The 72,089-nt window shown below is 45.1% G+C and overlaps 1 protein-coding gene across 1 annotated transcript; it reads left to right on the top strand.

Moving 5' to 3' along the window:
- Positions 1-29,117: 29,117 nt before the first annotated feature.
- LOC137564174 (guanylyl cyclase inhibitory protein-like) lies at positions 29,118-71,604 on the top strand. Its single transcript, XM_068277651.1, has 5 exons — positions 29,118-29,204; positions 40,683-40,815; positions 43,206-43,355; positions 59,427-59,532; positions 70,572-71,604. Exons 1-5 carry the CDS (start codon positions 29,137-29,139, stop codon positions 70,733-70,735), a joined length of 621 nt encoding a protein of 206 aa, XP_068133752.1. The 5' UTR covers positions 29,118-29,136; the 3' UTR covers positions 70,736-71,604.
- Positions 71,605-72,089: the final 485 nt, after the last annotated feature.

Below are 72,089 nucleotides of genomic sequence, written 5' to 3'. Positions count from 1 at the left end.
ATGAGTAATTTATTAGATGAATAAATTGCAATTTTGCTATTTCTAGTGTAGTTTGTCTCGATGTAGCCCTGATTATATTGTATGTATTGTTGATTTTTCCATTATGTCATCCTTATATCCCCTAAAAAAAAAAGTCACGTGTCCAGTTTTGGTGCCAATTCTCTGCAGTGGTCGTACATTAAATGATCTGCCTGAATAATTAATAGATCACATTTCCACTAATCGAATGCATAGCACAAGACCTCTCCATCACACACCTGAATTATATTTGTCCTGTTGCCATGCCGGATGATAGCACTAATAATTAAGCAAGACCCCTGGTATCCAGCACAGGTGCTTGCTGGTTGCTTGCCTTGAGCCGGCATTAAAAGCACTACGCCTATCCACCAACCGCACCCCACCCCCCAGCTTCAGGAACTAGTACTCACTGATTATCCAGGCATCGTCTTCTACGTATCCTGCAACTCCCATCGGCTTTCCGGGGATGTCGTGTCTCTGATTCTGCTGCTTGTAAATTTGGCTGCCCCACATGCGCAGTAGGAGCCTGTGCTACGACATTTCCTATTTAATTATGCTGCCGTTGGTAAAACACTAAATATCTCTGCTTCCACACCACCTACACTCCCCAAATTTTCAGAGTAGGGACCCCCGAACTATCACTGTGCCAAATTGCAGCTCCCGAGCCCTGCTGGTTCCCAATATAGGTATCTGTAACCTATCTCTGGAACCAGCGGGGCTTGGGGGCTGCAATTTGGCATAGAGGTAGTTTGGGGGTTCAGCTTCCTACTCTGAAAATTTGGGGATTGTAGGAGGTGTGGAAGAGGAGATATTTAGTGTTTTACCACCGGCAACATAATTAACTTCCAAGTGAGCATGCATGAAAGGCAGTGTGGTAGAGAGCTTCCAGCAGCTTGATCAGACATAACACCGGCATCCTCAGTGTACATCTCCCAGCGTGTCACCTGAACCCATCGGGTCACAGGACATGCCGGGGGCTGTGCATGGGCACCAGAAAGTCACTGGGAGGTGCAGGATGCCTTGAAGAAGGCGGCCGGATGATTGTTGAGTAGTTCCTTTCTTTCAACCCCCCCCCCCCCAAACCCCCTTAAGCTCAGCCCTGTTATCCCTCTCAGGCATGCCAGTTAGATGAGACTTCTGGTTGCTTGAGTTCCAGATAACGGAGACTTTGCCGTAACAATAATAATATTAGTCATAGTAATAATAATAAAAACAATAAACAGTGCTTTTTCACCGATTTTGCTTAATTTTGTAATTTAATTTGCCTATTAGTGCCTAGAACAGGGGTGTCAAACTCAAATAAAAAGTGGGCCGAAATTGTACACTGTGACCTAGTCGCGGGCCAAATTGTACACTGGGACCTAGTCGCGGGCCAATCTCAATGTCTACTGGCCACCTTCCTCCCTTAGTGGTCCTCCCTCCCCTATAACGTTCCCTGGTTTCTAGAGACTCCCACCCTCCCCTATACACTTCCCTAGTGTTTAGTGCTTTTCCTCTACCTCCCCCATATGGCTTCCCTGGTGATCTAGGGCTTCACCTCCAATATAGCTTTCCTGATGGTCTAGAGGGCCAAACACAATGCAAAGTGGGGAAACCACTTGAGGGTAAAAACTAATGGCTCTGAAGGCCAAATTTGGCCTGCGGGCTGAAGTTTATAATAATAATCTGAACATTTGTATAGCGCTTTTCTCCTGCTGGACTCAAAATGCTCAAGAGCTGCAGCCACTGGGGCGTGCTCAGGAGGCCACCCTGCAGTGTTAGGGAGTCTTGCCTTGAACTCCTTACAGAATAGGTACTGACCCTAGCCAGGATTCGAACCCTGGTCTCCCATGTCAAAGGCAGTGCCCTTAACCAGTACTCTATTCAGCCACTGTTTGACATGTATGGCCTAGAACAAGGTAGTATTTAGACAATTTTTATAATACATCAATGTGAAATGTACAGCATACATCTTCAACATGACAAGTCTTCATTAGGTTTTGTTTGTTGTTCTAAATCGTTCCACTCAATGACAAAGCTTGCTGATGTGTTTCATGCTTATAATCAGTCCTTATTCACAGCTGTGACTAAAAAGTGGAATAATGATGTAACACATCAACCTGGCTAGCTTTGTCGTGATGTTTATACAGGGGGGGGGGTAAGAAAACCATTGCCGGCTTCAAAATATTCACGTGTTATTGCTTAGCAAACATGTAATAGCAACAGCTTTTTTTTTTAATATTTCCTTTTCAATTTAAGAATTACTATCATTTTTTAGATTGATTGGAACATTTGGAAAATCTGACCAATGTTGTCCAGTTTCTCTCAAATTATTAATAAATCAAGAAATTGACAATCTAGCCTACACCATTTTTCTGGAAAACTGATCAGAAATATCTACCACTCCCAAACAACTTATGTTGGAAAAGAAACAAAACAACAGAAATCCAATCAGATTTTGTTGCCCGAATAAGAGAAAAAAAAACTTTTATTTTTTCAGAACAACCAGGAGTCATGCCAATGGGACATGTGAGAATTCATATCACGCTGCACATGAGAACCCGGAGGGGGGGGGGCTTTTACACTTGGGGACAACTGCCGGGGGTCCGTCGCATATATCGGTCATCGCAATATTGCATGTCTTTGCTGTTACATACCCTATCGACCAAGTCAGATCAAGATTTTCCAGTATGTTTGATTGATGCATGCATACAACCAATTTTGGATGGAAATCAATTGAATTAGCAGCACTCGGGCAGACATTCACTGATTTTCATCTGACTCAATAAAATTATCAAAATGGATTGTCAATCGCGCTGCAAAATTGCTAGATGTATGGCCATCTTTATAGAGAACCTGAGGTGGGTTTGAAGAATATTATCTGCATACAGAGGCTGGATCTGCCTATACAGCCCAGCCTCTGTTGCTATCCCAAACCCCCCTAAGGTCCCCCTGCACTCTGCAATCCCTCATAAATCACAGCCACGCTGCTGACAAACAGCTTGTCAGAGCTGGCTGTGTTTATCTCTATAGTGTCAGTCTGCTGCTCTCCCCGCCTCCTGCAGAACTCCAGTCCCCGCCTGCATCCCTTCCCTCCCTGCTGATTGGAGGGAAGGGACGGGGGCAGGGACCGGAGCTATGCAGGAGGCGGGGGAGCAGCTGAGACTGACACTACAGATGTAAACACAGCCTCACAGCATGGCTGTGATTTATGAGGGATTGCAGAGTGCAGGGGGACCTTAGTGGGGTTTGGGATAGCAACAGAGGCTGGGCTGTATAGGCAGATCCAGCCTCTGTATGCAGATAACATTCTTTAAACACACCTCGGGTTCTCTTTAAGCTAGGTACACATATCATGTTTTTTTATGTTGTGTGCGTATTTTGTGTGTTTTTTGGTGCGTTTTACTGCGTTTTTGGTGCGTTTGCATTAGCGATTTTTTAACCGCAGATGAGTTTTTCTAGAGTTTTACGTGCATTTTAATGGTTTGTGGTTTGCACATACAAAACACACATGCGTTTTGTATGCGTTATTCATGCGTTTCTTTTTGCGCTTTATGCAAGTCACTAGGAAAACAACAGGAAGCAGAAAATACATCACACATTTTTTTTTCTTACCAAAAACGCATAGAAAAACGCATGTAAAACCACTGCGTTTCCATTGACTTTCATTACATGCGTTTGTTGCGTTTTCGAAAATAACGCAACAAAACCAGCGTTTTTGAAAATGCACGCGTCAAAAACGCATATGCGTTTTTGATATGCGTTTTTTTTCTGCGGCCCATAGACTTCCATTAGCGGCAAAATGCAGCGTTTTCCACAACGCTTGTATTTCTGCTAAATGTACGCCTAACCTAACCGTTCAAAGCCCCCTCCCCACCACCGCACAAAAACCCTTATAAACTTAACAACTTTACCACCAGCGGTGCATATATCTATGTTCCTTTTAACACCCTTTCCCCACCAGGAGCGTAGATATACGCAACCCCGCCGCTGTCTACACTCCCGCTCGCTCGTGCGCGTGCTCCCGCGCTCGTGCACGCCGCCGCCCGCTCGCCCGGAGATCAATGAGCGGGAAAAACCATTCCCGTTCGTTGATCTAAGCCCCCCAGCAATGATCGGCTGTGAGATCATTGTGAAAAAAAAAGTTTCCCAGCCTCATTGTGCTTCCTGTAAGCGCACTTGCGATGCTTACAGGACGCATTCACAAAAATTTACTGTGGCCATCTTGTGGCCAAATAGAAAAATACATCCAAAAACATTTTTCATATATAAATACCTTGTTTTACATTATAAATTAACTCATTACCTCCCACACTCCCCAATTTTTTTTTTTTTGGTAATAAAAAGAAAAAAAATTACAATAAAAAAAAATACATAAATAGTTACCTTAGGGACTGAACTCTTTAAATATTTATGTCAAGAGGGTATAACACAGTTACTTTATAAACTGTGGGCTTGTAATTAGGGATGGACGCAAAACTGAAAAAAATGCACCTTTATTTCCAAATAAAATATTGGCGCCAAACATTGTGATAGGGACAAAATTTAAATGGTGTAATAACCGGGACAGATGGGCAAATAAATGTCATGGATTTTAATTGCAGTAGCATGCATTATTTAAAAACTATAATGGCCGAAAACTGAAAAATAATGATTTTTTTCCCACATTTTTTCCTATTTTACCATTAAAACACATTTAGAATAAAATAATTCTTGGCATAATGTCCCACCTAAAGAAAGCCTAATTGGTAGCAAAAAAAAACAAGATATAGTTCATTTCATTGCGATAAGTAATGATAAAGTTATAGACGAATAAATGGAAGGAGCGCTGAAAGGTGAAAATTGCTGTGGTGCTCAAGGGGTAAAACCCCTCAGTTGTGAATTGGTTAAAATTTGTACATACAAACAAGAAAAAAAAATGATAACAAAATAATATTACAAAAACCATACAAGTTTCAAAATGATAACAAATTTCAAAAACTTTAATGTTCTAATGCTGAAAATTATATTTATTGGGCGCCCACATTTCTGCTTTGGCCCCTGTATTAATTATATTTACTTTAGCGCCATTGGGGCGCAAAAATCGTCCATTAGCCGCAGGCAGCCAAATTTCCTGCTACCTATTTTTTCACCTACTTTTTGATTATTATAAAGCGAAGGTGAAAAACTATCTAGGAGAAAACACAGGAGAAAATGTTAATTGCATATGTGTCTGAATGTCTTTAATATAATCTTAAAATAAATGTCATGTTTGTTGAGAGAAATAGCAATGCATTTTACGTGGATCTATAACATTATTTATATAGAGTCAAATAAAGTGATTCAAAAGCGTACCTAACAGCCAAATGCCCTACAGGGTTGCTGATTACGGCAGGTGTAAAGCTGCAATACTTCCAGCTACACTTGGTGGGATAGAGAAGAAGGTCAATTTAGACCTCTTTAGTCAAAAATACAAAAAGCTTTATTGGAGGCTTTAACATAAACACACAAGGTCACACACTAGTGACTTTGTGTGTTTATGTGAAAGCCTCCAATAAAGCTTTTTGTATTTTTGGCTAAAGAGGTCTACATTTACCTTCTTCTCTATCCCACCAATACTAGTTCATTAACTAAGCTGTAGACCCTGCATTATTAATGCGCTGGTGAAGTATGGTGTAATTCTACTTACCTTGCGCTACATGTGTATACACGCAATAACGAATTGCCAAAAGTGAGGACCATTTTTTACTAATTTTTAGAATACTTCCAGCTACATGCACCTCATTACTCATGCCGGAAGAGGGGTGTTAGCGTGCAGTTCATTGTTTAGAGTGCACTGAGTGAATTGCTGGGGGGAAAAAAAGCTGCTATTTTTGTTTGCAGACAACTTTAGACATAAATAGCTGGCCATGACTTAAAACGGAAAGGTTATTTTGAGTTGCATTTAATTACAAATTGGCTTGTGTGGCACTGATCTACGTCAACAATTTTAAGAAGTGGAATTTCACTTTAATACGGTTTTGCCTACAGACATGAACGTTTTCCCTGCGTAATTTGATACTTTTATTGACCCCCCCAAAAAGAGCTGTTTGTGTTTACTGGCGATCCGTGCTAAAAATAGCAGGCGTTCCAACGTTGTAGAGGATAGATTAACTAAATTCTGCTAAAGAGGATCAATGCAGATTCGCAGTGGCCTGGTAAGGGTGAAGCAGAAGTTTTTTGGCTGAACCTCAAATCACTTACATCATGGAAAATTCTCTACGTCAGCGGCTACGGCAATGGCTGATTCGTGACGCAGCAGCTTACAGCTGCCAGAACGGCCGTAATTGTTTAAGCCTCCCCTTTTAAGGAAGGAATCCTACTGAAAAAGATTGACTCACGTTGCTTTTGAAACCATTCATGAGTTCCCCACGTTGTTGCTGTAGGAGTGAGGAAATAGCTCGGCCCAATTTAAACCATCGTGCTATTAAAGCCAACTCCAACCACACACAGTTCAGAATATACCAGCTGGGCCCTTTCCTGAGTTATTTCCAAGTGGATATTTTTATAATAAATTGCCTTTTAAGCCACCAGCAAGCAAGAAAATACTCAAAGTAACTTTGATAGTACTGTTTCACCTACTTGTTGATACCTTTTCAATTGCAAAGTGCTGAAAAGTTATTTTAAAGAGAACCTGTACTCTGAAATTCTTTCAATAAAAAGCATACCATTCTATTCATTATGTTCTCCAGGGCCCCTCTGTGGTGTTTCTGCCACTCTCTGCTGCAATCCTGGCTTGTAATTGCCAGTTTTAGGCAGTGTTTACAAACAAAAGACATGGCTGCTAAAAGCTTGTGATAGGCTCTGAGAAGCTCTGTCTGTGACTCACACAGAGCCTGCAGGGGGCATGGAGCGGGTGTGTATAACTTCTATCCTATCACAGCAGAGAAGCAGATTCCTGCCTGAGCGCCTGAGCCCGACAAAGCCATCAGAGGAAAGAAGATTAGATTACGGTATATAACAGAGATAATACAGCCACTGTGCAGCTAGGGAATCGCTGCAGTAAGACACACCTTAAAACTAGAGATGTCACGAACCTCCGATTTTCGGTTCGCAAACCTTTGCGGAAGGTTCGGTTCGTGGAAAAGTTTGTGAACCGCAATAGACTTCAATGGGGATGCGAACTTTGAAAAATAGTAAAAATTATGCTGGCCACAAAAGTGATGGAAAAGATGTTTCAAGGGGTCTAACACCTGGAGGGGGACATGGCGGAGTGGGATACATGGCCAAAGTCCCGGGGAAAAATCTGGATGTGACACAAAGCAGCGTTTTAAGGGCAGAAATCACATTGAATGCTAAATTGCAGGCCTAAAGTGCTTTCAAACATCTTGCATGTGTATACATCAATCAGGGAGTGTAATTAGAGTTCTGCTTTACACTGACACACCAAACACACTGTGTAACGCACCGCAAACAGGTGTTTGTGTAGTGACGGCCGTGCTGGACTGGTGCGCACAGTGGCCAGAGTGTAGGCCGTGGCGGTTTTCAAGCCCATATAGTCGCCGGGCTGTGGTAGCTCAATGATAGAACAACAGTGACTGTCCAGCTGATCAAATTTGGTCTGTCCACAATGAAGCAACGACCTTATTATCTTCTCGTATGTAGGTAGGCATAGGTAGGAGGCCCAGTATAGGTAGGTAGGCATAGGTAGGTGCCTCAGTAGTTAGCTAGGCATAGGTAGGAGACCCAGTATAGGTAGGTAGGCATAGGTAAGTGTCCCAGTAGTTAGCTAGGCATAGGTAGGAGACCCAGTGTAGGTAGGTAGGCATAGGTAGGTGTCCCAGTAGTTAGCTAGGCACAGGTAGGAGACCCAGTATAGGTAGGTAGGCATAGGTAGGTGTCCCAGTAGTTAGCTAGGCATAGGTAGGAGACCCAGTATAGGTAGGTAGGCTCCCTAGTATAGGTAGGTGTCCCCGTATAGTTAAGTAGGTGCCCCAGTAGTTAGGTAGGCATAGGTAGGTGTCCCAGTATAGATAGTTAGGCAGGGCCTGGCTGGCACAGTAATAACAATTACCAAGGTCCAGCTGCAACAGATAGGGCTGTATAATGTCAGTGTCAGTGAGCAACACACACATAAAAAAGCACATCAGGAAAACATTAGCTCTCAAAAGAGCTGTTGCGGGGTGCTATTTTAGCAATAACAATCAGCCAGGAGCAAGCCAAGAGCCTAACTAATCTTTCCCTAGGAGAAAAAATCTGCAGCAGCTCTCCCTAGTCTGTCTATTTGCAGCAAGCACACGAGTGAGTGTCATGGCCAGCAAGCCTGCCTTATATAAAGGGGGGGGGGGGGGCTCCAGGGCTTAGTGTAGTCTGAATGGCTACAATGTGCCTGCTGACTGTTATGCAGAGGGTCAAAGTTGACCCTCATAGTGCATTATGGTGAATCGAACTTCCGCAAAAGTTTGCTTGGTCCAGGCGAACGCGAACCCCCAAAGTTCGCCTGGAACCGTTCGCCGGCGAACCGTTCGCTACATCTCTACTTAGAACAGGTATAGGAACTTATAGGATAGAAGAAAAAAGGCTGAAAATTTTGTTACACAGTCTCTTTAAAGAGAAGATGATAAATGATCTCCAAGGAGAAAACTCACAAGAAAAAGTTAATTACAGTGGCTTGCAAAAGTATTCACCCCCCTTGAAGTTTTCCACATTTTGTCATGTTAATGCCACAAACATGAATCAATTTTATTGGAATTCCACGTGAAAGACCAAAACAAAGTTGTGTACACGTGAGAAGTGGAACGAAAATCATACATGATTCCAAACATTTTTTACAAGTAAATAAAGTGGGGTGTCCGTAATTATTCAGCCCCCTTTGGCCTGAGTGCAGTCAGTTGCCCAAAGACATTGCCTGATGAGTGTTAATGACCAAATAGAGTGCACCTGTGTGTAATCTAATGTCAGTACAAATACAGCTGCTCTGTGACGACCTCAGAGGTTGTCTAAGAGAATATTGGGAGCAACAACACCATGAAGTCCAAAGAACACACCAGACAGGTCAGGGATCAAGTTATTGAGAAATTTAAAGCAGGCTTAGGCTACAAAAAGATTTCCAAAGCCTTTAACACCCCACGGAGCACTGTTCAAGCGATCATTGAGAAATAGAAGGAGTATGGCACAACTGTAAACCTACCAAGACAAGGCCAACCACCTAAACTCAAAGGCCGAACAAGGAGAGCGCTGATCAGAAATGCAGTCAAGAGGCCCATGGTGACTCTGGACGAACTGCAGAGATCTACAGCTCAGGTGGGGGAATCTGTCCATAGGACAACTATTAGTCATGCACTGCACAAAATTGGCCTTTATGGAAGAGTGGCAAGAAGAAAGCCATCGTTAACAGAAAAGCATAAGAAGTCCTGTTTGCAGTTTGCCACAAGCCGTGTGGGGGACACAGCAAACGTGGAAGAAGGTGCTCTGGTCAGAGGAGACCAAAACTGAACTTTTTGGCCAAAATGCAAAACGCTATGTGTAGTGGAAAACTAACACTGCACATCACTCTGAACACACCATCCCCACTGTCAAATATGGTGGTGGCAGCATCATGCTCTGGGGGTGCTTCTCTTCAGCAGGGACAGGGAAGCTGGTCAGAGTCTGCAAAAGACTTGAGACTGGGGCGGAGGTTCACCTTCCAGCAGGACAACAACCCTAAACGTAAAGCCAGGGCAACAGTGGAATGGGTTAAAAAAAAACATATACATGTGTTAGAATGGCCCAGTCAAAGTCCAGATCTAAATCCAATCGAGAATCTGTGGCAAGATCTGAAAACTGCTGTTCACAAATGCTGACCATCTAATCTGACTGAGCTGGAGCTGTTTTGCAAAGAAGAATGGGCAAGGATTTCAGTCTCTAGATGTACAAAGCTGGTAGAGACATACCCTAAAAGACTGGCAGCTGTAATTGCAGCAAAAAGAGGTTCTACAAAGTATTGACTCAGGGGGGCTGAATAATTATGCACACCCCACTTTGCGGTTATTTATTTGTAAAAAATGTTTCGAATCATGTATGATTTTCGATCCACTTCTCACGTGTACACCACTTTGTATTGGTCTTTCAAGTGGAATTCCAATAAAATTGATTCATATTTGTGGCAGTAATGTGACAAAATTTGGAAAACTTCAAGGGAGCTTAATACTTTTGCAACCCACTGTAAATGAGGGCCATGGTGCCTTATTAACGGTCCCCAGATGTAGCCATTTCGGTTGACAAAAAAATTTGTTTTTTAAAGCCTACCTCCACCTACATTTTTATTCCTCCCCCTCCTTACAACAAGTAAATTAAAACAATAGAACACATGAAAAAGTGTTAAAGAGTTTGAATCCAGTAAAAATTACCTCTTTTTATTTCCAAGTCCTCTTCAGCATTAACATCAAAGATGATTCGCCGCGTCCCCGCAGCAGAACAATGTATTTAAACCCCCCCCCCCCAAAAAAAAAAAAAAAAAAATCTCCATGGCAAAATTCTCTGTTACTTCTTGGAAAAGGCAGAGCTGAGCACAGTAGATCTGCCTCCAGTGCAGTCAATCTCCGCCGATCGCCGCCTCTCCCCGCCCCTCTCAGTCTTTTTTCACTGAGAGGTGCAGGGAGAGGTGGAGATCGGCGGAGTTTACCTGCACTGGAGGCAGAGCTACTGCGCTCAGCTCTGCCTCCCCGGGCAGCTAAATCAGCGACTTGGAAAGTGGTAGAATTTTTCCCCAGGATTTCGGGAAGGGGGGTGTCAAATACATTGTCCTGCTGCGGGGATGCAGCAAATCATCTTTGATGTAAATGCTGAAGAAGACTTGGAAATAAAAAGAAGTAATTTTACTGGCTTCAGGCTCACTTTAAATAGCATCAATTTATTGCTCGACTGGGTAGTCATATGAACCACACTTCTGCTTTGATATGAGTGGGGCATGGGCCCAGTATAGCCTCACCCTGCCATTTTTAATGCCCCCTCCTAATCCTGTGACTGCAAGTTGCTTCTACTTAAAGTGAATAAGAGGTCAGCCTCGAGTCAAAAAATGCACAAAATACTTACCTAAGAAGCAGGAAGCATCTGCATCCTGCAGGCATGGCTGTGCAGCTCATGAATGTGCAATACAGCCTCGCTCATGCCTGAAGAGAAGTGCGGCCCAGGTCTTTAATCCAACAAGCTCTTGTCCCATTTCTTTGAAAGGTCCACCGCGAGCTGCAATGGAGGTCCCGAGGACAGTGTGGGAAGCCTCTACAGGATCCAGAGGCTTCCCGACTAGTCTTTGGTAAGTATGTGAGGTTCTCCTCAGGTACACTTTAACCACTTAATCCTATCTGGACAGATATTTCCGTTCAGATAAGCTACACTACTGCCGCTGACAGGTGCGCGCAATCACGCTCCCGGGCACGCTCCCACCATCTTTCGTCTTTAACAAAGCCCCTACTGTCACGTCCACGCATTACTTCCGTTTTGTGTACTAATACTACGCATACACAAGTGAGCAGTGAGGACATCTTGTGGCCAAATAGTAAAATTACATCTGGAAATAAAAATTTCCAGATAATTACATTTTTTTACTGTTAAAATTAGCCTCTTACCTCCCACATTCCCCAATAGCTACACAATTTATTTATTTTTGGGGAAAAAAAAAAAAATAATGCAATAAAAAAATACATAAATTGTTACCTTAGGGACTGAACTTTTTTTTTTAATATGTATGTAGTAAGGTATATTACTGTTATTTTTAAAATTATGGGCTTGTAATAAGTGATGGCCACAAAACTGAAAAAATGCTCCTTTATTTCCAAATAAAATATTGGCTCTATACATTGTGATAGGGACATAATTTAAACTGTGTAATAACTGGGACAAATGGGCAAATAAAATACATGTGTTTTAATTACGGCAGCATGTATTATTATTTTTTTTCTTAATCTTCCTGTTAAAATGGATTTATAATAAAATAATCCTTAGCAAAATGTACCACGCAAAGAAAGCCTAAATGGTGGCGGAAAAAAACAAGATATAGATCATTCCATTGTGATAAGTAGTGATAAAGTTATTGGCGAATTAATGGGACATGAAAGTTGCTCGCATGCATAAGGTGAAACAACACTGAAGGCTGACGTGGTTACATCAAACAGTAGAGCTGAGAGAGGCCATGCAGGATGTATGCATACTTCCCAATGTCTTGAGATAAAAAAGAGGTACACCCTTAAGACACACTCCTGCCATACCTATAATCACATCCCTCACACACTTCTAGTCACGCATACCACAAGGAGAAAATGATGAAATGAAAAAGATTTAGTGTTATAATATAAGGCTGTAGCATTTGAGCCTTTGACCAGGGTTCAAATCCCAGCTCAATCCAGTACTTAAACCAGTAAGGAGTCTTTGGGCAATGCTCCTTATTGATCCCTAGTGGCCAGTGGAGCAGCCCTTTGTTTCTTTAGTCCACCGGGAGAAAAGCACAATATAAATGTCAGGTGTCTTGTCTTTCTATCACCATTAGTCTTTCATCAATCTTCATTATAACAGTTGAAAATAATATATCAGTGTAAAGAAAGGAAATGCAGTTAAGTGTCCATTAATTGAAAAAAAAAAATGAAAAAGAAGACCAGGTGTGAGAAAACGCGGAAAAGCCGCCGCGAGTACTCAGAGTAAGGCGGCTAATTCCGCGTCCAACATGGCATCCACTAGCCTGACGGAGCGCAGAGAAACCGCCGCATGCCCAGTGAACAAGGCGGCGGATTCCGCGTCCGACACAGCGGTTTGCACGCATGGGCCTACCACTAGCAGTATGGCTGAACGCGGGGAAACTGCCGGCTGGCCCCGCGTTCAAACTAGCAGATACATTACAACACATGTCTGGTGTGGCTGGGACTGATAGTCCACACAGGTTCAGAAGGACGCGCGCGCGCTTTGAGAGGCAGAGCCTTTATGACAGTCAGAAGGGTGTCAGCTGATCCAGCCGATCAGCTGACAATTCTATCAGGTTTCATTGGTCCAGCACTTAGGGGAGGCGCCGGAGAGCGCTTGTGTATATATACTGGGTGCTGGTCATTTCTCTGATGTCTGGCATTGCGATCACTACGTGGTAGCACTCAGACCTTGTCAGTATCTGTGATATTTTCTGTGTTATTACTTCAGACTAGTTCCAGGGTGTTGATGATCAAGGAACTCACACCCAAGACTAGGGAACTGTATTATCACTCTGTTATATATCAGACTAGTTCCAGGGTGTTGATGATCACGGAGCTCACACCTAAGATTAGGCATTGTTATTATCTGTTATGACTTTCTGCTTTCCTGACCACTCTCTTGATCTCTGATTTGGTACTTTGCTATATCTGATACTCTGTTGCTGAACCCTGCTTGTCTTTAGATTCCGTATCTGTCTCCTGTCTCTGTATCCGATCTGTCTATCTGTTGCCGAACTGGCCTGTCCGACCTCGAGAACTATCTCCCCTGTTTGGAGATAGTTCACAGACCTGTCAGTGACACTTCACCATTGGTGTCACTCACTCTCTGGTCCTTTCCACTCTCAGCCTGGCTCCACCCTTGGGGAGCATCAGACCATTGGAAGGAACCTGTTCTCTGAGCAGTATCTCTTACTGCCTGGCACCCTCTATACGGGTGCTTTCCTCAAAGTATTACTGTTGCACAAACACTCATATTACTCAGGTGTCCAGAGGTTAGAAATATATCTGATTATCGGTGATACTGCAGATCATCAATAATCGGGTATATATCTGTATTTTCGGTGATACTGCAGATCACCGATGATCAGATCCTCTCTGTGTTACACCGATCGTTACACCAGCAGCCAAATAGTGCCTATTAATTTGGACTATAAAGGAAATTGACTTTATACTCATGAAGGTGGGTTGCAAGAATTGCAACCGCCATCAGAGCTTGTGGGGAGATGCCCACCCACACTCAGGTTTTCCAGGTACCGTGGTGCATGAACTGGATGGTCGCACTCCTGAGGGTTTTTTTAGAGGTAAGCCACAACAAAATAATTCCAGAGTTGCCTCAGTTGCCTGAGGTAATAACATTTTTTTAAACAGTTTAAAAAGGAAAGGTAGTGTTTGTCTTCCCTCTTCTAAAGAAATTGGCCAGAAAAACGGGAAATACCGGTATACAGTGGGTTGCAAAAGTATTCGGCCCCCTTCAAGTTATTGGAATTCCACGTGAAAGACCAATACAAAGAGGTGTACATGTGAGAAGTGGATCGAAAATCATACATCATTCCAAACATTTTTTACAAATAAATAACTGCAAAGTGGCGTGTGCGTAATTATTCGTCCCCCTGAGTCAATACTTTGTAGAGCCACCTTTTGCTGCAATTACAGCTGCCAGTCTTTTAGGGCATGTCTCTACCAGCTTTGACAGCCAAAAAGATGTGTGAGACCGCACACAAGCGATGTCGGGGAATAAGCGTGCAGCGGATCCACCCCTGTACCCACAGGGTATAGCGTATAGTTTCTCCAAGTTGATCCAGCACAGCTCTTTTATCAGAAAATTACTTTATTGGATCATAAAAAGTACATACATTGTAGCTGCATAGTGGTTACGGTCCACCGTTTCGGACCATCACAGTCCTTGTTCACGCCACACAGCCAAATGAACAACTGCAAGCATGCTCCTTATATAGTCAAAACTATGACATGGCAACCAATCAGAGGAACCTATGCAAATGACTGGACCTGATGGGGAACTACAGGGCGGTGGGAGGGCGGTACCCTTTGTGGACAAGCCCTGTAGTTCCCCATCAGGTCCAGTCATTTGCATAGGTTCCTCTGATTGGTTGCCATGTCATAGTTTTGACTATATAAGGAGCATGCTTGCAGTTGTTCATTTGGCTGTGTGGCGTGAACAAGGACTGTGATGGTCCGAAACGGTGGACCGTAGCCACTATGCAGCTATAATGTATGTACTTTTTATGATCCAATAAAGTAATTTTCTGATAAAAGAGCTGTGCTTGATCACCTTGGAGAATCTACCAGCTTTGCACATCTAGAGACTGAAATCCTTGCCCATTCTTCTTTGCAAAACAGCTCCAGCTCAGTCAGATTAGATGGACAGCGTTTGTGAACAACAGTTTTCAGATCTTGCCACAGATTCTCGATTGGATTTAGATCTGGACTTTGACTGGGCCATTCTAACACATAGATATGTTTTGTTTTAAACCATTCCATTGTTGCCCTGGCTTTATGTTTAGGGTCATTGTCCTACTGGAAGGTGAACCTCCGCCCCAGTCTCAAGTCTTTTGCAGTCTCCAAGAGGTTTTCTTCCAAGTTTGCCCTGTATTTGGCTCCATCCATCTTCCCATCAACTCTGACCAACTTCCCTGTCCTTGCTGAAGAGATGCACCCCCCGAGCATGATGCTGCCACCACCATATTTGACAGTGAGGATGGTGTGTTCAGAGTGATGTGCAGTGTTAGTTTTCCGCCACACATAGCGTTTTGCATTTTGACCAAAAAGTTCCATTTTAGTCTCATCTGACCAGAGCACCTTCTTCCACATGGTTGCTGTGTCCCCCACATGGCTTGTGGCAAACTGCAAACGGGACTTCTTATGCTTTCTGTTAACAATGCCTTTCTTCTTGCCACTCTTCCATAAAGGCCAACTTTGTACAGTGCATGACTAATAGTTGTCCTATGGACAGAGTCTCCCACATGAGCTGTAGATCTCTGCAGCTCATCCAGAGTCACCATGGGCCTCTTGACTGCATTTCTGATCAGCGCTCTCCTTGTTCGGCCTGTGAGTTTAGGTGGATGGCCTTGTCTTGGTAGGTTTACAGTTGTGCCATACTCCTTCTATTTCTGAATGATCGCTTGAACAGTGCTCCTTGGAATGTTCAAGGCTTTGTAAATCTTTTTGTAGCCTAAGCCTGCTTTAAATTTCTCAATAACTTGATCCCTGACCTGTCTTGGACCTGTCTTGTGTGTTCTTTGGACTTCATGGTGTTGTTGCTCCCAATATTCTCTTAGACAACCTCTGAGGCCCTCACAGAGCAGCTGTATTTGTACTGACATTAGATTACACACAGGTGCACTCTATTTAGTCATTAGCACTCATCAGGCAATGCCTATAGGCAACTGACTGCACTCAGATCAAAGGGGGCCGAATAATTATGCACACCTCACTTTGTAGTTATTTATTTGTAAAAAATGTTTGGAATGATGTATGATTTGCGTTCAATTTATCACGTGTACACCACTTTGTGCGAGTTTGAGACCCCTGCTGTATAGACATTCCCATCTTCCTACAGTACAGGAATAATTAAAGTGGTCTGAAAGTCAGCATTTCTACTTAGCTCTAAAAGATTCCTCACAGCTTTAAAGCTACTATCTTAGGCATTTTTTTTAGCAGAACATCACTGAAATGGTTAAACAAAACACTTTGTCCTGCTATTCAGCTTCAAATCCACATCCAAACTGGAGATAACAGTATCATTGTTTACATTACAATGTTGATACATGTGTGTGTGTAACAAGTAAGGCCCCGTTCACACCTAAAATCACAAAACACTCGCGATTACTGCGAGCGTTTTGCAGGAGTGATTTTTCTGCGATTAACGAGGAAAAATCACTGGACACTGTAGCGTTTTAGGAGCGATCGCATTTGGCAGCACATGGTTTGCTATGGCAGTGATCTCACTGCGGCAATCGTCGGCATTTTGCGATTAGCGATACATGCGGCGTTTTGGCGGTGGTTCTTGAGCGATCACCATTAGCATGTATAGAACTGCCAAATGCGATTAGTGGTAATCATTAACCACTTCGGGACCGGCACCCTCTGCCCCCTTAAGGACCAGATGGTGCTGGTCCAGTAAACTGCCGCTTCCCGACGAATCGCCGCTTAAATCCGCCGCTCCCGATGGTCACGTCGCTCTGTCCCCACCGCAGGCTGCTCTCTCTGCCGTCGGTATGACAGCAGAGCGCTGTGCGCCGGTCAGGAGCCGCTTTCATTGGCTCCTGACCCTGTCACTCCATGTAAGCCAATGGGAACGGCTTACATGAATGAAAGGGCCAGGAGCCAATGAAAACGGCTCCTGCCTGGCTCACAGTGCTCTGCCGTCATAGAGGCGGCAGGGCAGCATATTGCGGCGGAGATCGAGCGGCGACAGCGGCGGGGGCACGCGGTCAATGGGACATAGAGTTTACGTCAGGTCAGAACCGCAGCGCCCCTGGCCCGCCGTAGATTCATACTGCGGCGGTCCGCAGGTAGTTAACAAGCTGTCCCCCACCCCCTTCTTGCACCTCTGACACTGTAGCCATTGGCAGGTTTTGATGTGCCGTATCAGTTGTTATGTATAGAGTGCTTGGGGGGCTCCATTGTAAAACTTGCATCGGGGCCCACAGCTCCTTAGCTACGCCACTGGTCACTAGTATATAATAAAAAGCAGTTGGAATAAAATGCAATGGCTGTTTTCAGGGCCAGAAAAACTACACTTTGGAAACTTGTCATTTGTAGACAGACAATATTACGTATGCACAAAAGCAAATATAATAACTGTATGCATAATACAAAGTAAAAATACACATTTTTATTGAATGTTATGTCAGAGTTTCAGACCACTTTAATTGCACACTGGTCAAAATTTCAAATCACGCATTTTGAACCAAAGTTGATTTCTCCAATAGAACATCTTAAATCCAAGAAGCATTGCTTTGCCTTCCTGTGTTCGCAATCATACATATACAAACATTTGGCACTTAAACTGAATACTCACCTGACGACGCAGGAAGATGGATCCCAGCGACGTCCCCCCCTTCGATAAGCGTTCCCCGATCTATCTTCCCACCAGCAGGTACATGCAAGGTCCCAAGAGGGGTGCAAATGGAAAGCCAAGCGATCAGGGTACTGTGCACAGTGAGTCGTTGGGGATCTTAAAAATCCGATCCGCTGTGATGGTCATTAACACCGCGCATCGCCAAACGTCGTTTGTGAAATCGTATGCCTGTACCCAGGTTGTGAGATCGCAGAAACGAATACTCACCGCTAGAAAAATGCTGATCTTTGGAAAAATTGTTGTAGAAATCGTGTAGTGGGTATGGGCCTTTATACTGTAGCTCCCTGAGAAGAGAGTGTTTTTGGTCTGATGGTGGCCTCTGTGACTCAATAGCGGGGAATGCCATGGCCCATTAAACAACAAACTAGACTCTCCCTAGTTCTGTTTACATCTTGCCCTGGTATGAAATAGTTTTATGTCTTTCCCATAACATTGAGAAGAGGTCCGTGGCCCGCACACTCATTCTCTTTTCCTTGGCCAAATTTCATGGGAGATAACAAATACACTTTATGTTCTGATATTTGTTTTGAGTACGTCGGTGGTAGGTAAAATCTCCACCAAATTTAGACATGTTCTTTTAAAGGATTTAATAGAATTAGTTTACATTGCAATAACATTTTGTGGATTACGTGATATTTTTACCTCATTTTTTTTCAACCACTTTACAAAAAAAAAATACTATTTCTATGATATTAATGATTTCCATAGTGCTTTATATATTTCACTGTGTTTTATATTTTCAAGCTTGAATAATAAGAGCCAATTGTACTGTGTTGGCGGCGTGTGTCTCCATGACGTGCTATGCATGGCTACGGGGTTCACATGCGTGACGCGATTTTTATGCTGCATGCCGACTGTTTGTTCCCCCACATGCAAGGACGAATCGCCCTTGGAAACATCCAAAAGCACGAATTAGGCACGAGTCAACAGTGGCTCGATCCAGTAATTAATTGATAACTACCAGTTTGGTAAATAATTACGCTGTTACAATCGATCCACCACATTGGTCACTTGAAGTAGTAAAAAAGGGTGCATGCGGCAAGTGGAGTAATTGGGCGCTGCCGGAGACGCCAATAGAAAATATCGTTATTTGGACGCTGGAGTGGAAAATTGAGCGTCCAGTAAATTATACAGTGGCCACTATATATCAGGCACTGTGGGCCCAAATGCTGATATTTTAGTTTTTTTTTTCTTTTAATTTTTTACATCCCGACGACTAGTGTGTGTGTGGGGGGTGTTTCGCTGTTTGGTAGGTTGTGAGCGTGTGTGTGTGGGGTGGTGGTGGTGGAGGTGATTAGTAATTAGGTAGGTAGTGTGCCTTCAGGGGGGAGGGTTCTGTGTGAGAGTAGGGTTTGGCTTTAGTAAAATATCAGTATTAAATACCGACATCGGCCTTACTGCGCGCCCAAATTTCCAGGCGTCTTTAATTAACAGACACGTTGACACTAGCATTTTACCACACAGTGCAGTAAAAAGTTATGCAGCCACTGATCCTTATCTGCCCCTCACCCCACTTGAGCAAAAATTGCCACCGCACCTAATTGATAATTTGTCTGCGACTGATTACAGTTACATAGTTGTCTAGGTTGAAAAAAAAAAGACTTAATTCCATCAAGTTCATCCTCACAAATCACCTACCTGACTGAACTTGCAGAAGAAGAAAAAAGAACACCAAGAGCCCAAAATAGTGTAATACGTTCAGGAAGCTATTGGTAGTAGTAAGGTGTAAAAGAGTTTAATAGTTGCCACAAAGACAACCACTGTATAGGCAGGTTATGACCTGACCCCACTTAGGTTAAGAAGGCACTCTCCGTAGATAGGAAACAAGGGGTAAGACCCCTCAACCAGTAGTGAACTTGGCAATATGAAGAGAAGCTTGAACAGAGGCGCCAGTATAGAGTAAAAATGCTTAAAGCGGATCCGAGATGAAAAACGAACTATAACAAGTAACTTGTCTATATATCTGATCTAAAGTTTAGATAGTTTACACAGCATATCTAGCTGCAAACGTTTATGATTATTTATTCCTGTGATACAATGAGGGCAGCCATGTTCTGTTTGTCACATTGTCACAGGTAAAGTGTAAAGTCAAGCCAGGGTGGTTTTAAAATAAAAAGCTAGATACTTACCTTATAAGAGGGAAGCCTCTTGATCCTCCAGAGGCTTAACCACTTCACCACTGAGGGGTTTTACCCCTTGAGCACCAGAGCAATTTTCACCTTTCAGCGCTCCTTCCATTCATTCGTCTATAACTTTATCATTACTTATCGCAATGAAATGAACTATATCTTGTTTTTTCCGCCACCAATTAGGCTTTCTTTAGGTGGGACATTATGCCAAGAATTATTTTATTCTAAATGTGTTTTAATGGGAAAATCGTAAAAATGTGGGAAAAAAATTAATTATTTTTCAGTTTTCGGCCATTATAGTTTTTAAATAATGCATGCTACTGTAATTAAAACCCATGAAATTTATTTGCCCTTCTGTCCCGGTTATAAAACCATTTAAATGATGTCCCTATCACAATGTTTGGCGCCAATATTTTATTTGGAAATAAAGGTGCATTTTTTTCAGTTTTGCATCCATCCCTAATTACAAGCCCATAGATTATAAAGTAACAGTGTTATACCCTCTTGACATAAATATTTAAAAAGTTCAGTCCCTAAGGTAACTATTTATGTATTTTTTTTAATTGTATATGTTTTAATTTTTTTTTAATTACAAAAAATGAGGTAATGAGTTAATTTTTTGTGTAACACTAATTTATTTCTATGTAAAAAATGCTTAGGGTGTAGTTTTACTATTTGGCCACAAGATGGCAACGGTAACTTTTTGTTTATTGCGACCTGCGAGCGTCCTTCCGGACGCTCGCAAGAAGTACTAGGAGGCTGTGAGTGTTTGTTTTTTTTTCACAATGATCGCGCTGCCCATCGGAGAGCAGCGGATCATTGCGGGGCTTAGATCAACGAACGGGAATGGATTTTCCCATTCATTGATCTCCGGGCGAGCGGGCGGCGGCGTGTTTACTAGCAGTGGGCGGCGTGTTTACGAGCGGCAGCGCGGGCAGCGGCGGGATCGCGGAAAGTACGGATTTCTCCGTCCCCGGTGGCTAAAGGATGGAAAAAGGGACGGAGAAATTCGTACAGGTGGGGGTAAAGTGGTTAAACATATCTTCCTGGAGACCACCGCCACTCCCCGGGTCTCTCTGACAGTTTGTGATCGCACTCCTCTTCATGCATGAGTACAACCATACTGCAGCTTCCTGAGCATGGCCATTGCCTGCGCAGTAGCAAGAAGCTGCTTGTGGGTGAGTGGCTTCGGCTTACTGTGCAGGTGCGGCCGTATTCGTGCGGGCACAGTACGGCTACCTTTGTAAACGACAGGGACTGCGACCATGGGAATATAACTGACAAGCTCTTGTTGGATATGTTCAGAGGGTCTGAGCCGGTAACAGTGGGGGCTTCCCTCTAACTGGGTATCTTTTTTTTAAACTCCAGCCCCTGGCAGCTGCTATGTCCCTCGCCGCAGCTCCGCTAGCCACCGTTCTCCGACGGTTTGCAGGACGACCTCCAGGTTGTCCTCTACTGCACCCGCGTGAGTGCCGCTGTCAATTACCTCCACCTGGCCCGGAACGTGTTGCGCAGGCGCAGAACTACTGCACCGAGGGACATAGCGACTGCCAGGGGCTGGAGGAAGCCCCGGGTAAGTAGTACTATGGGTAGCAGGAGTTGCTTGACAAATCCTTTAACAACTCTTAAGCTTGATACACACTTTCAATTATGATTGGCCAATCACTGACCAATTTTACCACCTCCATGTAGTATGAGGGCCAAGAGACTTTTAATAGTATGAGCTGATTGTGTAGGCAAGCCCTAATACTACATGGAGGTGCTAAAATTGGTTGGTAATTGGTCAATCATAATTGAAAGTGTATACCAGGCTATACTGTGAAGCACTCCCTTCTACGCAAGTGGTAGAATCTAATTTTCAATATCTTATGCTGGGCATAGACGGGTCGACACCTCCTTATCAATCGAGCCGCTGATGGCTCGATTGATAATATCCGACAGGTCCGATGACCCGCCGGATAGATTCCCTGCTCGATCCCTGCAGGTGGACAATAGTGGGGAATCGAGCGGAAGATAAGGAGCGCCGGCAGGGACGCGCGGGGAGGCGGCGGGAGTCAATCCAGCGGCTAATCGAGCCGCCAAGTCGACTCGTCTATGCCCAGCATTAGATCATGTCTTCTTATTCTATTTCTTAGTACAAATCTAGCAATTGAAAGCTCATCTCATCCTCTTTTATATTGCAATTGTACATATTTATAGAAGTTAATCAGGCCACCTCTCAGGCCTCTTTTTTAAGCTAAATAAATAAAGTAAAATATACAGTAAGTGAAACAAGTTAGAGGGCCAATTAAGCCTGAAAAAAAAATGAGTTTTACTCACCTGGGGCTTCTACCAGCCCCCTGCAGCAGTCCTGTGCCCTCGCAGCCACTCACTAATCCTCTGGTCCCCCGCTGCCAGCTAGTTTCGTTTTTGCCGACAGGCCTGGCCACGTGTAGCTTTCTCCGCATTCCCGACTGTAATTAGTGCTATTGCGGGCCGCAACGCGTACAAAGATACACGTTGTTGCATTACCTACGCATTGATATGCGGCAACGCGTATTTTTGTATGCGCTGCGGTCCGCAATAGCGCTAATTACTGTCGGGAATGCGGAGAAAGCTACACGTGGCCAGGCCTGTCGGCAAAAACGGAACTAGCTGGCAGCGGGGGAACAGAGGATTACTGAGTGGCTGCGAGGGTACAGGACTGCTGCAGGGGGCTGGTAGAAGCCCCAGGTGAGTAAAACTCTTTTTTTTCTGGCTTAAGTGTCCCTTTAAGACTAAAATAAGTAAATAAGTTAGTCTAACCTGTCTTGGTAAGTGAGATCTTCCATTTTCTTGATTAATTTGGTTGCCTGTAATCATACCTTTTCTAAAACATCATTGTACGTCCTATAATGGGGATGTCCAAAACTGTTTCCCATACTCCAGATGTTGGCTCACAAGTGATTTATGCAGAGGGGGTAGTATAGCATCAGGTGATCTGATTTCCCATTTAAGCATCCCAGAATTTTAATTGCTTTAGCTGCTGCTACATAGTCCAAGCCAGAGTCCTGACTTGAATCCAAGTCAGAATCTGTGGAGGGAGCTAAAGATCAGGGTAGTGGCAAGAAGACCCTCCAACCTGAAAGATTTGGAGCAAATTGATAAAGATGGAGAAGCAAAAATACCTGTGGAGACATGCAAAAAGCTGGTCTGCAATTAAAGGAAGCGTTTAAATGCTGTAATGGCCAATAAAGGCTTTTCTATTGCTTATTGAGAAGGGTATTTTTGCTCAAATGTAAATTAAAGCTGAGAAATGTTTTTTTCCCCACAATAATGCCTCTTGTACATCGTCTTATTATCTTTTGGGAGACACCTACGTCAGTTCCCTTCAAAAAATTACTTGCTGGTTAAATAAAAGTAACTTTAAGTCAAAATTTGCCAGGGATCTGAATAATTATGGGCAGCACTGTATGGTTGTAACGATTGTGGAACTTTCTCCGTGATCAGCGCACAATGCGTGCGCTGACACGGCGGAAATCCTCCACAAGCGTATATTTGCAGACACCCAGCAAAAGGTGCTACGCACCTGTAGAGGGAAATTCCTGTCGGCAGATGGCGCTGGGGAGTGCAGAGGAACCAATCCTCTGTACCTCCACAAGTGCCAGACAGGAATTGTACGAAGCGCAGAACGCAATCGCAAGTGAGGCGATTGCGAATGAGATTGAGCAAAGGGGCAGGTTGTATGTGTGTGCGCCAATCCAGTCACCACCCCGCGGCCGCGCACACACAACAGCAGATATGAAATAGGAACGCGATCGCGAGAGGTGCGATCGCCAGACGTGACACAAGGCAGATCAGGACAGAATACGAGGGTAGCAAAGGCACAGTAAATAATACAATGAGAAGATGCGGAAAACAACAAACGCTAGCTAACCGCGAACACCGCACTCATTCGCAACAGTGCACGCGGTTATGCGCGGTCTCCACGTGATAAGCACAATAGAGACAAGCACGCCTAACTAACCATCGACAGACAAACATGAAACAGAGGATGCGAACGCTTGCTTAACGGTTACCTCACCGAGCCTCCAGCAAGCGTAGCAGACAAGACAGACACACGAAAACAGGGACAAGCGAGAGATAGGATCCACAGCACTAGCGAAAAGTGGCTAGCGCGATCCAGGTACAGAGTAGCAGAACAGAAGGATCCCCAGCTCTAGCGAAAAGTAGCTAGCGCGATCCCAGAAGACAGAACAGAAGGATCCCCAGCGCTAGCGAAAAGTAGCTAGCGCGATCCCAGGAGACAGAACAGAAGAGATAGCTGGTAGCAACCGCTGCACCAGCTATACTCCAAGAACAGAGATCAGAGCCATTTCCTGTCGACCACCTTTGGGGCAGGACAATGGCAACAGGCAAGACAAGACAGAACAGGCAATACAGATAATACAACCTGACTGGGCTAGAAGGGGAGCCTAAAGCAACCCCCAGGAATTAACTATACTAGATAGCAATGGCTGACACTCCAGCAGTGTCCATCAGGAACAGACCATGGCAAGGAAATGACCAGCAAAGCCTTCTGGGAAACATAAAGCTCTTATAGTGCCAGTCATCAAAGAAGGCAGGTAGGGGATTTGCATAACGAATGTATGCAAATTCCCCAGCAAGAGAACAGACCAGAAACTTGCAATGGAAAGACAGGTCTCTGTTCCAGAGACCTGCAGCCCACAGACTAGAGGAATGGACAAACAGCTGTCTGCCTGTGCAGCCAGCTGAGCGGATCATCACAATGGTATATGTTTTTTCTCTTTGCATGGTTATGTTTTAAGTTAGCCTGATACAGGTCAGTCATGGTCAAACATAACAAATCTATTAATTTCTATGCAACTGAAATCTGATTGGATAATGATTGATTTTTTTTACCCTACATTGGGCTCTATTCATAAAACTTCTGAGTCGAAAAAACTCCTGGAGGGAAAATACCGCAGCGGTATTTTACACTTCTGGGTGGTCATTCAAAAAAATCTTGAAAGCTGCGATGCAAGAGCGGAGATCTCCCGCTGAAAGCTGGCGGTAAGCTGTCGGAAGGCATGCGGAAACACTTCAGCCGGCAGAGTCCCTCCGTGCACTGCTCTCTCTGGGAGGTCTGTCCCATTCACTTGTATGTAATCCGCAAAATCAGAGGAAGCGGTATTTCCCGTCCACATACCGCTTCCTCTAATCTTTATGAATGGCCATTTTGTTACTTTTTTCTAGATAAATCTAGAAAAACACTGGAGAAGGCGGAAATTTCTCGCTCTGCTGGGGGATTGTAGATTTTCATGCGGGAACAGCTTTTATGAATGCCCACTTTGCTAAATGGACGGGAAAATCCGCTGTTTTGAGCGGAAAACTTGCGGTAAGGTTTTGATGAATAGAGCCCATTGAGTCTTAGCCTTACGCTAGTGGTTTGGGTCACCCTGAGCTGCTTGGTTACTCTGTTACCCTACATGGTAAACTCAATTTCAGTATTTTTTTATTATTATTATTATTATTATTATTATTCTTTACATTTACAGCATATATAGTGTTTTTGCCAAGGAGGGGAAAGGATTTACAGAATATTGTTTTCAGGAGAGAGGGCTTTTGGATACTTAATTACCTCAGATGGCCTGAGCACACTGAGAATTTAGTCTCTTATTTTATTTAGCCTGCTCCATGGGGGTTGTGCTACATTTCTCTGTATTGTCTTGACGCCACACATATTTACCTAGCTAATCTATTCTAATCTGGGATTTATCTTGCACCTCAAGGCTCGAACACACGTGCAAATATTCCGCCCAACTATGATCTAAGCTTGGTCTGTTGGATGATAGTTGGGCATGTGTACGCTGGCAAAAGACAAGACACCCAACTGATAACAGGCGGTTTGCCCAATCCAACCGGCGGTTCAAGACTCCGTAACAAAAATTGCATCCTGTTTTTTATCATCCTACAAGTTCAAAAAGCTATTCTAATGTGTTCTGGCTTACTGCAGCACTTTGTACTATCACTATCTCTGTAATAAATCAACTTGTCTCTCTCTTGTTAGACTTGTCAGCCTGTGTCTGGAAGGCTGCCAAGTTCTTCAGTGTTGTGATTCTGCTATGAACTCCCCCTTCCAGGCCCCTCTCTGCACACTGCCTGTGTATTATTTAGGATTAGAGCAGCTTCTCTCTTCTCTCTTATCTTTTACAAGCTGGATAAATCGTCCTCTGAGCTGGCTGGGCTTTCACATACTGAAGAATTACAGACAAGGGCAAAGCTGTTTGCAGAAAGAAACAAGCAGCCTGAAACTTCAGTGCATGAGAACAGGGGGAAAGAAACACACAAATAATCTCTTAAGATTCAAAAGGAAGGCTGTATACAGCCTGCTTGTGTATGAATGTATTTTGTATGTGTGGACATACTGTACATCAACCTACTTCCTGTTTTGGTGGCCATTTTGTTTGTTTATAAACAAATTTTTTAAAACTGTTTTTAACCACTTTTAATGCGGCGAGGAGCGGCGAAATTGTGTCAGAGGGTAATAGGAGATGTCCCCTAACTGTTACCTAACGCACTGGTATGTTTACTTTTGTGCGATTTTAACAATACAGATTCTCTTTAAAGAGGAGCTGTCAGCTATACTATCTTAGATGCAGCAAAGGAGGATGTTAGCTTCAAAAACAGCATGTGCACAGATTGTTCACTACTAGACTCCCCGATCCATCTGGCCGAATCTGCAAGCATCGTTGGTGGCGTCGGAAACATATGATTTTTTAAGCCAGGGGCGTTTCTAGGTTCATGGGAGATCCAGGGCACCTCTGGGCACCAAGAGGGAATGATTGTGGGCGCCGCTGGAAAAAATGGGCGTGATCATGCCGCAGAATGTGGGCGTAGTCATAGGTGGGGGCAAATATACATGAACATAGCAGTGGCGTAACTTAAATATATTCAATAGGCAGTATTTCATATAAATAAGCCCCTCACCTGGCTTCTGTCTTGTCTTCGGCTGGCTGGCCTGTGTGCTGTACTTGGCTGGCGGTTATGCTGGGCTGCCTGGCTGGTAGTTATGCTATGCTGTGCTGGCCTGGCTGGTGGTGATGCTTTGCTGGCAGTGATGCTGTGCCGGCCTGGCTGACGGAGCTGCTGTGCCAGTTTGGCTGGCGGTGATGTTGAGCCAGCCTGGCTTTGCTAGGTGACTTGCTGGGGGCTTTGCTGGGTTGGGAAATTTGTTGGGGGCATTTTGGGGGGCTTTGCTGGGCTGGGGGCTTTACTAGGCTTTGCTTGGCTGTATGCTTTTCTGGGCTGGGATCAGGAGGCTGGGGGTTTGCTTTGCAGGGGGCTGTGCTTTTCTGGGTAGATGCCCCCAGTATAGGTTAGATAGGTAGGTGCCTCCAGTATAGGTTAGATAGGGTTCCAACTTTTTCACTTAATTTTTTTTTAATTTCCATTTTTTTATGACATTACTCATTATAATTAACTTGAACTTATAATACACATTAAAAATGTTTTTTTTATACTGAAAAAACAGTGTGGGGGTACCCCCTCCAAGCCTTTTTAACTCGTTATACCCAAGCAAGCTGGTATTGGACAGAAAGCCTAAGCTTGCGAACAACGTTTTCCAAGACTCCAAATGATACAGCTCCTCTACTTTCTGTCACCAAATAGCAGGCAAATAAAAGCCAAAGTCTTCTGGATCACTTAAAGGGGTCCCTAAAAATAAAACTGGACTTACTTGGGGCCCCCTCTAGCCCGCGAGATCCTTCGGCATGCTCCTGGTCCCTTCCTTCCCCCCGCTGGCGGCTCCGGTGATGTGGCGACTTTGGCTAAAGTCGCGCATGCGCGTTCAGTCTTTAGATAACCGTGCAAGCGCGGGAGGCTTTCAGCAACTGGCGGGTTGGCACGCACGTATGAAGTTGCCGCATTACTGGAGCCGCCAGCAGGAGGAAGGAAGGAACCAGGAGGATGCTGGAGGACCTCGCAGGATACGGAAGGCTGGAGGAAGCCCCAAATAAGTCCAGATTTCTTTATTTAGCCACAGTTTAGGGCCCCTTTAACTCAACCACAAAGTCTAAAAGCTAGTTCACAATGCTCAGTTGCGATGTAGAATAATTCTGCAATTACTGCCCATACTATTCTATGGGCCTGTTCACAGTACCGCGTTGTAACTGATCACATTATTCCAACTTGCTGCATGCAGGCTTTGTATTAAAGTCTATGTCCAGTCTCCATTGCAGTTCACACTTATAACACATTATAATGTGTGCGTTATGCAATTGACCATTGTGAACCTAGCCATATTGTGTTCCTTCTCCTGTGTGAGTCAGTCTGCAGTTTGGTGTAACAATCTTTCTCAGTGCAGCATTTGCTATCTGCTATTTGCTATCTTAAAAATTTTCTTTCTCCTGCTTGGAGCCAGCTACCTGCTGGTTGCAGTTGGCAGATATGAAATAATCATATCTATATTATCCTACCTCAGTGATCTGCAAACCTGGCTCTCCAGCTGTTAAGGAACTACAAGTCCCACAATGCATTTGCCTTTATGAATCATGACTGTGGCTGTCAGACTCCTGCAATGCATTGTGGGACTTGTAGTTCCTTAACAGCTGGAGAGACAAGTTTGCAGATCACTCTCCTACCTAATAAAAGCTAACTATCCTTGCGTACTCCTGTCTCTGTGTCTTTGGGTCCATGATTTTTGCTACTGCGCATGTGCGCAGCATGGACTGTTGAGACAGGAGGATGGGGCCAGTTAGCTGGGCGGGTGTGTGCGCGGGCAGACGGGTGTGCGTGCATATGTGCGGCGGACGGGTGTGCGCACATGCGCACTGACATGCGGCGGACGTGGCGGCGGCAGTGAGAGACAGACCTAGAGCCTGTTTTTAAATGGGCTAAGGTCTACTAGTATTCTATAAAAGCCTAATAAAAAATGTTTTAGTAAGTAAATAAGGTATTGGCAAATGTATACACGTCAGCTCCATACAGTTAGAAGCTGCGCAGCCCAGCAGGGCCAGGCTGATCTAAATACCTAATTCTTGGATAACTGTTATTGTAAAGGGCCAGCTGTGTGTTGGCAGCCCAGAGGGTTCAGGCAGGGCTGTGTTGCGGTTAAAGTGAATTATAGCAGATGTAATCACATTAGGGCCGGAGCAGCTCGCTTGAGTAGATTAAATACTTTCAATGTAATTGGGTTGATCAGCCCTTCTAATCTCCCACCTTATATAAATCCCGCTGGCGGGGTTGGGCAGAGGCGACGTCTCCCTGATGTCGCTCGGACATGGGTCAGGTGGCAGCGATGCCGCGCAAAAGTGGAGCCTTCGTCCTGGAGCTACATGAATGGTATAGGTAATTTTTTGGATATATTTTGTCTGTTGTATCAGATTCCAAAAACTGAGAACTGCTCGGATGACAGCAGGGTGTATCTTCTTATCTTCCAGTTTGCATATAGAATTGTCAAGCATTGATGGGTGCTAAATAAGTCTCTGAATGTTATATAGAATTATCCTAATTATAGATTTGCTCCTGGTAACAGGAGCACGATCAGGGTACGTGCAGCTCGGAGCTGCGCATGCACAGTAGCCTCCGGCTGGCCATGACCGGAGGGTCGTGGAGGGACATCGCGTGCATAGGATGACTGCAAGGGGCTGCAAGAAGAAGCCCCATGTAAGTTAAACTGCTTGTTTTTCACTTAACGCACACCTGTTATCAGTGCAAAAATAAAAAGTTAGATACTTACCTCAGTTGGATCCTCCATAGGCTTCCCTGATCATCCTAGACCCCTTTGCTGCTGGCCCAGGACCTTCTTCATCTTCGTGGCTGTGCTTTCATCTTGTATTGCGCAGGTGTCAGTGGGTGTGCACTGTGCAGTAGCACAAAACTGCTCGTGCACCACGAAAAAAATAAGTGGCTCCATGCTGGCCATGCAGGGTTGTTTTTAGGCATAGTCAAACTAGGAAGACACCTGGGGTAACAGCTGTGGGAAAGGGCACCACAGAGCTAGTCTTAGCACAGTGTAGTTTTTGGAATTCTTATAGTCAACTGCTAGTTAAAGGATTGATGGTAATTTGAATGTCTCAAAAACATTATTGAAGGGTTTGTTATATAGGATCAGTGAATTTGGGCTAGTGAGATGTATAAGGCCTGTTAATAATAAGTGTACCCTTTACAAACGAGTACCAGCATTCTTTCTATGTAAACTTATTGGTGCCCACAACTAACTGATGTAGGTTATGACCCACCTATTCACTAGAATGGGGTAGAGAGACAAAAGGTCCTTGCCTGGGGCGCCAAAACAGCCGGAAACAGCCCTGTGGCTGCAAGCAATCTTTGAGATTAGTGTTAAAGATTGTTTATAGGGTCTTAGCATAGTGCAGGAGGGGCATAGAAAAATGGACTATCCTCTGGACACGGGTGGTGGTACACTCTGAAGGGAGGAACTGAAGTGGGGGGAGGCAGCTGGGAGAAACAGAATGGCAGTTCAGATGGGGCCTATACTGTTTCACCAGGGATATACTTTTCCATTAAGTGCCTTAAAAAGTTCTACATAATAATTTTGTCAGGATTTCCCAATGCCTCACCTATTTAACTGAGTAACTGGAGAGAAATGGGTGGTGTCTTAGCAACTCCACCCACAAATTAGTGTAAATAAAAATCCAATTTCCAGCCTGAAACACTGTCTGGCCTTGTCAGCGCACAGTGCCCCATCTAGATGGCTTTATCTGAATAAACAGAAGAACTGTAATTATCAGATGACCAGACCAATAATCAATCAGTATAGGCATGTGGTTTCTTTGATACAACTGAAATGCATTTCAACAGACTTGTAATCTGTCAGGGTACATAAAGGAGTTTTTCTTACTTACCAGTAGATGGAGTTAAGCCTTAAAGTGGACTTAAAGAGAAACTCCGACCAAGAATTGAACTTTATCCCAATCAGTGGCTGATACCCCCTTTTACATGAGAACTTTATTCCTTTTCACAAACAGACAATCAGGGGGCGCTGTATGGCTGATATTGTGGTGAAACCCCTCCCACAAAGAAATTCTGAGTACGTACCCTTGGCAGTTTCCTGTCTGTGAACCTTGCTGCATTGTGGGAAATAGCTGTTTACAGCTGTTTCCAACTGCCAAAAAAAAAGCATGCAGCAGCTACATCACCTGCCAACAGTAAAAATGGCACCATGTAATAAATGTCATAACGTCAATCAGGGATTTAAAAGATTTTACAATGGGCAAACACTGACTAAATCATTTATACATAATTATTGTAAAAATGAAGCAATTTTTTTTTTACAATTCTTTCACTGGAGTTCCTCTTTAAACTCTTGCACAAGAGAGAAGGAGAACACAGAGTAATCCACCATGGATGTGTTTATAGAGTACAGCCTGTCTAATTCTCCCTCCTCAGCAAGTAATGTACTAGTGTAATTTAAGCTTCCAGCGGTCTGCTGCCTCTGATTAATTGAGAGCTATTATGTAATGAGAGGTGGTTAACCATTTCAGTGCTCCCAGCAAACCAGGAAGTAGCTACACTGCAGCATCTCTGAAGGAGCTCGATAAGCTGCAACAAGGAAATGTTTTTTTCTGTAAAGGTTATTATGCTGTTGCTTATCTTTTAGAGTAGAGAGGTCCGCTTCAAGAACTTTTGCCAGGTAGTTTTAGATAAAACGTGTGAGAATTTCCCTTCCGGTTGCTTTTGCGGGTGCCACACAGGAGAGGAGGAGAGGACAAACCACTTTAACAGAGACACTGATGTCAAGAGTGAAAAAGTGGGAAGGAGCTAATATTACCCTGTTTTTTTGTTTGTTTTTGTTTTGTTTCTTTAATGTCTGTGTTTCTGCTGAGGAAATTTCTCCCACTTCTTCTCCCTCTGATGTGAATCGCAAAAGATAAGTTAAAATGGCACTGTGGTGTCAAACAGTAAATTAGTAAATATAAAACTCTGCTCTCCTGGTGGTTTAGCCTTGGCTATTCAGCTTGCGTCCCCCCCCCCTTCCCGAGCATTGTGGGAGAACGGGAATTATTCGGCTTCAGAACTCTCAGTAAACAAACATTCTGCAGAGCTGCACCTGACAGAACTAAAAACACCTGTGATAAATTTCAGAATATAAAGCAGGATGAGGAAAGATTTTACAAAGGATACAAAACCTGACTAAATAAATTATAAATGAACATTGTAAGAAAAACAGCATTACAATATTTTCACTATAATTTCACTAAAAATTGCAAACTGACTGTAGCTCTAAATGTTCCTAGGGGTTGTTTTAAAGTGGACCTGTCTGAATGCTTGAACGGGACAGAAGGGAAACATAGAGAAATGCACGCTGTATGTATTTAGAGAGTTTAGCGGCGCCTGTCTAATTCCCCCTCATCTGTGACTAAGCAGAAGTTATAATTTGATTCCTCAGCAGTCTCAGCTGGCTGCCTTGGCAGATAAGCTAATTTGTAAACACAGAATTGTAACACTATTGCCCCATACACACGCTCAGCAGCGGTCTTTTATGCAGCACAATTAGTAAACAACTTTTGTTGTGAAACAACCAGAAAAATGTGCTTGCCATTGTCCAAACAACTGATAAGACTGAAAAGAAGTCAATCCAACTGTTTGATTGACTACATATCAGTCTTACCAGTTGTTTGAACAATGGCAAGCAACTTCTTCTGGTTCTTTCACAACAAAAGTTGTTTGATAATTGTGCTGCATAAAAGACAGCTGTAGAGCGTGTGTATGGAGCTTATGTCTTCTTTTATGAAAGCAGGAAGTAGACACACTGCAGATTTATTGTAGGATTCTTATCAGCTGTAACAAAGAAATGTTGTTTTTCTTTAAAGGTTATTATGCTGTTGCTTATCTTTTAGATCAAAGAGGAAGTTTAGAGTTCAGGTCCGCTTTCAACCTTTTTCGGGGTATGACAGATTTATTACAACTGACATGTGCTGCAGTAGTTTTGGCACCTGTCAAAAGACGTTTCTCTAGGCTCTTAATGTATTGGTTTTTTGTGTTGAAAGAAATCGGTTTTATGATTCCAAGGTTAATGACTGCTGCAGTCTGTGCCTTTCTGAGTTTTGTTACATGACTTTTGCAAAGTCTCAGTTTAGCCGTATCAGCTGCTGTTTTGGCATTTTCCAAATATCAGGTGTCTTTTACAGGAGCAAAATATACAGACGTGCCAAATGGAATTTCACGTTACTAGAAAGACTCCCCAGCAGGGGAATAGAGCACTGAGCCTGATACACTGACGCTCTCTCCGGTCTAAAGATCGTTGGAGAATATAATTCATGCAGCAAATCTGGCGCCATTTTATTAAAAGACAACTGTAACGAGGGGATATGGTGGCTGCCATGTTTATTTCCTTTTAAAGCAAACCTGTAGTGAAAAAAAAAACTTATAATGAATTACATGTGTAGTATGGATAATGAATAGAACATTAGTAGCAATGAAAAGAGTCTCGTACTTTTATTTTCAGTTATACAGTATAGCTTTTTTTTTTTCAATAACATTGCATCATACTGTCACAGTTGCAATTTTTAAAACCACACTCTGTCTTTAAAGCTATCAAACAAAAATGGAAATAATGGCCCTTTGAACTTTCCTGGAGTAAAACATGCCATCTCTCACTGGGTCAATTATGGCCCGATATGCCAAAAAGTTGCATAGTGGTTAGCACTCTCGCCTTGCAGCACTGGATCCCCAGTTCAATCCCAGCCAGGGCACTATCTGCACAGAGTTTGTATGTTCTCCCCATGACTGTGGGGGTTTCCTCCAGGAACTCTGGTCTCTTCCCATATCACCAAAACATACAGTTACGATAACTGACTTCTCCCAAAATTGGCTCTAGACTATGATACATACAGTACAAAAAACATAGACCTATGACTATGGGAGGGATTAGATTGTGAGCCCCCCTGAGGGACAATATACTCTGTACAGCGCTGCGGAAGTTGGCGGTGCTATATAAATACTAAATAATAATAGTGATCAATAGCTATGTCACATTACATTTTCAATCTCAACAAAGTTCAGCAAAAATCTATTCAGGATTAGTTTTAGCTGCAAGCATTGTACTTTAATATCAATATAGAGGCACACTATTCAGCTGTTAATCCTCCACCAATCCTCCCTTTCCCGCTCTCTATTCACACTTTTGAAAGATAAACTACTATTATTATTAACTAGTATTTTTATAGCGTTGTACACAGTATAATGTCTTGTTACATAACTTTCCCTCAGAGGAGCTCACAATCTAGTCCCTACCATAGCCCTAAGCAGGGGCGTTTCTAGGGTCCTTGGAGATCGGGGGCACCTGTGGGCACCAGGCGGGGAGGTAAATGGGCGTGGCCATGAGGTGAGTGGGCATGGCCATGGGTGGGGCAAAATGTACATGAACTTAGCAGCGGTGTAAGCTACAGATAACGGGCCTGCCCATCGAAATATTGGATGGAGCCCCCTGTCCTTTATTTAGATAATTTACAATCAGTATAGGCATAGATCAAAGATGTATACGCACATACAATTTTGATTGGTCAATCACTGACCCCCAATTTTACCACCCCCGTACAGTAAGTGGGCCAACAGACAATGAATTTTAAGAACAGAGCTAAAATTGGCTAATCAAAATTGTATGTGTGTACCAGGCTTTACAGCTAATACTGTACATACTGAAAGTAGCAGGGATCAGCATACAATATAGCTGGTTTACAATCAGTAAAGGCACAGAGTAACACCTTACACTGTACACAATGAAGGTAAATCAGCACACAGTGCAGGCACTAGAGAACAGCGTATACTGTACATACTGTAGGCAGCAGAATTCAGCACACTGCAGCTAGCGTGCCAAAAATATGAGGATCACGTTGTGCGGAGTGCTTATCGCGCCACACCGAAAAATGGGTGGGCCATGGACCAGAATATAGGTGTGCTAACGGGTGGAGACAAATTTACATGAACCTAGCAATGGTGGGACATTAGATTATGACAGTGGTGGCGAACCTTTTGGAGGCCGAGTGCCCAAACTGCAACCCAAAAGTCACTTATCTATCGCAAAGTGGCAACAGCAATTTAAACTAAATACTGTACAAACGTTGTAACTCATACATGAACATTATGGAAAATCCAAGTTGAAAATAAACTGTGAAGATAAACAATTTCATCCATCCTACTGAAAAATGTATTCAATTTTTTAGAACCTCCCAGTTTTATTTTCTGTTTTAAAAAGCTAAAAATGTAGGTTTAATGCTATTTTTTTATATGATAAGGATTCAGCTTTTCCCATAGTCTCGCAGTTAGCAATCATGTGACCCCCAACAAGACAAATTCAGCAATCATGAGGCCCCTAACAAATCATGAGGCCCCCAACAAGACAAATTCAGCAATCATGAGGCCTCCAACAAATCATGAGGCCCCCAACAAGACAAATTCAGCAATCATGAGGCCCCCAACAAATCATGAGGCCCCCAACAAGACAAATTCAGCAATCTTGAGGCCCCCAACAAATCATAAGGCTCCCAACAAGACAAATTCAGCAGTCATGAGGCACATAAATAGACAGCATTTCACATAAATAGGCAGAATGCCCCCTTAATATGGTAGCCCCCCTAGTTAGGTAGTGAGTGACAGGGACCCCCAGGTTAGCTAGTGAGTGACAGGCGCCTCCAGTTATTTAGTGAGTGACAGGGACCCCGATAGTGAGTGACAGGGAGCCCCTTTAGGTAGTGAGTGAGTGCCAGGGAGCCCCTTTAGGTAGTGAGTGAGTGCCAGGGAGCCCCTTTAGGCAGTGAGTGAGTGCCAGGGAGCCCCTTTCTGGCAGTGAGTGAGTGCCAGGGAGCCCCTTCAGGCAGTGAGTGAGTGCCAGGGAGCCCCTTCAGGCAGTGAGTGAGTGCCAGGGAGCCCCTTCAGGCAGTGAGTGAGTGCCAGGGAACCCCTTTAGGCAGTGAGTGAGTGCCAGGGAGCCCCTTTAGGCAGTGAGTGAGTGCCAGGGAGCCCCTTTAGGTAGTGTGTGAGAGCCAGGGAGACCCTTCTGGCAGTGAGTGAGTGCCAGGGAGCCCCTTCAGGCAGTGAGTGAGTGCCAGGGAGCCCCTTCAGGCAGTGAGTGAGTGCCAGGGAGCCCCTTCAGGCAGTGAGTGAGTGCCAGGGAGCCCCTTCAGGCAGTGAGTGAGTGCAAGGGAGCCCCTTTAGGTAGTGAGTGAGCGCCAGGGAGCCCCTTTAGGCAGTGAGTGAGTGACAGGGAGCCCCTTTAGGTAGTGAGTGAGTGCCAGGGAGCCCCTTTAGGTAGTGAGTGAGTGCCAGGGAGCCCCTTTAGGTAGTGAGTGAGTGCCAGGGAGCCCCTTCTGGCAGTGAGTGAGTGCCAGGGAGCCCCTTCAGGCAGCGAGTGAGTGCCAGGGAGCCCCTTCAGGCAGTGAGTGAGTGCCAGGGAGCCCCTTCAGGCAGTGAGTGAGTGCCAGGGAGCCCCTTTAGGCAGTGAGTAAGTGCCAGGGAGCCCCTTTAGGCAGTGAGTGAGTGCCAGGGAGCCCCTTTAGGTAGTGTGTGAGAGCCAGGGAGCCCCTTCTGGCAGTGAGTGAGTGCCAGGGAGCCCCTTCAGGCAGTGAGTGAGTGCCAGGGAGCCCCTTCAGGCAGTGAGTGAGTGCCAGGGAGCCCCTTCAGGCAGTGAGTGAGTGCCAGGGAGCCCCTTCAGGCAGTGAGTGAGTGCAAGGGAGCCCCTTTAGGTAGTGAGTGAGCGCCAGGGAGCCCCTTTAGGCAGTGAGTGAGTGCCAGGGAGCCCCTTTAGGTAGTGAGTGAGTGCCAGGGAGCCCCTTTAGGTAGTGAGTGAGTGACAGGGAGCCCCTTTAGGCAGTGAGTGAGTGACAGGGAGCCCCTTTAGGCAGTGAGTGAGCGCCAGGGAGCCCCTTTAGGTAGTGAGTGAGCGCCAGGGAGCCCCTTTAGGTAGTGAGTGAGTGCCAGGGAGCCCCTTTAGGTAGTGAGTGAGTGCCAGGGAGCCCCTTTAGGTAGTAAGTGAGTGCCAGGGAGCCCCTTTAGGTAGTGAGTGAGTGCCAGGGAGCCCCTTAAGTTAGTGAGTGAGTGCCAGGGAGCCCCTTTAGGTAGTGAGTGAGTGACAGGGAGCCCCTTTAGGCAGTGAGTGAGTGACAGGGAGGCCCTTTAGGTAGTGAGTGAGTGCCAGGGAGCTTCTTTAGGTAGTGAGTGAGTGACAGGGAGGCCCTTTATGCAGTGAGTGAGTGACAGGGCGCCCCTTCAGGCAGTGAGTGAGTGCCAGGGAGCCCCTTTAGGTAGTGAGTGAGTGCCAGGGAGCCCCTTTAGTTAGTGAGTGAGTGCCAGGGAGCCCCTTTAGGTAGTGAGTGAGTGCCAGGAAGCCCCTTTAGGTAGTGAGCGAGTGCCAGGGAGCCCCTTTAGGTAGTGTGTGAGTGCCAGGGAGCCCCTTTAGGTAGTGAGTGAGTGCCAGGGAGCCCCTTTAGGTAGTGAGTGAGTGCCAGGGAGCCCCTTTAGGTAGTAAGTGAGTGCCAGGGAGACCCTTTAGGTAGCGAGTGAGTGCCAGGGAGCCCCTTTAGGTAGTGAGTGAGTGCCAGGGAGCCCCTTTAGGCAGTGAGTGAGTGACAGGGAGGCCCTTTAGGCAGTGAGTGAGTGACAGGGAGCCCCCCCTCTAGCTGCCGCCGCTCCCCCCTCACCTGGCAGTGTAGTCAGACCTCAGGATCAGCGGCGACCCGACCAGTACCAGTGGGCGCCGGACGCACCCGCTCGATATGCGGAAGTGATGTCACTTCCGCATATCAGTGCGGGCGCTGGGTCCTAGCGCCCGCACGATTGGTCGCCGGCTCGCCGCCTGATCCTGAGGTCTGAGTGACGCGGCGGCGCGAAGAGATCCGTGGCACCCCAGGACAGATTGGGGGCACGTGCCCCCCCAAAATAGGGCAAGTGACGCCCCTGGCCCTATGTCTTTGTATGTATCGTGTAGTGTATGTATCATAGTCTAGGGACAATTTAGGGTGAAGCCAGTTAACTTATCTGTATGTTTTTGGGATGTGGGAGGAAACTCTAGTGCCCAGAGGAAACCCACACAGATATGGGGAGGCACAGACTAACCAGCAAGCTCATGGTGACCCAGAACTCATTGGAGTGTGTAAGGGACTACAATGGTCCTAAAAGCCCCCTTACTAAGATGTTAAGAAAAACAAAAGTTTGCTTTCCTAAAACAGAAAGAATTTGCGATAATTCAGGTTGGAGTGAGCTTGAGATGTCTCCCAGAGCAACACTGCTGAATATATGCAAATTAACCATTGTACCCTTAGAAGCTAAACACACCTCCAGAACCGCTGGATTGCAATGATGTGTCAGCTTGTTAATTTGTACAGAGCCATAATAATCCAACATGCATACAGACTGTTATGATATGGGGAGAACATACAAACTCTGTGCAGATAGTGCCCTGGCTAGGATATTACCATCCGGGGACCCAACGCAGCAAGACTAGAGCGCTAACCACTACGCCACCATGCTGCCCAAAATCTCTAAATTAGTTGAAAGTTAATGGATCTAATACGTTGAAGGAAATAGATGTCCAGTAGATTTGATCTAAGTGATTGAACTAGCCTGAAAAAATGGATCCATATATGGCCAGCTACTCTGCTGCAGCTTCCTCCAGACACTGGCTCTGCAATGTAACTAGTACTGACAGCACTGAAATGAATGGAGAGGCCATCGACTAGCTACAGTGCAGCACCATCTAGTGGTCAATGGGAGAAGCAGCATTTTGTTTAGTAATCAAATCTCACAGTGAAAGTGGACCTTAAAGGGAACCTAAACTGAGAGGGATATGGATTTTTCCTTTTAAATAATACCAGTTGCCTGACTCTCCTGCTGATCCTGTGTCTCTAATACTTTTAGCCACAGCCCCTGAACAAGCATGCAGCTAATCCAGTCTGACTTCAGTCAGAGCACCTGAACTGCATGCTTGTTCAGAGGCTGTGGCTAAATGTATTAGAGACACAGGATCAGCAGGAGAGTCAATGAACTGGTATTTTTAAAAGGAAAAATCCATATCCCTCTCAGTTTAGGTTTCCTTTAACTCTTGCACAGGACTGAAGGAAAACCTATAGAAATGCACCCTGTATGTATTTAGAGAGTTTAGCCTAATTCCTCCTAATCTGTGTCTCATCACAAATTGTAATTTAATCTCTGCCCTGTGTCACCTGACTGCCACAGCAGATAAGCTCATTTGAAAGCACTGGATGTAAACAATATGTCTGCTCCCATGAATCAGGAAGTAGAAACACTGCAGATTTATTGCATGATTTGTATCGGCTGTAACAAAGAAATGTTGTTTCTTTAACGGTTATTATGCTGTTGCTTATCTTTTAGAGCAGAGAGGAAGTTCTGAGTTCAGGGCCGCTTTATACTGAAAACTGGAACACAACTTCAGCAAATGCTAGAATTTTCACTGGGGACCCATCATATAGGATTTGATTTACATAACTTCTAAAATATAAATTGAGAACCCTCTTGATTTCACGTACATAAAACGTGTAAAACAGGAACCCCTTGTGTATGGGATTATGCTGTTGCGTATCCTTTATGCTGGGTACACACGTTACGATTTTCCATAAGATAGATGCATCTGATTGATAAAATCCCTCATCTCCGACATTACTCCCGATCGATTCTGCACTCAATTTCTCATAGAAGTGAATGGAAAAAGATAAGAAAAACAAGCGAAGATAAGAGAATCAAGCGCAGAATCGAGTGCAGAATCGGGTGGGAAAATCGAGCTGAAAATCGAGCGGAAAATCGTAACGTGTGTACCCAGCAGTAGGGCTAGCTCACACTACAAGAGCTTTTCTAAGCACTTGTGATTTTAACCTCTTCGCATCTAGACCTTTTTTCCCACTTATGGATCAGAGCAGTTTTGACAGTTTAGCTATGTCCTTATTTAATCAGAAATAACTTTATCCCTACTTACGACACAGAAATGAAATATATATTATTTTTCAAGACAAACTAGTCTTTCATTGTATGCCATTTTTTCCCTTGAACAATTTTGTTTTCTATGAATTTTAATGGGAAAACAAAGAAAAAAATAGAAAAAACATGTATTTCTCAGTTTTACCACTTGCAGTTTAAAAATAAAAAGTGCTACTGTAGATAAAAAACACAAATTTTGTTTGGCTATTCTTACTGCTTATCACAAAACTTAGATTATGTTTCCCGGTCACAATTTATGGTGAAGATATTTGATTCTGAAATAATGCTACAGAGTGTGTTTTTCACTATAAAATGAGAAAATAAAAGTATTTTTAATAGTAAAAAGCAATCTCATTAGCTCAGGAAACATATATTCTCATTCACCAATTAGTGCTGCATCAGATAGTGCCAGAAAAGTGCACAGGAGCAAGCCCAATCCTGCACAGCACTGCTTCTGCTACAAGACGTATATCTACTGACTTGTGGCTTAGATGAAGTCACAGAGGACGTATATCTACTGACTTGTGGATGAAGTGGTTAAAAGCTCTTGGTAATGTTATCCTATGTGAGTGTTCACACTGCAGCGATGTGATTTTGTAAAAATCCCTCATAGGATTGCATTAGCAAGAGCTTTTTAAAATCTCTGGCATTTAAAAAGCTCTTGTAGTGTAAATCAGACCGAGAGCAGAGAGGACGTTCAAGTCTGCATGAACACTGTGAATGCTATGTCCTCAGTGCTTGCAGATGCATGAATGTGGGCTATTGGGGGGTGCTAGGAGAGGGGGCTCAGTTACCTTGTTTTCTTTACTCTTCTGTGTTGGCAGGTAGAAAGCATTTTAATGCATTTGTATTGATCTGGAGCCATTTGTGTTGTTGCAGAAAGTTTGTGCAGGAATGTCCAAGCGGACTCATCACCCTCCATGAATTCCGGCAGTATTTCTGTGACTGTACAGTGGGGAGTGAATCTTCTCAGTATGCCGAACAGCTGTTCCGGGCGCTGGATAACAATGGGGTAAGAACTGAACATGGCCTTAGCAACAGAGCTTTTTTTACGCATTGAACCAGTAATGCGTAAAAATGTATGTGTTAATGTTCCTGCAGTAGTGGGAATGCGTAAAAATGTATGCAATGCGTCCCGCTGACCTCCGAGGTCGGCAAGCTGCCAGTGGGGGACTGGAGCAGCAGTGAGTGACTACGAGGGCACAGGATGGCTGCATGGGGCTGGTAGAAGCCCCAGGTAAGTGAAACTCATTTTTTTATTTTGCTTGGACATTCCCTTTAAGGTGCGTACATACAATTACTGTCACTCCCAGGTTTTAGGACTCGATCCCTCAGGCGAGTGCTGTATAGACATGAAGCTAGCCTAGAGGCAGGGCCGGTTCACTCATGAAGCAAGGTGAAACATTTGCATCAGGCGGCAAAGATTACACGGGTAGCATATGTGTACAGTGTTTACACTAACAGCATGCAGTCAGAGTAGGAGAAGTGAGAGGAGGGTGAGATGAAGAAATCATCATTGGGGAAAAGCAGCTTGTAATGCTGTGTGAGGAGTCTGACAGTGAGTGAGGAGGGGGGAGGCAGGAGAGCAGCAGTGCTTCATTTGACTTGCACAGCAGAAGGGAGGAGGTGGCACTGCTGTCCTGACTGAGGAGGAATGGAGTGGCTGAGGGTTAGCAGTTTGTTTGGCACAGACTCACAGCCAGCCAGTGTGCCATGCTACATAAGTAGCTGAAATAACTGACTGTACAATGCAATTGCCACGCACCTGTGCATGGCAATTTTAAAGCACACCTGGGGTGAAAGGGATATGGAGGCTGCCATATGTATTCCCTTTTAAACCATGCAAGTTGCCTGGCTGTCCTGCCTATAATCTGCCTCTAATACTTTAATCCATAGACCCCAAACAAGCATGCTGATGAGATGTTTCTCAATGAAGTCTGACTGGATTAGCTGCATGCTTGTTTCAGGTGTGTGACTGAGACACTACAGCCAGAGATCAGCAGGGCTGCCAGGCAACTGGTATTGTTTAAGAGGAAATAAATATGGCAGCCACACCATATCCCTCTCTCTTCAGGTTCCCTTTAAATTGTACCTGAGAAAGACATATGACAAGGATTTATACTTACCTGAGTTTTCCTGCAGCCCCCAGTATTCCGTCAGCTCCTCTGTGTCCATCTGGCTCCCTCTGTTCTCCTGCATTCTTCCCTGGTAAAGTCAGGGACAAACGGTGCATGTTCAAGTCACAACTGCTTCAGCCCGCTGCCCCGCTCCCATGGAGTTGGAAGCTCCAGGCCATTTCCACCAGGACTGCTAGACACAGGAACTCTTTTTCTCCCTCGGCTGTCAGCCTCCTGAACTCCCTTTACATACTGCCCCCCCTGGCTACGGCCAACCAGATAACCTGCCCATAGGACTAACTGATCAGATCTTGCGTGTGAGTTTAAGAACTGTTTTTGTATAATGTAGTGTGTTTCTTGGTTTGTATTAACTGAACATGTGCACCTATCTTCTACTCTATGCTCGCGAGCTTTGTTATATATTGTGCCAAACCCAATTCTGAGCAGGACCCAGTGATGCTTGGCGAAATAAACAATTCAGATGTTTGGTCTTAGCTGCGCTAAGACTGTAACTGCTGCGCAGGATGCTTCCGGCCACGGGAGTGTGAATGAGGGGTGGCGTGGCCGGAACCATGCATGTGTAGTGGCCCGCAACCTGGCTGAATCGTGGACTCCATTGCAGGAGAAGGGAGGAAACTGGACCATCATGGCAGGAGCTAGTGGGAATACAGGGGGCTAGAGTTAGCTCCAGGCAAGTATAAATCCTACAGCAGCTCAGCTTCAGGACAGTAGTGAGTGTTAAAATCTCCAGCATGCGCTATGCAGCCATAGTGTGCGCTGCTAAATTACGTTATGCTACAATAGTTTAACGAGCACTCCACTGAACCTTCCCTGAGCCCGGCGGGTCCAGTGGCTTCAAAGGACGAGATTCCTGCACTTTGATTGGCCCAATAGACTGACTGTTGACAGTCAATTGGGAAAAAAGTAGATTTTCCTCCAGCCCTGGTAGTCCTTCAGGCCCCTTGGTGTCTTTAAGGTGCTCTCCGTATTGCCGCTGCTGTGCCCTCAGAAAGATCTGCAACTGGAGCTCTAGTTACAACTACTGAGCATGCGTGGGCATGTCCATGTGCCTCCTCAATCGCGTTCCCAATCCTGGAAGCATTTTGGGCATGCGTAGTGCAATTTTTTAAAAACCATGCAAATTGCTGGTGAAGAGTAGAAACCTCAAGGTTGTCTATAGGCCAGAAGCTAAGAGTAAAAAGCCTGTGTTCTGGTGTGAGTGTACCGGTCTTAAGCTTCCCATCAATTACATGTAGAAAACCTTATTATTTTATCTTGGCTGCAGGATGGGATAGTGGACTTCCGAGAATATGTCACAGCCATCAGCATGCTGGCACAAGGAACCCCAGAAGACAAGCTCAGATGGTCTTTCAGACTGTATGACAAGGACAAAGATGGCTCCATCACCCGATCTGAGATGCTGGAGATTATGGAGGTCAGTGCGCACTGCAGGGAATGCCTCTAAAACCGGGAGTAATAACTTGTAGTCAAATCATTTCCAGTCGCTGCAGTATTTGATTGGAAATTATCGATAGGCCACGGAACTGTGTCATATATATGGGCACTGTGCAGGGGCGTAACTAGAACCCACTGGGCCCCCTGCAAAACTTTAAATGGGGCCCCCTCCCCTTTTGTGCATGCACCCCTCCCTTATTATTAAGATTATTATTCCCTTTAAAGGAAACCTGAGATAAACTAAATGTATAGATTTATACTTACCTTGGGCTTCCTCCAGCCCCCTGTAGTCTGTCTGCTTGATCGCCATCCTCCCACGATCCAGCCCAAGTGCACTCTACTGTGCTTGTGCAGTCCTGGGTGTGCATGTACTCACGATCACCCTGTACAAGTGCAATCACAGCAGATTGCTCCCGGCAGTGGGAGCACAATTGGGGGACATGCACATCAGGGACCACGCATGCGCAGTGGTCTGGTAATGTACGGGGCCTCACTGCAAGAAAACAGAGTGGCCCAGGAGGACAGTGATCAAGCAGACAGACTACAGGGGGCTGGAGGAAGTCCCAGGTAAGTATAAATCTGTACATCTATCTATAAATCTATCTAAGGTACACTTTAATGGATACCAGAGCCTAAGTGTCCAGCTAAAATGGTGGCTACCTGCATGTGTGTACAGATGTCCTCATCCTTACCACTCTTCCCTGTTTACCACCACCCCCTCCGTTTGTGTGAAAAAGACCCCATTAGTTTGTGTGAGTCACCTAAGTCACACACTACTGAGCATGCACAGGCCCGATGGCATGCCTCCTTGATCACGCTCCTATGGCCGGCAGCATTCTGCACATGTCCATGTACGAGGCTTGTGGAGAGTGTTATAAACTGTTCTAATCACATTTTTTTCCGGCACCAGCAACTTCTTATAGTTGCGTCTCACGGACTGTGAGATAACTTGACTCTCAACACAGCAAGCAGGAGATAGATTTTCCTCAGACTTCTTCAATATTTACGTTATTTATTCAGGAAACAGAAATACAGATAGATACAGTTCATCATATCCTAGCAAGCAAAGCAGATCTTCATGTTTCTTGGCGTTGCAGCTCTTGCCTAACTCCCTGCGGAAGTTAGGCAGGTATTCTTATATCTATTCTATGTTACACTAGACTACCTATGTACAGCATACATCATATCAGATTACAGAAAGGAATGAACATACTTAGAGGTCCCAGTCAGCATTGAGAGCTTGTGTGAAAGTAAGAAGCAGAGTGAGCTCCCATCTGCTCACTCAGGCTTTAATACCGACTAGGAAAGAGTTAAATATGACATCATCTTCGCCATCCCCTAGATCAGACTATTGGTGGACCCCCTCGTGGTGTCATCATACACACCTACTCGATTAATATTTAATGAGGCTTTTGACATACATACATGGAATTTGGTGTTTAGTAAATATGGCTGATGTTTATTGTTCTAGTGGTGTACATCCACGGGTCAGGGAGACCTGTGGGCTTGTCCATAGAACAGCTTATTGGTATGTTCTGGTTCTGCTGACAGAACTGCAGATTTTCTCTCTAACAGAAAATCCCCTTGAAGGGCAGGTCTGCTCCCCAAGCCTTTTTGACTAACTGAGTCCAAATAACTGAGGCCTACTTAAATTATAACAATCCCCCCTAAAAAGGCTTGACCCGCAGATCCCAGCTTCTGAACCCACCAGTACCTGGTTTCTTTTCTTTATGTTTTACTTTTCGATGTTCGTGCTCACACAACTTCTCTGCTCTAGGCGGTTATCCCTGGAAGAGAGAGAGAGCAAGACCTCTTGGTCTTCCTGTAACCAGGCTCTCTGGGTAGGCCCTACTTCTAAGTCCCTCTATACCACATGCTCAGCATTTGCGTCACTTGCGTATCACTCACAAACTTGCATGACCACAGAAAAGTGAAACTCGTTTGGTTGTTACACAAAAGAGCAGTGCCAGGTGCCTTCTAAAAGAGCGCCTTTATACAATCAGCTCCATCACCGGTACTACTAAACCTATACCCGTAACCCTGTATATCCCCTAATTTAAAAATATTGGTTCATGAGATTGTTTATGAGGCACCAATCTCTTGACCAGGTTAATTTGTTCTACGTAATTTTAACACACAACCTCACCTGGATAATGATGCCTAAAGTTGTCATCCCCATCCAGACGACCAGTGGGTGTAGGAAGAACTTGTGAACTGCAGAGGACCAGTCCGAGTGTCCCTGGAACATCGCCGGAAACCTTTTCCACCAGTTCAGACTGGAACTCACCTGCTTATTTTTGTGTTCTACCTCGTTAAGATCACCTGGATCATGGTGAGATCTTACCTCTAACTTAGTGTACTGTTTGTTTAACCATGGGATCAAAGTGTGGTCGTCTTGGATCAAACCCTGTTCCCCTTTGTCGCATGTCGTGTTCTCTTTTAGGATGGGAACTTCACGTGAAACTTTGAACTTTAGAGTTCTCTCAACAATTTGAGAAATAACGTCATCAACCCTGGATGACTGGATCCATATGGGATCTCCGCTCACCCAATATGTTCCCCTTGACAGATCCCCCTTATCGGAACAATTATGAAAATGTACCTTGAATGTGTCCTTAGACATGATGCTAAAAAAACAAACCTTTCCTTCAGCCACCGGAACTATCGGTTTGGCTTCAGGGTGGATCTTTTGAATGGTAGCCTCGCATTCTGCGTTATTGAGCCTGCAGGCTTCTTCACTAAATTTGACTTGCCCCGGCAAACACAGGTACCTCTGGGAGAATTCCCCGCATGAGGACAACTCTACTCGTTTCACCTCCCCGTCTAGCACCAAAAAAGTTTGACCTTTCAGGTCATGGTGTAAGACATGTGTTGAGGTGGGAACTAAGGAAGTGGCGGTGCCTAAAGGAATGTTGCACCGTTTCCATTTGTTCACCCAAACATCTCGAAGCTTCCATGCAAAAGATCCTTCTCCAGAAAAATTAATATACCTCCCCTTGTCCAATCTCAGTTGGATAGGATCTTTAAGCAGCTCCCCCAACTGTCCTGATTGGACCTCTTCCCCCCTTATGTCCTGAGGCACAATATGTACCAGAGGTTGGGAAGACTGTACTCTCTGCAATCTTTCAATCAAGAGTACTTCTTCACTTACCCAACTAGCATGAGGATAAGCGGCTGCATATGGACTATGTAATATCGTCCCCTGTTGTGACCCGTGTAGTGTGGATGGGGTTCCCTGTGTTGGCTTTCCCTCCCCCGGGATCGCTCTCCCCACCCTCTTTGTCACCTGGAAATGTGGCTCGATCTCGATTTTTACTTCTTGTTTCGAGAACCACCACCCCTCGGCTTTCCAGCCTTTACGTGTGTATAGTTGTTTCAGAGGCACTCTCTGTTGGTAGTTCCAGAGTGTGATGTTGTCCCCCGCGTCTCTCCGGCAGGAGAATTGACGCCTCCTGCTCGTTCCTCTCCAATCTGGAACCATCCCACTCTGGATAACCAAGACAAGGTAACCCTGAATCACACACTCCACCTTTTGCATGTACCCATTGTACTGCAATGTACCTTTTAACAAAACTTTGGATCGGTGCTTCGATTCTGGGAGTGTGACATTCAATAGCAGATTTACACTGCCATTCAATTTATACTGCCCGCACACCTGACCTTTCAGACCTTTCACCCACCTTGTGCCATGAAATTTGTTTTCACCTGGCACAAGTGCTCTTTTCCTCCATCCCTGCATGGTCCATCTGTGCCAAGCGGAGGGAGATGTAAAAGGATTAGTACCTTTGTCACCAAACATTAACATGCTTGGGCCTTGCATTCTCATTAACCCCTTATTATACATGAGAATGTCCTCTCTTCGTTCTCCTAGGACGAAATGGCAACCTAGGATCACCATCAGCACGGTACTCTTCATTATAAAAGCACCACCTTGGGAAAAATTTGCACTATGCTTTGCTCAGTCAGTTTTTTTAGTCGTTTTCCGATCTCAGGAATCTCGTGTTTTAGTCTCTTTCCAATTTCAGGAATCTCGTGTGTTAGTCTCTTTCCAATTTCAGGAATCTCGTGTGTTAGTCTCTTTCCAATTTCAGGAATCTCGTGTTTTAGTCTCTTTCCAATTTCAGGAATCTCGTGTTTTAGTCTCTTTCCAATTTCAGGAATCTCGCTGTTCTCCAACCTCAGATTGGCATCTGGAACCTTTCGCTTATCCGACTGACATCTCCATCTTTGCTGCCAGCACTGCAGCTGTCTCGAGTCCATATTGCCAAACTCCTGAAATCGAAATACAAACAAATCAATTCTTATTAATGATTTGGGATTCGCCCTGCGGCTTGTACTCTGTACACTTTAAATTGATCAATATATACCGTAATTGATCTCGTTGCTTTATGGTTCTCATGAACTCTGTTTACTCTTTGTGGTAGATTGGAGTTAAACCTCTCTCCCCTACCTAAGTACTATCCGAAGTACTTACCTGTGTAAAATATGCTCCCGCGGACTTTGGAAGCTCTTACCTCATTGCAAGCTCCCTCCACATCCCCCCCTATCTGTACATGCGCGGCCGTCGCATGCACAGATTACGGATGCCACACCTGTTGTTGCTTTGCAGGTGAGCCTGCAATGCTCTTACTCATTATCGCATTTACTTATCTAGAACCTCATTGCAATACCAGCTCTGCTAGAAGTTCTGTGTGTTGTACCCTCTGACCAATGTTTGCCGTCCTACTACCCCCATACTACAAAAAAAATGGCTGCCTCCCTGTAGGAAGGAGCACTTTGCCCTTAAACTACACAGGGCGTAGGGCTAAGCATTCCAGCATCAAATGCCTGTATGCAGATCCCTGAATGCCCACTTGGTAGGTAGTCGTATGGCAAACCTGTCCTGATACACTGTCACTCTGTAAATGGCAATTCTTTCATTTGTAAAATTGCCCCATGAACTGCTGTCGGTTCTTGTTCTTTGTGCTACACTTGATAGGAGCTGGAAAAAAACATATTTGACCAATCAGTGGACGGAAAAAACACACAAAAACCAGCCCCAGCCCAGCATAGACCTCTTAGTCAAACTCTGGCCCTGTCCACGACAAAAACCGGGAAAAAAAACGTTACCGCTCTGCAGCAGCGGCGACAGATACCTGGATCGGTCAACTCCCTTTTTTTCCAACTCCGGCACCCCCCTGATGCACTGTCCCCCCCCCTTTTCTCTATTGGGAACTCATGCTGCACCCCCCCGGTAAGGTGCCTCACTTAAAGGAATAATCCCATAAGCAACTCAGTACAGACCCTTTCCTGATCTGCGCTGTTCCTTGTCACCCTGCACCTAGCTGGGAAACATTTCCTATCCGTGACCATGCTAGTCTCACAGCGACTGCTTGGTGCACGTATCCTGGCATTCCTATCCCTGGACCCCGGCTATGGGGAAATATTCGGGATCCGAGATACTCAGTAGAATGTCTCATTATTTCTACCCCCCTTCCTTTCAGCTGCTCTGCCCTGAGCCACGAGCACAGCCTGACGTGACGTGGATCCCCCAGCCCCTCCTCCCCCCTGCCATGACGTGTGGGAGCCATGACTCTTGGGGGCGGGCCCTCCCCTATGCCGCCATTTTGAGTCCTGGACTGCCAGCTAAGATGGCTGCTATCAATCTCCCGTAGCAACCTCTTGATCCTATACACATTAGGAGAAAAACAAAAGCAACAGAACAAACATTTCATGCATAGTTACACATAGTTTCATGCATAGTTACACACATCGATACACAGTGCAAAAAAAAAAAAAAAAAAAAAATCAGCATTCCGCCACACACACTGCCTTCAAAACCGGAGAAAAAAACCTTGTCCCAGCTGCAATTCTAAATGCCATACATCGTAGTATCACCCAGGGACTTGGAAAGCTCTCTCTCTCTTCACAACTATCTGATTAACACAGACATAGCTCAGACCCACTAGAGCGTGCTATGAACTCTAAACCACTTTAACTGTTACCATCCCAGCTAGAAACTTCTTCTGAGATGAACATTTAGCAGCCGAAGCTGACCAAACAACATTAAACATATGCAGACATTTCAAAACATTTTAGCAGCTCTGACTGGAACGAGAGAAGCTTGCAGAACATCTCACAAACACCCCTATGGACAGGGAAACAAACATGCTGCCCGTAAAGAACGCGCCAGAGTACAGTCGCACTTCACCCATTATCTCAGCTGTAGCTATAACTTACTTTTACAGCGACCCAGAGACATGGCTGTGCATTCCTGTCTCCCCAGCTCCCCGAAGAAAAAAACATCCTTCTCAACCTCATGGCTCACAACTGTCTCACACTCCCTCTTCTGTCTACTAGTCTCCCCTCCTCTCTCCCCCTCATCCACTACTAACAGACTGAAACACTGCTGGCTTCCCTCTGCCGTGGGCGACCCCCCCCCCCCCCCCCACACCACATCTGGCATCCTTCCCAGTCTCTGGGCAGGAGGAGAGAAAAACAAAAAAACAGAGAGAGAGAAGAGAAAAAAACTTGTATACAGCCTACTAACAGAACGCGAAGGAGGAAAAAAAAAGATAATGCAATATAACAACGTAAACTATACAGTACTTGCCTGATCAGCGGACACTTGGCAATTCATCAGCTTTCCGCAACTGTTCTCCGCGAAACTGAGTGGACACCGGAACTTCTGGGGGGGCTCCCACTCCCCCACAGCGGATCGACCTCTCGCAGCAAGTTGCCAGCTGGCCATCAGAGGGTTCCTTCCGATCCAATTTAGGCTGTGAACTGCAGTGCACACGCAGTTAAAGTGTAACGTCCAAGAGTTTCGCCGCTGATATCCTCGAATTGCAGCCCGTGTGCTTGGCTCACGCACACACCACTTATCAGCTTGATAAGCTTTTCCAGTCCGCTTCTATTCCACTTGTGTCGCTGTGGAATATCTTGAAAACTTCTTCGGCCCCTGGCCCCGTCTGCCTGTTTTGCTAGGCAGTGAAGGGTTCATCGGCACCATTGTTATAAACTGTTCTAATCACCTTTTTCCGGCACCAGCAACTTCTTATAGTTGCGTCTCACGGACTGTGAGATAACTTGACTCTCAACACAGCAAGCAGGAGATAGACTTTCCTCAGACTTCTTCAATATTTACGTTATTTATTCAGGAAACAGAAATACAGATAGATACAGTTCATCATATCCTAGCAAGCAAAGCAGATCTTCATGTTTCTTGGCGTTGCAGCTCTTGCCTAACTCCCTGCGGAAGTTAGGCAGGTATTCTTATATCTACTCTATGTTACACTAGACTACCTATGTACAGCATACATCATATCAGATTACAGAAAGGAATGAACATACTTAGAGGTCCCAGTCAGTATTGAGAGCTAATGTGAAAGTAAGAAGCAGAGTGAGCTCCCATCTGCTCACTCGGGCTTTAATACCGACTAGAAAAGAGTTAAATATGACATCATCTTCGCCATCCCCTAGATCAGACTATTGGTGGACCCCCTCGTGGTGTCATCATACACACCTACTCGATTAATATTTAATGAGGCTTTTGACATACATACATGGAATTTGGTGTTTAGTAAATATGGCTGATGTTTATTGTTCTAGTGGTGTACATCCACAGGTCAGGGAGACCCGTGGCCTTGTCCATAGAACAGCTTCTTGGTATGTTCTGGTTCTGCTGACAGAACTGCAGATTTTCTCTCTAAGAGAAAATCCCCTTAAAGGGCAGGTCTGCTCCCCAAGCCTTTTTGACTAACTGAGTCCAAATAACTGAGGCCTACTTAAATTATAACACAGAGCGCTCCCCGCCACAGGGACGCGGTCAAAGAGGCTTGCCATAGGGCCTGCACATGTGCGACAGTGCACAACTTGGGTGACTCATACAAACGGAGGGGGGCAGGGGTATGAGGGAGGAGCGGTAAGGATAAGCATATCTGCATACACATTGCATGTAGTGGCTGTAACCACCCTTAAGGTGTACAGTGGGTCTTGTATCATTGAAATGTTTGTTCACATAGAGCACCCCTGGCCCTGCCTCACAATTGCTGCCCCCCCCCCCCCCACACACACACACACAAAAACCACACACTTCAAAATGGGAAAGGCACAGACTGTACGGGGCGCTGACATGCCCTAGTCGGCAGATTTTTATGGGGCCAGAGCTGGATCAGTGGTGCTATGTAGAGTTGAGCTGAAATTTTCGTAATTTCGCATTACTATAATTACGCATGCGAAATTTGCGATTACGATGCGAAATTAGCGTAGCGAAATTGCCATTAAAATCGTAATTGAAAATACCGTAAGCGTAATTTTCAACGCGAAATTTCGCGTTTCGATCATGCCGTAATTTCGCATTAAACGCTACCGTAATTTCGCGTTAAATCGTAACGCTCCGTATAATATAAAAAAGCCGCCGACTTTAAGGGTTAATAGCAAAGCCCCCTTAAATGCTAAGAGCCTCAAATTTGGAGAATATATTAAGGAGATCAGGAGGAATAAGAGGAAAATTTTTTTTTTAAAAAAGACCTTATAGTTTTTGAGAAAATCGATGTTAAAGTTTTAAAGTAAAAATGTATACATTTAAAAACCCGCCGACTTTAACGGTTAATAGCAAAGCCTGCTTAAAGTTTAGGAACACCAAATTCCTAGGGTATATTAAGGGGATCAGTGGGAATAAGAGGAAAAATTTTTTTTCAAAAAGACCTTATAGTTTTTGAGAAAATCGATTTTTAAGTTTCAAGGGCAAAAATGTCTTTTAAATGCGGAAAATGTCAGTTTTTTTTGCACAGGTAACAATAGTGTATTATTTTCATAGATTCCCCCAAGTGGGAAGAGTTTTACTTACTTCGTTCTGAGTGTGGGAAATATAAAAAAAAACGACGTGGGGTCCCCCCTCCCAGACCTCTTTAACCCCTTGTCCCCCATGCAGGCTGGGATAGCCAGAATGCGGAGCACCGGCCGCGTGGGGCTCCGCACCCTGACTATACCAGCCCGCATGGTCCATGGATTGGGGGGTCTCGGAAGGGGAGGGGCAGCCAAGCTTTCCCCTCCCCCTCCGAGCCCTTGTCCAATCCAAGGACAAGGGGCTCTTCTCCACCTCCGATGGGCGGTGGAGGTGGAGGCCGCGATTTCCTGGGTGGGGGGTTCATGGTGGAATCTGGGAGTCCCCTTTAAAAAGGGGTCCCCCAGATGCCCACCCCCCCTCCCAGGAGAAATGAGTATAGAGGTACTTGTACCCCTTACCCATTTCCTTTAAGAGTTAAAAGTAAATAAACACACAAACACATAGAAAAAGTATTTTAATTGAACAAAAAACATAACCACGAAAAAAGTCCTTTAATATTCTTAATTAACCATTAATACTTACCTGTCCCTTTAAATAAATGATCCCACGCAATATCCTCGGAAATGTTCTATCAGTTACAATGTAACAAAGTTATTACAATGTAACAACTTTGTTACATTGTAACTACGCCGCACCCGAAGTCACTCACCGCCGCCGCCGCCACCGCGTCTGTGCTGCAGGACCCGCTATAGCTCAGAGCTCTCTAAGCATCTTTGTATTTGGGCTCCAAGGAGCCCCATTGGTCCTTAGCAGACCAATGGGGTTCCTTCTGATTTGAAGGAACCCCATTGGTCTGCTAAGGACCAATGGGGCTCCTTGGAGCCCAAATACAAAGATGCTTCTCAGAGCTCTGAGCTATATAGCTCAGAATAGCTCAGAGCTCTGTCGGGTCCGTGCAGGACGCTAAGTCCCCGCTGGCTCCGCTGCCCTCCCCGCCTCTCCCACATATCACCCACATGTCACCCACATGTGGGTGACATGTGGGTGACAGATGTGGGCGGGGTGGACAGCGGGAGCCGGCGGGGACTTAGCGTCCTGCAAGGACACGTAATGCTGCGGCGGCTGAGCGGCGAGTGACGTCGGGTGCGGCGTAGTTACAATTTTTATTTAAAGGGACAGGTAAGTATTAATGGTTAATTAAGAATATTAAAGGACTTTTTTCGTGGTTATGTTTTTTGTTCAATTAAAATACTTTTTCTATGTGTTTGTGTGTTTATTTACTTTTAACTCTTAAAGGAAATGGGTAAGGGGTACAAGTACCTCTATACTCATTTCTCCTGGGAGGGGGGGGTGGGCATCTGGGGGACCCCTTTTTAAAGGGGACTCCCAGATTCCACCATGAACCCTCCACCCAGGAAATCGCGGCCTCCACCTCCACCGCCCATCGGAGGTGGAGAAGAGCCCCTTGTCCTTGGATTGGACAAGGGCTCGGAGGGGGAGGGGAAAGCTTGGCTGCCCCTCCCCTTCCGAGACCCCCCAATCCATGGACCATGCGGGCTGGTATAGTCAGGGTGCGGAGCCCCACGCGGCCGGTGCTCCGCATTCTGGCTATCCCAGCCTGCATGGGGGACAAGGGGTTAAAGAGGTCTGGGAGGGGGGACCCCACGTCGTTTTTTTTTTATATTTCCCACACTCAGAACGAAGTAAGTAAAACTCTTCCCACTTGGGGGAATCTATGAAAATAATACACTATTGTTACCTGTGCAAAAAAAACTGACATTTTCCGCATTTAAAAGACATTTTTGCCCTTGAAACTTAAAAATCGATTTTCTCAAAAACTATAAGGTCTTTTTGAAAAAAAAATTTTTCCTCTTATTCCCACTGATCCCCTTAATATACCCTAGGAATTTGGTGTTCCTAAACTTTAAGCAGGCTTTGCTATTAACCGTTAAAGTCGGCGGGTTTTTAAATGTATACATTTTTACTTTAAAACTTTAACATCGATTTTCTCAAAAACTATAAGGTCTTTTTGAAAAAAAAAATTTCCTCTTATTCCTCTTGATCTCCTTAATATATTCTCCAAATTTGAGGCTCTTAGCATTTAAGGGGGCTTTGCTATTAACCCTTAAAGTCGGCGGCTTTTTTATATTATACGGAGCGTTACGGTTTAACGCGAAATTACGGTAGCGTTTAATGCGAAATTACGGCATGAACAAATAACCATTGTACTGCGAAAATTACGCGAAAATTACGCTTACGCGAAATTTCGCGAAATCCTTCTTCATTACGATTATGTACTTACGGCCATAATCGTAATTACACTAATTACGCAAAATTTCGCGAAATCGTAATTAGGTCATTACGCTCATCTCTAGTGCTATGGAGTACCAGGGTAGCCTCAGTAGTATTCAAAAGCTTCCCCCTCCTGAGGTAAGTACCCCTTAGGGGCACTTTTTTCACTACAGGTGCTCTTGAAAATGACCAATGGATGTATTGATGATACACAATCACTAAACAAATTGCAGGCAGGTGCATGAAACACATGTAGGTATGTGTTTGTGTGACAGACATGCAGCTCAGTCTGTCTATGTATTGTGTAATGTCACAGCACAGCACATTGCTTATATACCAAAGGGATGCAGAGACTGCAGTTCCCGAGATAAACACTCTTTGCCCTGAAAACGTTCAGTTTCCACTCGGCACAGATTTACGTGTAGAGAGTTCAAGCAGTGATTCTACTGCCTGACTCTCTGACTACTGCATGACCAGAAAGAAATGCTCGGCAGTGTAGACATGAGAGGAAAAGAACAGGAAGTAATCCAAAGACACAACTAGCCTTGTCAGCTCATCAAACAGTGCAGTAAAATAAGGCTGGCTGGCTAGTAGATCTCCAGCAGCAGCAGGCTGACTCAGGGCCCATTTACACTTAATCAGTTGGCATACCTCCCAACATTTTAATTTCTGAAAATGGGGCACTTAGGCCACGCCCCCTAACCACACCCCAACACCCCCTAGTCACGGGAGGGGAGCGTGAGGGTGCCCGTGGGTGGGGAGGAGGGGAGAGAAAAAACTGATTGAGGCACCAGCCCTGGGGATGCCTTATGCTATGCGGGATGGGTGGCCGCTATTTCTCCCTTCCTCCCTCCTAATGTGCCCCCCAGTGTGTCCCCCCCTGCCTGCAGAGAGTTAAATGCGCAGGGCTGTCATTAATCTTACCATTGCCTCTCTGTGCAGGGATCTCATCTGGTCTTCTCGGCTTCCTGCTTCCTGTGACGTCACAGGAAGCAGGAAGAGCCAGATCCCGGTACGGAGAGGCCAGATTAATGACAGCCCGCTCCGCTGCGCATTTAACTCTCTGCAGGCAGGGGGGGACACACTGAGGGGCACATTAGAAGGGAGGGAGGGAGAAATAGCGGCCACCCATCCCGCATAGCATACGGCATCCCCAGGGCTGGTGCGTCGATCAGTTTCCCCCCCCCTTGCCCAGCGGCCGGGACAGAAGGGGGGGCAGCGCGGGATGGCGGGAAGGGCCCCCCAAATCGGGACGGTTGGGGACTCTGAGTTGGTGTGCGTTAGTACGCGTTTTTTCCATAGCAGTGTATTGTGACAAAGATTTCAGTTAAAACGCGTTAAGTGTGAAAGGTGCCATAGGATAGGCTGACCAGGCATCCTCTTGTGCCCGGACAGGTCCACTTATTCCGACCTGTCTGGGCCGTCCTCCCGGGTTTTTGAAATGTCCGGGTGAAGAGAGCTGAACATGAGCAGCTGAGCGACAGAAGAGCCGCTTGAAGAGACAGAGAGCCGAACACGAGCCGACTTTTTGGGAGCCGAGCGGCCAAGCGCAAGCCAGAAGAGCGTATGCTTTAAAGAGCTGGAATCCCCACCACTAGACTGAGTCAGAATTCCGGCTCTTTAAGCATCGGCTCTTCTGTCTCGGCGGCTCCCGCTTGGCTCCCAAAGAGTCGGCTCGTTCGGCTCACGACTCAAAGGGCTCTTCTTCGGGCTTGGCAGTCAATCCCTCCCTGCTGCTCTGCTCCGCCTCCGCCTCCGCCCCCATCCACTGAGACTGAGAGCAAATTGCGGAGCAGATGGGCGGCGGCGAGGGGCGGAGACAGGGCCTGAGTTCAGGGGTAGTCACGCTGGGCTGGTTACTGGTGCTGCGTGTGTGTGTGGCCTGTGGGAGCAGCCTGAGCCCTGAGTTCAGTCAGTGAATCAAGTCACGCTGGTGCTGTGTGGGCAACCTGTGGGAGCATAAAGACCTGAGTTCAGTGAAGTCACTGGTGCTGTGTGGGCGGCCTGTGGGAGCAGTAAGGGCCTAAGTTCAGTGAAGTCACTGGTGCTGTGTGGGCTGCCTGTGGAATGCTGTGTTTCCTCCATGCATAACGCCTCTTGTTATGCCCAAGTAACTCAATTGTAGTTTCATCAGTCCACAGCACCTTATTCCAAAATGAAGCTGGCTTGTCTAAATGTGCTTTAGCATGCCTCAAGTGGCTGTGTTTGTGCTGTGGGCGGAGAAAAGGCCTCCTCTGCATTACTATCGCATACAGCATCTCCTTGTGTAAAGTGCGCCGAATGGTTGAACGATGCACAGTGACTCCATCTGCAGCAAGAAGATGTTGTAGGTCTGTGGTGCTGGTCTGTGGGTTGACTCTGACTGTTCTCACCACCATTAGTCGCTTCTGTTTGTCCGAGATTTTTCTTGGTTTGCGACTTTAAGCCTTAACTTGAACTGAGCCAATTTGAGTTCCAATAAATAGCTCTAAAGGTTTTGGAATCAATAAAATAACAACAGTGCCCAAATTTATGCACCTGCCTAATTTTATTTAAACAATTATTGCGCACTTTCTGTAAATACAATAAACGTTATTTCACTTCTCAAATATCACTGTGCGTGTCTCCTATATGATATATTTAACTGACATTTTTTATCGTAACAACCAAAATCATGCCAATTGACGAGGTTACCCAAACTTTCGCATTCCCACTGTATATATATATATATATATATATATATATATATATATATATATATATATATATCAGGGGATGAGCAGCACAAACCAAATTATGTGCAATACTATGCAAAGCATGCACGCAGCACTGGAGATCCCCAGTCTCCATAGGAAATATATAAATAGAGAGGGGCTGCAGCACACAACAGGAAAGCAGTGACAGGGGTTCTTGGTTACGCTTTAACGCGTTTAAGCTCACCAACTGCGCCAAAGTGTCCCCAATCTGGTGAGTCGTACTCTAACCAGGCAAAATGCTAGTTTTTATTAGCATTCTAATGGGAACCATGCCAAATGTCCAAGGGTCAACTCAATGGGAGAAAGGAAATTAAAAACACCTCACCTTCTACTAGCTACTGACTGAACTACGAGCCCCGCTCATTTATATGCTTAACTGTCCGAGAGGTGGGCGTGGTTATGCACGCTCACAGGGGAAAATGTTGTTGTGTGCTGCAGCCCCTCTGTATATATATATATATATATATATATATATATATATATATATATATATATATATATATATAATATATATATATATATATATATATATATATTACACACACACACACACACACACACACACACAGTAATATATTACAAGTTGTTATTACATGGTGAATTATCTGCACTCCAGCCTGGGATTCTCACTGTTTCTCAGCATGTGAAAGGCAGCTCCCTCCCCCCTTCAGCCTTACAAACTGCACAAGCTGAAACTGAGAGCAGAGAGTGAGGAATAAACTAAGCACATAGAGCCTGCGGGGGTGGGGGTGGGGCGTGCATAACTTGTATTTATTACAACAGAGGCAGCACATTCCTCCCTGGGTTGACAAATAAAAGATTAGATATAGTACAGACACAGTGCAACTAGAAAAGGCTGCAGTAATCCAGACCACATTCGAACAGGTATAGGAAATTATAGGATAGAAAACATAAGGCTGAACATTTTGTTACAGAGTCTCTTTAAAAAGGGAACCCGAGGTGAAAATAAACTGAAGAGATAAAGAATTGTATTTATGCTCCTACTCCTAAAATGACTTTTTAAGATATCCTTTATTTCTTATTTAAACATTTACAAACTAAATTTTATTTTTGTTGCCTCTGCTCAGTGCCAGCCTAATAAGTGTCCCAGAATAAAAAAAATGATCAATAGTTCATGTATTTTATCTCTCCCTGCTCTCAGATGTTGTATTCTGCCAAGAAAAGTTTATGGCTGTAATTTGCTTATCAATTATGTTTACTATATTCTGACAGGGTACAAACAAGACAGAAGCTGTCACTTCCATGCCTAAAAATAACTTTTTTTCAGGCAGCAAAATAAAGCAAGTAAAACAGCCTGGTCATTAATATGTTTTGTACTGTACATAGACATATTTATCTCATAATGTCACACGGCTAAAAGTATTAGAAGCAGGAGATCAGCAAAATAGCCGGGCCACTGGTACTGCTTAAAAGGAAATACATATGGCAGCCTCTATATATGATAACTTTCACTTCAGTTGTCCTTTAACCACTTGAGGACCCACCCTTTACCCCCCCTTAAGGACCAGCGCTGTTGTAGCTGATCTGTGCTGGGTGGGCTCTGCAGCCCCCAGCACAGATCAGCGTGCAGGCAGAGCGACCAGATCGCCCCCCTTTTTTCCCCACTAGAGGGATGATGTGCTGGGGGGGTCTGATCGCTCCTGCCTGCCGGGTGTTGCGGGGGGGGGGGGGGCACCTCAAAGCCCCCCTCCGCGGCGAAATCCTCCCCCTCCCTCTCCTACCTGGCCCCCCCTGGAGATCCGGGCTGCACAGGACGCTATCCGTCCTGTGCAGCCAGTGACGGGACGTCCCCTGTCACATGGCGGCGATCCCCGGCCGCTGATTGGCCGGGGATCGCCGATCTGCCTTACGGCGCTGCTGCGCAGCAGCGCCGTACAAATGTAAACAAAGCGGATTATTTCCGCTTGTGTTTACATTTAGCCTGCGAGCCGCCATCGGCGGCCCGCAGGCTATTCACGGAGCCCCCCGCCGTGATTTGACAGGAAGCAGCCGCTCGCACGAGCGGCTGCTTCCTGATTAATCAGCCTGCAGCTGGCGACGCAGTACTGCGTCGCTGGTCCTGCAGCTGCCACTTTGCCGACGCGCGTTATGAGTGCGCGGTCGGCAAGTGGTTAAATAAATGATTATGTGATATTTGTGTCAAAGCAAAGTGAAAATCAACAGATCATATAACCAATTGTATCTGTATAAGACATACTGTACAGCTGATCCAACTTTATACCTTGTATTGCAGGCTGTGTATAAAATGAGTGTTGCAGCATCACTTACAAAAGTCAATCCCATGACGCCAGAGGAATGCACCAATCGTATCTTCGTCCGTTTGGACCGAGACCAAAATGGTAAACGTGAACAGTAGAGCCGGTTACATTACTTGTATTTGTAATTCTTTATGCACAACTAACCAGGGCCTGCTTCTATCATGAAGCAAGGTGAAACATTTGCATCAGGTGCAGAGATTACAGGGGCAGCATGTGTGTACTGTGGGTTTACACTAACAGCATTCAGTCAGAGTAAGAGGAGAAGGGAGAGGAGAGCGAGGTGAAGAGATCATCATTGGGGAAAAGCAGCTTGTTGTGCTGTGTGAGGAGTCTGACAGTGAGTGAGGAGGGGGAGGCAGGAAAGCAGCAGTGTTTCATTTGACTTGCACAACATATGGGAGGAGGTGGCACTGCTGTCCTGAGTGAGGAGGAATGGAGTAGCTGAGGGTGAGTGGTTTGTTTGTCACAGACTTATGGTGCCCATGCATGGTACAATTTTTTCATTTTTTTTTCGATTCGATAATTTCATTCGATTACTCTGTTAGATCGAATATAAAGATTTTTCCAACATGTCCGATCAGATTTTTATTGAAAAAACAGGATAATCGTTCATTTTTCTTGCTCGATAGAAAAAATATATTTTTGACTTTCATTCGATTTGATCGTTTTAGTCAAATAAATGGGAAAATTGAACGTTTTTATTGTACCGTGTATGGGCACCATTACAGCCAGCCAGTGTGCTATTGTGTTGAGCTGCAGCATGTCATGTGAGAACATTAAATGAAGCAGAGAGAAATGGGGGGTTTGGGGGTGCAAAAAAGTCTAGAACTGGCCCTGCAACTAATCTAGAAAGTGAAGAAGGCAAATTCTCAAACCAATCACTTTCATTAGATTAACATTAACCACTTCCCGACCGCCCACTACACAGGGGCGGCGGGGAAGTGGAGCCCTGCAGGACGGCCTCACCCACAGAGGCGGCGGTCCATTTAAGGGCATGGGCGGAGCGATCGCGTCATCCGTGACGCGATCCTCCGCCGGCGCCTGTCACCGCTCGCTCGCCGCAACATCCCGCCGGCTATACGGAAGCGCCGGCGGGATGTTAACCCCGCGATCGCCGCATACAAAGTGTATAATACACTTTGTAATGTTTACAAAGTGTATTATACAGGCTGCCTCCTGCCCTGGTGGTCCCAGTGTCCGAGGGACCACCAGGGCAGGCTGCAGCCACCCTAGTCTGCACCCAAGCACACTGATTTCTCCCTCCCCTGCCCCAGATCGCCCACAGCACCCATCAGACCCCCCCTGCCCACCCCCCAGACCCCTGTTTGCACCCAATCACCCCCCTAATCACCCATCAATCACTCCCTGTCACTATCTGTCAACGCTATTTTTTTTTTTATCCCCCCCCCTGCTCCCTGCCCCCTCCTGATCACCCCCCACCCCTCAGATTCTCCCCAGACCCCCCCCCAGACCACCCCCCCCTGTTTACTGTATGCATCTATCCCCCTGATCACCTGTCAATCACCTGTCAATCACCTGTCAATCACCCGTCAATCACCCGTCAATCACCCGTCAATCACCCCCTGTCACTGCCACCCATCAATCAGCCCCTAACCTGCCCCTTGCGGGCAATATGATCACCCCCCCACACCAATAGATCGCCCACAGATCCGACATCAGATCACCTCCCAAATCCATTGTTTACATCTATTCTCTCCTCTAAACACCCACTAATTACCCATCAATCACCCATCAATCACCCCCTATCACCACCTGTCACTGTTACCTATCAGATCAGACCCTAATCTGCCCCTTGCGGGCACCCAATCACCTGCCTACACGCTCAGATTGCCCTCAGACCCCCCCTTATCAATTCGCCAGTGCATTAATTACATCTGTTCTTCCCTGTAATAACCCACTGATCACCTGTCAATCACCTGCCAATCACCTATCACCCATCAATCACCCCCTGTCACTGCCACCCATCAATCAGCCCCTAACCTGCCCCTTGCGGGCAATCTGATCACCCACCCACACCATTAGATCGCCCGCAAACCCGCCGTCAGATTACCTCCCAAATGTATCGTTTACATCTGTTATCTTCTCTAAACACCCACTAATTACCCATCAATCACCCATCAATCACCCCCTATCACCACCTGTCACTTTTACCTATCAGATCAGACCCTAATCTGCCCCTTGCGGGCACCCAATCACCCGCCCACACGCTCAGATTGCCCTCTGACCCCCCCCCCCCCTTATCAATTCGCCAGTGCATTAATTACATCTGTCCTTCCCTGTAATAACCCACTGATCACCTGTCAATCACCTGCCAATCACCTATCACCCATCAATCACCCCCTGTCACTGCCACCCAACAATCAGCCCCTAACCTGCCCCTTGCGGGCAAACTGATCACCCACCCACACCAATAGATCGCCCGCAGATCCGACATCAGATCACCACCCAAGCGCAGTGTTTCCATCTATTCTCTCCTCTAAACACCCACTAATTACCCATCAATCACCCATCAATCACCCCCTATCACCACCTGTCACTGTTACCCATCAGATCAGACCCTAATCTGCCCCTTGCGGGCACCCAATCGCCCGCCTACAATCTCAGATTGCCCTCAGACCCCCCCTTATCAATTCGCCAGTGCAATATTTACATCTGTTCTCCCCTGTAATAACCCACTGATTACCTGTCAATCACCTATCAATCACCAATCAATCACCCCCTGTCACTGACACCCATCAATCACCCGCTGTCACTGACACCCATCAATCAGCCCCTAACCTGCCCCTTGTGGGCAAACTGATCACCCACCCACACCAATAGATCGCCCGCAGATCCGACAACAGATCACCACCCAAGCGCAGTGTTTCCATCTATTCTCTACCCTAAACACCCACTAATTACCCATCAATCACCCCCTGTCACTGCTACCTATCAGATTAGACCCCTATCTGCCCCTAGGGCACTCAATCACCCGCCCACACCCTCAGAATGCCCTCAGACCCCAGCCCTGATCACCTCGCCAGTGCATTGCTTGCATCTATTCTCCCCTCTAATCACACCTTGAGACACCCATCAATCACCTCCTGTCACCCCCTAGCACACCTACCCATCAGATCAGGCCCCAATTTGCCCCGTGTGGGCTCCTGATCACTCGGCCAAACCCTCAGACCCCCTTCCGATCACCTCCCCAGTGCATTGATTGCATCTATTTTCCCCTCTAACCACCCCCTGAGACACCCATCAATCACCTCCTGTCACCCCCCTAGCACTCCTATCCATCAGATCAGGCCCAATACAACCTGTCATCTAAAAGGCCACCCTGCTTATGACCGGTTCCACAAAATTCACCCCCTCATAGACCACCTGTCATCAAAATTTGCAGATGCTTATACCCCTGAACAGTCATTTTGAGACATTTGGTTTCCAGACTACTCACGGTTTTGGGCCTGTAAAATGCCAGGGCGGTATAGGAACCCCACAAGTGACCCCATTTTAGAAAAAAAAGACACCCCAAGGTATTATGTTAGGTGTATGACGAGTTCATAGAAGATTTTATTTTTTGTCAAAAGTTAGCGGAAAATAATTTTTATTGGTTTTTTTTCACAAAGTGTCATTTTTCACTAACTTGTGACAAAAAATAAAATCTTCTATGAACTTGCCATACACCTAACGGAATACCTTGGGGTGTCTTCTTTCTAAAATGGGGTCACTTGTGGGGTTCCTATACTGCCCTGGCATTTTAGGGGCCCTAAACCGCGAGGAGTAGTCTAGAAAACAAATGCTTCAAAATGACCTGTGAATAGGACGTTGGGCCCCTTAGCGCACCTAGGCTGCAAAAAAGTGTCACACATGTGGTACCGCCGTACTCAGGAAAAGTAGTATAATGTGTTTTGGGGTGTATTTTTACACATACCCATGCTGGGTGGGAGAAATTTCTATGTAAATGGACAATTGTGTGTAAAAAAATCAAACAATTGTCATTTACAGAGATATTTCTCCCACTTAGCATGGGTATGTGTAAAAATACACCCCAAAACGCATTATAATACTTCTCCTGAGTACAGCGGTACCACATGTGTGGCACTTTTTTACACCCTAAGTACGCTAAGGGGCCCAAAGTCCAATGAGTACCTTTAGGATTTCACAGGTCATTTTGCGACATTTGGTTTCAAGACTACTCCTCACGGTTTAGGGCCCCTAAAATGCCAGGGCAGTATAGGAACCCCACAAATGACCCCATTCTAGAAAGAAGACACCCAAAGGTATTCCGTACGGAGTATGGTGAGTTCATAGAAGATTTTATTTTTTGTCACAAGTTAGCGGAAAATGACACTTTGTGAAAAAAAACTATTAAAATCAATTTCCGCTAACTTGTGACAAAAAAATAAAAACTTCTATGAACTCACCATACTCCTAACGGAATACCTTGGGGTGTCTTCTTTCTAAAATGGGGTCATTAGTGGGGTTCCTATACTGCCCTGGCATTTTAGGGGCCCTAAACCGTGAGGAGTAGTCTTGAAACAAAAATGACCTGTGAAATCCTAAAGGTACTCATTGGACTTTATGCCCCTTAGTGCAGTTAGGGTGCAAAAAAGTGCCACACATGTGGTATCGCCGTACTCGGGAGAAGTAGTACAATGTGTTTTGAGGTGTATTTTTACACATACCCATGCTGGGTGGGAGAAATACCTCTGTAAATGACAATCTTTTGATTTTTTTACACACAATTGTCCATTTACAGAGGTATTTCTCCCACCCAGCATGGGTATGTGTAAAAATACACCTCAAAACACATTGTACTGCTTCTCCCGAGTATGGCGATACCACATGTGTGGCACTTTTTTGCACCCTAACTGCGCTAAAGGGCCCAAAGTCCAATGAGTACCTTTAGGATTTCACAGGTCATTTTGAGAAATTTTGTTTCAAGACTACTCCTCACGGTTTAGGGCCCCTAAAATGCCAGGGCAGTATAGGAACCCCACAAATGACCCCATTTTAGAAAGAAGACACCCCAAGGTATTCCGTTAGGAGTATGGTGAGTTCATAGAAGATTTTATTTTTTGTCAAAAGTTAGCGGAAATTGATTTTAATTGTGTTTTTTCACAAAGTGTCATTTTCCGCTAACTTGTGACAAAAAATAAAATCTTCTATGAACTCGCCATACTACTAACGGAATACCTTGGGGTGTCTTCTTTCTAAAATGGGGTCATTTGTGGGGTTCCTATACTGCCCTGGCATTTTAGGGGCCCTAAACCGTGAGGAGTAGTCTTGAAACGAAATTTCTCAAAATGACCTGTGAAATCTTAAAGGTACTCATTGGACTTTGGGCCCTTTAGCGCAGTTAGGGTGCAAAAAAGTGCCACACATGTGGTATCGCCGTACTCAGGAGAAGTAGTATAATGTGTTTTGTGGTGTATTTTTACACATACCCATGCTGAGTGGGAGAAATATCTCTGTAAATGGACAATTGTGTGTAAAAAAAATTAACAAATTGTCATTTACAGAGATATTTCTCCCACCCAGCATGGGTATGTGTAAAAATACACCCCAAAACACATTATACTACTTCTCCTGAGTATGGCAATACCACATGTGTGGCACTTTTTTGCAGCCTAACTGCGCTAAGGGGTCCAAAGTCCAATGAGCACCTTTAGGCTTTACAGGGGTGCTTACAATTTAGCACCCCCCAAAATGTCAGGACAGTAAACACACCCCACAAATGATCCCATTTTGGAAAGTAGACCCTTCAAGGTATTCAGAGAGGGGCATGGTGAGTCCGTGGCAGATTTCATTTTTTTTTGTCGCAAGTTAGAAGAAATGGAAACTTTTTTTTTTTTTTTTTTTTCTCACAAAGTGTCATTTTCCGCTTACTTGTGACAAAAAATAATATCTTCTATGAACTCACTATGCCTCTCAGTGAATACTTTGGGATGTCTTCTTTCCAAAATGGGGTCATTTGGGGGGTATTTATACTATCCTGGAATTCTAGCCCCTCATGAAACATGACAGGGGGTCAGAAAAGTCAGAGATGCTTGAAAATGGGAAAATTCACTTTTTGCACCATAGTTTGTAAACGCTATAACTTTTACCCAAACCAATAAATATACACTGAATGGGTTTTTTTTTATCAAAAACATGTTTGTCCACATTTTTCGCGCTGCATGTATACAGAAATTTTACTTTATTTGAAAAATGTCAGCACAGAAAGTTAAAAAAATCATTTTTTTGCCAAAATTCATGTCTTTTTTGATGAATATAATAAAAAGTAAAAATCGCAGGAGCAATCAAATAGCCCCAAAAGAAAGCTGTATTAGTGACAAGAAAAGGAGCCAAAATTCATTTAGGTGGTAGGTTGTATGAGCGAGCAATAAACCGTGAAAGCTGCAGTGGTCTGAATGGAAAAAAAGTGACCGGTCCTTAAGGGGTAGAAAGCCCTAGGTCCTCAAGTGGTTAAAAGTGTACCAGGAACGAAAAGTAAAAAAAAGTTTTATACGTACCTGGGGCTTCCGCAAGCCCCCTCCGCACTGATCACTCCCATGCTGTCTTCCTCTGCCTTTTCGTTCTCCCCTTAGCAGCCTCATAAGTTTGGCCAGTTGGGCCAGTCGGTGCATCCACAGTGCGCCCCAACTCTCCAAGCTATCTGGGCTGCTAATGGGAGAATGAGGAGGCGAAGGAAGACGACATGGGAGCGATCAGTGCAGAGGGGGCTGGAGGAATGTATGTATAAATCTTTTTTACTTTTCAGCTCAGGATCACTTTAAGTATCACCTTTGGGACAACTCTTTTCAAATAGAACAACCAATTGTACGGCTCTGCTTGCCTGTAGTGGTGCACTTATCCATACAATCTTAAAGAGGCTCTGTAGTGACATACAGTATAATAAAATGTCAGTAAATTATTCAGGATACCCACTTTTACAATAATTATCCTGGTTTCGGCATCAAAAACACTTCCCATAGCTGTGCATTGCTGTATACTGGTGTATGGCCCTGCCCTCCCAGTCATTTCACAGTCTAATTTGTTTCGCTATTGGGAATTCTCATCCCAGTGCATTCTGGTAGAATAGGTAACATTCCACAGAGCTTACCAGACAGCACCAAAAATATCACCACTTGCGATAAATTTCAGAATCTAAATCAAGGAGAGGAAAAATTTTGCAATAGGCAAACACTGACTAAATAATTCATAATAATAGTGGGAAAAATAAGCAATTATAATCATTACATTATTTTCAGAACAGTTTCTCTTGAAGTCTTCTTCACATCAGTTAAAGGACCCTGAAGTGAAAAAAGTGCCCTTAGGGGATACCTACCTCGGAAGGGGGAAGCCTCTCGATCATAAAAAGTCTTCCCTCGTCCTCCTCTGCAGTCTTGTTCCAGTGGTGGGACCCCTGAGAGTCTGCTTGTTGGCACCTCGCATGTGTGCGCTAGCTGCGTCCCTCGTCTTTCTTTGGTCATAGCTGGGTCGAATAGGGTCTGTGCTACTTTGCAGGTGTAAGCCATCTGTGCCTGCTCAGTAGGGATTATCAATGAGATGCAAATATTGCCAAATTGATGCAAATTTTATGCAAATGTTTGCAGTTTAAAAACGGACCAATTAATTTAAACCCAGGTTTAAATTGATTGGTCTATTTTGAAGCTGCATATATTTGCATAAAGATTTGAATAAACTCAGAAGAATTTGCATCTCTTTGATCAATTTGTAGTCCAAGAGCTGGAGCAAGGCTGCTGAGGACGATGGGGGAAGACTCTTTGGGATCCGGAGGCTTCCCCCTCTTGAGGTAAGTACCAATAAATGTGCATTTACTCACACTAGATCACCGCGCTCAAATGCCCTGTAACAAAAATCAGAAGATGCACATAGTGCCAAGTACAGTCTACTACTGGCTACAATAAGCACCTCGTGCCGCACTCCAGGGGGTAGTGCCACCACCAAAATAAGGGTAAAAACAACGTTCAGCTCCCCCTTTGTGGGTGCACTCACCAGAAGCGCGTCTTTCTCTATTGCATATCACATCCACATCCGTAAGTGAATCCAGCCAGCCAAGGAGTAGGATCAGCGTATGCCAGTAAAAATCATTTATTTAAAAATTTAAAATGCAGGCTTACAGGTTATTTCATTACCACTCCGTCCGCGGATATCATAGAGCAGCACGAATACCTAGTCCTGCCTCTCCTTCCTCAATGACGTCAGCGCGCTTCCGACTCCGCCCTACACGTTTCGTCGTACACCGTGACTCATTCAGGAGCCCCTGAAGCGTATGGCTTCTGATCACTGCGATTGCCGGTGGATCGTAGTGATCATTGTTTAGTGATGCGGCGGTACAGGGGAAAGAAGAGGATCCACTTATCTTCCTGCCGTTCCCACGGCGATCAGCACTCCCCTCTGCTCTTGCCGGCATCCCCGCTCTCTCTGACGTCAGTGCCGGGTCCCAGCTTGATGACGTCATCAAGCCGCGACCTGGAACTGAGTAACAGTGCGAGCGGGGATGCCGGCCGGAGCAAATGGGTCCACAGCTGCTCATCGCTGGAGCCTGGGAGGTGAGTTAAGGCTGCTGCCTACATGGGGGACACCTGCCACACAGGGGACCACACACCTGCCCAGCCACACTGGGGATCCGGCTTTCTGACCTCCCCAAATGTGCCCCCCCACTTGAAAAATAACCTGGTCCTTAAAGAGACACTGAAGCGAAAAAAAATTATGATATTATGATTTGTATGTGTAGTACAGCTAAGAAATAAAACATTAAGATCAGATACATCAGTCTAATTGTTTCCAGTACAGGAAGAGTTAAGAAACTCCAGTTGTTATCTCTATGCAAACAGGCCATTAAGCTCTATGACTTTCAAAGTCCTGGAGAGGGCTGTTATCTGACTTTTATTATCTCAACTGTTCCTGGACTATTTACTTTTTCTCTGCCAGAGGAGAGGTCATTAGTTCACAGACTGCTCTGAAATAATCATTTTGAATGCTGAGTGTTGTGTAATCTGCACATATTAGAGAATGATGCAATGTTAGAAAAAACACTATATACCTGAAAATAAAAATGAGAATATTTTCTTTGCTTCTAGTAATTATTCATAGTACACAACCAATTCACTATATCAGATTTTTTTTCGCTTCAGTGTCTCTTTAAGGGGGTTTAGGCAGCCGGTCCCCATAGGGTCAAGCTATTTACGTAAGTTGCGGTTTGCAGTTTTCATAACACGTATTACATTTTACATGTGCTATAAGTGAAACATAACATTTTACATGAAATTCTAAATATACCCTATTATGTGCTGCCTCCATCTAAACGATGTTTCAGTTATTGCTTTCCATGGTGCTGATTGTGATCAGCAACCTTGAAAACCTGTTGTTGTCCCTCCCCTTTAATAGCTATCAGCAGAGGAGGCAGACCCCTTGAAACATAAGGGTTAACCCTGTGATTCAAGAGCTATGACCCCAAAGCACAGGGGGGACCATGGCCCCATTCCAAAGGCTGGATTTACACTTTTTCACCCCAAGGCCTTGTTGCTCTCTACCCATGAGCAACAGTGTCCCACCTTAAGTGCAGCCCCTAAGATGCATACAGTCCCTATCTTCCATGTACATCTCCCTTCAGCAGCATCTCTCCTCTTCCATATGTTTAATAGCAGTAGGGTATTGTACCATGTTAGCCATCAGTAAAAGCAAGAAGTTTTGAATCAGGATGGTACTATTTATCTGTGACAGTCTGAGTCCTAATTCTGTGAGTATTGTGTAAACAAGGAGTTTTATCTCAGCTAACAACCTCTCATCCTATTTAGATGTTCTGTTTCACTTAATGCATCTTAATGATGTGTATTTATGCTTGCAAAAAATTCATGTATCCCCTTTTGATGTTGCACGTATATAGCTGTCTATTCCAACATCTTGTGAGCAAACAGGATTGAAGCCCGACGAAGGCTATACAGCCAAAAGCTCGCTAAGGCCCTGAGCCCACTAATGCAGTTGTGTGCAGTTGTGTCCGCCTCTGTCTGTTTTTCAGCATCTGTAACATTGACGTGTAACTGAAAAGCGGACATAACTGCGCACAACTGCATTAGTGGGCTCAGGCCCTTACTCTTATTCTTTTAAGTCAGCCAATAAATGCTATCATCCTGATTAAAAACTTCTTGCTTCCATATGTTGCAATCCTTTAGATTGTAAACTCACAAGGGCAGGGTTCTCTTCCCCTTTTGTGTCTTGGAATTCATTACATTTTATTGTTCATGGGCTCAGTGCTACTGCGCATGCGTGGGCTCCCGCAGGCTGCACAGCCATTGCACACACTTAACCCATGAAGTGGAGTTCAGCAACGGGGGGCCATGCTCTGCCACGGGAGGCTTGGAACAATTAGGATCCTGAGGCTTCCCTCTCTAGTAGTGTTAGATTTTGAACTCAAGCTTCGACTCGGGTTCACTTTAAATACTGACCAATTTACTTCTTGAAGCACTGCGTAATACAACAGCACTGAATAAGTACAGTTTTCCAGTAAAAAACAGCAGTTTAGTCACGGTGAACCAGAGCCACGAGGATGGCTCTAAATATGTACTCCTCGTTCCTCTCCTGGTCCACTAGTTGCACCGCAGGCTCCCTTGTTAGCAGTCTCCGACCGTTGGGTTGGAGACTGCTCTCTGCCACTGCGGGTAGCTTCCGAAGTCTTCAAGGGGCCCGAGTGCTTCTAAAGAAGGGCCGCTCCTTACTGCGCATGGCGAGCATGGTGTCTTGCGCACTTGCGCAATACTGAGCCGCCCGTCTTCGGGAGCACTCAGGCTCCCAAAGACTTCAGAAGCTTTCCAAGGTGGAAGATTTGAATGGAGGAGCCTGTGGTGAAACCAGGGGACAAGAAGAGGAAAGGGAAGGCTCTATAAGACCAGAGCAAACTCTCTTCTTAGCTGAGTATTTGTTTTTTTATTTTTAGATTAGCTTCAGACTCACTTTAAACTAAATTCCTAATATAGAAGAGGGTCTACAGTAAGCTGCCATTATGACTGATATAAAACTATAGCATGAAACAGGTTGCATGTAATATAGTAAATGATAACTGTGATGACAATTTAAGCTTCTGCTAATTTCATGGAATCTCTTCACTGCAGCTGTCATCAGCCTCGAGGAGTTTGTGGAGGGATCCATGGGTGATGACTGGATACGAGAGATGCTGGAATGTGACCTAAGCACTGTGGAGATCCACAAGACCTCAAAATGTGGCCAATTATACCCCAGAGCCTCCAGGGAAAGCCTGCTTCACAACCATCCATAAATCTGCTGCCAGCTACATAAACGAACATTGTGAATTCAATATAACTGTACAACCCTTATCCTGTGCAGCTGGCCGGCTTGCTCAGTCTCCATGGTTGGTTGCCGACATCTTTTATTTTCTGGTGTTGAGGATGACCATGCAAAACATGCAAGATCTATCCCTATTTTCTAAACTCCTCCCAATCTAGTTCAGGGACGGAGAGGGTGGAGCTCCCACCCCACAGATATAAGAAACCCGAGGGGGGCCTATAACAGATTCATCTGCATTGAGGGGAGTAACACTTTAAAGTTAAAGTGTACCTGAGACAAAAGTTAGAAATAGATTTTTACTTACCTGGGGCTTCCTCCAGCCCTTGTAGACCATTTCCTCCCTTGCCATTTTTTCAGACCCCTCCGTTACCAATGACCGTCCCGTAAACTTGGGTGAGTTGCAGACTACTGCACATGCACAGTCCCGACTGTGTGCACCAACTGACTGTGCACCCTCTGCCCAGTTTGTTAAGCCTGTATCTGCACTTGCGCAGAACGCTTTCAGCCACGGAAGCGTGATCTGGTGGCTCACGTGGCTGGGACTCCACATGCATAGTAGCACAGGACCACAATGGAGAAGAACAGGAGGGATCTGAGGGACTACAGAGGGCTGGAGGACGAGAATAGCTGCATGCTTTTTCAGGTGTGTGATTTAGACCCTACTGACCAGAAAGATCAGCAGGACTGCCAGGCAACTGGTATTTTTTAAAAGGAAATAAATATTGTAGCGTCCATAAGTGTCTCTCCTCGGGTTCCATTTAAATCCACTGTTTAAAACCTCACATTTAAAACCGTCATCAAGTATGTATGACCATTCAATTAATAAATATTTAAATCAAACACTCTTGGGTGAAGAATGTTGTTTCATAGATGGCAATAAGATTAAGTCCAGTTTGGGCACTGTCTTCTGTATATGCATTTAATAGAACATTATTTTGAATGAATAATAAATAAAACAAAAGTTGTGTAAAAACTCCAATTTATAAAAAATGAAATAAGACACATACATCTGTACCAGTTCATAGATCTTCAACTTCACCTCTTCAACCACCAGCTGTCTGCTCACTCGCCTAATCAGCTTCAAGCCACTTCTCTTTCCACAAATCTGGCAGCCATGGTAGGTTGTGACTGAATCTAAACAGCCACGGTAGGCCATGAGTCTGAGAAATCAATCTTCTTCTATATGCTCATAAGGGAAGTGCTGTTGGCAGAGCCCGTATGGTGCAATTTTGAAAGAAATGTAAGTCAGTAATGTTAGGGATAACACAGACTACACACACACGCAAGCAGGCACACACCCACACACACACACACAAGAAGCTGCA

Source organism: Hyperolius riggenbachi, chromosome 3 (genome assembly GCF_040937935.1).
Source record: "Hyperolius riggenbachi isolate aHypRig1 chromosome 3, aHypRig1.pri, whole genome shotgun sequence".
NCBI classification, from domain to species: Eukaryota; Metazoa; Chordata; class Amphibia; order Anura; family Hyperoliidae; genus Hyperolius; species Hyperolius riggenbachi.
The sequence above is the reverse complement of the archived record's forward strand: the minus strand, read 5'-3'. Positions and strand labels throughout refer to the sequence as shown.

Coding starts and splice junctions, on each gene's coding strand:
- LOC137564174 (XM_068277651.1), top strand. CDS start 29,137: ATGGGTCAGGTGGCAGCGATGCCGCGCAAAAGTGGAGCCTTCGTCCTG. Junction 29,205..40,682: donor GAGCTACATGAATGGTATAG/GTAATTTTTTGG, acceptor GTGTTGTTGCAG/AAAGTTTGTGCAGGAATGTC. Junction 59,533..70,571: donor TTTGGACCGAGACCAAAATG/GTAAACGTGAAC, acceptor TCTTCACTGCAG/CTGTCATCAGCCTCGAGGAG.